At 31.3% G+C, this 50547-nt stretch overlaps 1 protein-coding gene and 1 long non-coding RNA gene across 2 annotated transcripts; both read right to left on the bottom strand.

Annotated features, from left to right (window-relative positions):
- Positions 1–4369: 4369 nt before the first annotated feature.
- On the bottom strand, positions 4370–23759 carry LOC143046839 (protocadherin Fat 1-like). Its single transcript, XM_076219901.1, has 22 exons — positions 23676–23759; positions 23269–23445; positions 22503–22643; positions 21575–21733; positions 18806–18990; positions 18021–18150; positions 17219–17298; positions 16790–16874; positions 16325–16453; positions 15791–15852; positions 15012–15276; positions 14541–14768; positions 14133–14227; positions 13579–13741; positions 12959–13070; positions 12484–12593; positions 11973–12103; positions 11359–11537; positions 9543–9643; positions 8704–8829; positions 8388–8449; positions 4370–4661 (listed from the first exon to the last, which is right to left on the bottom strand). Exons 1-22 carry the CDS (start codon positions 23757–23759, stop codon positions 4370–4372), a joined length of 3096 nt encoding a protein of 1031 aa, XP_076076016.1.
- Positions 23760–24202: 443 nt separating this feature from the next.
- LOC143047067 (uncharacterized) lies at positions 24203–28427 on the bottom strand. Its single transcript, XR_012969390.1, has 3 exons — positions 28314–28427; positions 25684–25780; positions 24203–24310 (listed from the first exon to the last, which is right to left on the bottom strand). It is a non-coding gene; the product is annotated as an uncharacterized LOC143047067 (long non-coding RNA).
- Between the last annotated feature and the right edge of the window lie 22120 nt (positions 28428–50547).

Genomic DNA, 50547 nt, shown 5'->3' with positions numbered 1-50547 from the left:
TTCTAAGTGGTGCATGAGCACTTAGGTAAGCATGTAAAATATTTTTTTGACTATCCATAACAGTTGCATAGGTCAGATCTAAGTCATCTAACCCTTCAAATACATAGTGGCTGTTTCTATTTGCCTGTGTTTTATCATTGTCTTTGGCCTACAAAAGATAAGCAAAATTTTAACAATCATAATCATTCACATCCTGAATCTTTTTTTCAGACTAAATATAAAGGGATTTTATCTGTTCTTGGTGTACCATCAAAATAGAGGATTTGTATAAATTTTAAAACATTGTCAGATTTTAATTTTTGACTATTTATAATTTTTCCTTGTGCAAGCAAATACTTATTTTTATAAGAACAAATGTAAATGTGTGATTAACATCATTGCAGATACAGTTTGCAAGACATGTTTCATATCACTAATTTAAAAGAATTTGACCATTGTTGAAGACTGCATGATGACCTCCAATGTAATTTATGGGCTTTAATTTATATCCCAATTTCCTGTTATTCCTATATTTGTTTGTATTGTTAAAAGTTGCTGACTTATTTACATATATCCATTACAAATGTATCATCTAATGATAATATTCATACACAATCAAAGATCAACATTCTTTATTTGTATTGACAAATTTACAATAAACTAATTGTTATCATTATGGCAACAAGAATATAGAGAAATCTTAAATCATATCAATTTACAACAAGTGTGCACACGCTGTCATGTCTCGCCTTCTTAACTAATCATTGATATTATGTTGATAGTCCTAAACATAAAGCTTTACTACAACTATAATCACATAAACTTAACATCATCTAAGAAAATGAGATCAAGGTCATATATAAACCAAAAAAGATATACATGTACACCTTACAATCATTCAATACACTAAATACAGTTGACTTATTGCTTATAGTTTCTAAGAAACAGACTTAAACAAGAAAACTAAATATTGACCAATGAACCATGAAAATGAGGTCAAGGTCAGATGTACCATGCCAGGCAGACATGTACATCTTACAATTCTTCCATACAACAAATACAGTTGACCTATTGCTTATAGTTTAGGAAAAACAGATCAAAACACAAAAACTTAACACTGAGCAATGAACTGTGAAAATGAGGTCAAGGTCAAATAAAACCTGTGAGACTGACATCAGAAAAAATTTCCGAATTTAGTTAACCTATTGCATACAGTATTAGAAAAAAAGACCAAAACTCAAAAACTTAACTTTGACCACTGAACCATGAAAATGAGGTCAAGTTCAGATGACACCTGCCAGCTAGACATGTACACCTTACAATCATTCCATACACCAAATATAGTAGACCTCTTGCATACAGTATAAGAAAAACAGTCCAAAACACAAAAAACTCAACTCTAACCACTGAACCACAAAAATGAGGTCAAGGTCAGATGACACCTGCCAGTTGGACATGTACATCTTACAATCATTCCATACACCAAATATACTCAACCTGCTGCTTATAGTATCTAAGATATAAAATTAAACACCAAAACAACCTTTTTCACTGATCCATGAAATGAGGTTGAGGTCAAGTGAAAACTCTGACGGGCATGAGATTCTTGCAAGGTACGCACATACCAAATATAGTTATCCTTTTTTTTTCAAGTAGTCACTGAACCATGAAAATGAAGTCAAGGACAATGGAAATGTGACAGACGTAAATTTTGTAACATGAGGCATCTATATACAAAGTATGAACCATCCATGAAGGGATTGTCAATGAAACAATTATCCCCCAAAGTTCAAATGAAGTGGACATAAGCAATTTAAGGCAACTGTACGGCCTTCAACAATGAGAAAAACCCATACTGTATGAAAATGTGAAATAATTCAATTGAGAAAATTATTGGCCTAATTTGTATCAAAACAATTTACGAAAAACAAATGTGACAAATGTGGCAGACATGAACCAACAAATTTTGTCTCTTGACTTAGGAAAGGCATATAAAAAATATGGTGGGGTTAGGCTTGTTTGTGAGCACTCAACCCTCCCTTTACTTATGGTAGTACATTTGTTGAAGCACTCAACCCTCCCCTAACCGGAAGCAGTGTTGGTACAGCACAACATGAGAAAAAACTGTAACCAGATGCTCCACAGGGCAAACTTTAAACGACCGCAGAAGTCGAACCCTGAACAGTTGGGCCAAGTATGGACACAACATTCAAGCTTGATACAGCTCTGAATTTGGATTGCAATGAAATTTTTGACATAATATGAGTTTCTGACACAATCAAAATGTCAAGATCTTACAAATCTATTGCAAAATATTGTGCAATAAAAGATTTCTTCTCTTAACTTCAAAAATTTGGAATTTGAGAAATTTGAAAAAAAAACTACCACCCCCTTTTTTTTGCAATTAGTCCAAAACCTGGCATTTCTTTATACATGATATACAAGTAGTGTTAGGGAGGTAAATCCAAACATACCCAACATTGTATGTTAAATCTTTTAGAATTACCTCCCTTATACTGCTTTTAAATTGTCTTAATTGTCCATTGACCAGAAATACCTAGTTTTTCCCCTTTTTTGCCCCTAATTCCGAAACATTTTGAGCCATAACTCCCCAAAGACAATACTAACCATCCCTTCATGGTATGGAAACTTGTGGTTTAATTTCAGAGAGATTCATACACTTAAACATAAGTTATTGTCAAAACTACAAAAATGATTATTTAAGCCCCCTTTTTGGCCCCTAATTCCTAAACTATTGGGACCATAACCCCCAAAATAATCCCAACTTTTCATTAGTGGTATTAAACCTTCTTGTAAAATTTTATAGAGATCAATACACTTAAACACAAGTTATTGTCTGTAAACTAGAAAAATGCTTCTTTTTGGCCCTTTTATGGCCCCTTATTCCCACATTTTCGGGAAAATTAACCCCAAAGTTATTGTCTTAAAACTAGAAAAATGCTTGTTTTTTTGCCCATTTTTGGCCCTTAATTCCTATACTGTTTGCCCAATAACCCCTCAAAATAAATCCCAACCTTCTACTTATGGTATTAAACATTGTGGTACAATTTCAGATCAATTGAAATACTAATACACAACTTTTTGTCCTGAAACTAAATAAATGCTGTTTTTGGCCCCTTTGGGACCATAACCCCCAAAAATCAATTCCAAGCTTCCTTTTGTGGTTATAAACATTGTGTTAAAATTTTATTGATTTCTTTTTATTTATTCAAAAGTTATTATCCGGAAACAATCCGTCTTCGGACGACACTGACTACGACGCTGAAACTTTTGCAGTCGTATAAAAATCAAATGCAATTTGCTTAAGGTGGTACCGAACACTTTCACTAAAATTAATTTGGCTCGTTTAATTTTCATAAAATTTTGTCACAGTATTTACTTTGACCCTTAAACAAAAATATAAAAATTTCACAAATTTTGAATCAACCGTTTTGTCAGAAAAATTACACTGGTTATATAGCAGTTTGACAAACACCAATTTTGATCATTGAGAAGCTTAATATTCCTTTTAAAACACAACATAATTAAAACGTTTAGCTGACTTTACAGAGTTATCTCCCTGTTGTGTTAGGTACCACCTTAACTCAAAAGATTGGTGCAAGGCACAAAAAACAACAAATAATAAAATCAATAGACACAAAGCACCAAAACAAGAGTACTCACATTTACTGAAAGCTAGTTATAAATAAATCACATTTTCCTAGACTTAAGTATCAATCATTACACATATAACAGATTTAGTGTAAAGACATCATAAACGTCTGAGAAACCCATGAATTTGTGCTTTGCCAAAATATAAGAAAACAGTATTGACAGGATTAAGACATTTAAATTCAGGCAAAGCATTGTAGACGAATGTAGGACAGAAAGTCACAGGACAAAAAGTCACAGACAAAAAGTCACGGACAAAAAGTCACAGGACAAAAAGTCACAATTCATTTTTTCTGATTATTTTCTTTGAATAAAAAACGCTAATTTCTACAAAAATATTTTTGTATTTTTCTTAAACTATTGTATATAAACCAACTTTTTAAACAAAATATATCAAAAAAATATCAAAGATTATCAAATAATTGTTAAAAAAACAAAATGTCAAAGTGACTTGGCACTTAAATGGCTTGATGGTGCCAAGAAAAACATCTTTTGCATGATTAAAATTAAATAAATCTTCATTTTTCAAGTATAATGACACATTTCCTAAACTTTGAAATGAATATATGTATTTAAAAGTAAATATTTCAAGATATATTCTTATATATTAAAACAATTGTCAATAAATTATTTGTGACTTTTTGTCCTGTGACTTTTTGTCCTACCAAATTTGTGACTTTATGTCCTGTGACTTTTTGTCCTGTGACTTTCTGTCCGTTTACCTTGTAGACATATCAACACTTACCATAAAATCATGGAAATTTTGTGGTTTTGCATATTCTTCAAATACATAAGTGACTTCTTTATCCTCATCATCGTAATATGGACAGTTATCATTTTTGTCTGTGACAGTTACAGTAACTGTTGTTGTACCTGTCAATGGTGGGTTACCTTGATCTGTTGCCATGACAGCAAATGTGATTAAACCTCTGTCATTTAATACTTCCCTGTCAAGGTGACCTCTAACTTTTATTACACCATTTTTGGTATCAATTGTGAAATTTTGTCTCCTAAATTAAAAAAAAAGAAGAAAAATAAGCCTAATTAGAATATCTATGAAATGAATTTTATAGACATAATAAAAAGTTAATAATGGTTAATTAAGTTTTATAAGGGCAGAAGTAATATTTGTCAAAAACTATTTACCATCTTTTGTGACCATGACATAAAAAACTTATAGAAACAAGCTAACTAGTATGTTATTCCTGTTATGCTACACACATTGAATACAACTTTATAAGAGGGTGGTAAAGGGTGGTGCCTGCACGGCAAAAATGGGAAATAAGACACCATTTAACGTTGAACGTGAAATAATTATCATGAATGTTGCACAAAAATAAAGACTTTGAGGTGAACCTTTTGTTACAGAGTCACTGTCCTCTTGTATATATAAACTCTCTGTTTTACTTAATAATCCCTATTTAGTATGTACACATTTATGATATAAATAATTTACAGTTTTTACAAAATTATATAAAGATATTCTGAACTTTTAAAATGCAAATAAAGGAAGAACATCAATGGCCTTTCCACCTTATCTGAGATCTTATCACGAAAACAATAATCATTCTTTCCTTGACAATCCCTGTCTAGTGTTTGATTATTTTTTTTAAATACCAAGCACACAAAATAAGCATTTGAAAATCATGATGCACGCAAAATTAAACTTGAATGTGAAATAAACTAGAGGCTCTAAAGAGCCTGTGTCGCTCACTTTGGTCTACCGGTATGTGCATATCATAAACAAAGGACACAGATGGATTCATGACAAAATTGTGTTTCGGTGATGTTGACTTTTTTTGTAGATCTTACTTCACTGAACATTCTTGCTACTTACAATTATTTCTATCTATAATGAACTTGGCCCAAGTGTCAAAATATTTTGTAGAAATTTACAAAATTTACAAAATTTATGAAAATTGTTAAAAATTGACTATAAAGGGCAATAACTCTTTAAGGGGTCAATTGACCATTTTGATCATTTTGACTAATTTGTAGGTCTTATTTTGCTGTACATTATTACTGTTTACAGTTTATCTCTATCTATAATAATATTTAAGATAATAACCAAAAGCTGCAAAATTTTCTTAATATCACCAATTCAGTGGCAGAAACCCAACAATGGGTTGCCTGATTGGTCTGAAAATTTCAGGGCAAATAGACCTTGACCTAACAAACAAATTTATCCCAATCAGATTTGCACTTCATGTTTTGGTATGGAGATATGAGCCAAAACAGGCATTTTACCCTATGTACCGTACTATTTTTAGCCATGTCAGCCATCTTGGTTCACAGGCGGGGTCATCAGACACATTTTTTAAACTAGATACCTTAATGGTGAATATGGACAAGTTTGGTTAAATTTGTCTCTAAGAAGTTTCAGAGGAGAAGATTTTTGAAAAGATTACAAAAATTTACAAAAAATTGTTAAAAATTGACAATATAGGGCAATTACTCCTTAAGGGATCAACTGACCATTTTGGTCATGTTGACTTTTTTGTAGATCTTCCTTTGCTGAACATTATTGCTATAAACCAAAAACTGAATTTTACCCTATGTACTATTTTTAGCAATGTCTGTGATCTTGGTTCGCGGGCTGGGTCATCGGACACATTTTTTAAACTAGATACTCTTATGATGATTGTGGACAAGTTTGGTTACTTTTTGTTTTAGTAGTTTCAGAGGAGAAGATTTTTATAAAAGATTACAAAAATTTAAGAAAAATTGGTAAAACTGACTATAAAGGACAATAAGTTAACTCCTGAACGGGTCAACTGACCATTTTGGTCATTTGACTTATTTGTAGATCTTACTTTGCTGAACATTATTGCTGTTTACAGTTTATCTCTATCTATAATAATATTCAAGATAATAACCAAAAACGGCAAAATTTCCTTAAAATTACCTATTAAGGGGTAGCAACCGTTTCATCTGAAAATTTCAGGGCAGATAGATCTTGACTTGATAAACAATTTTTACCAATGTCAGATTTGCTCCAAATGCTTTGGTTTCAGAGATATAAGCCAAAATCTACATTTTACCCCTATGATATATTTTTAGACATGGAGACCATCTTGGTTGTTTTTCTGGGTCACCGGACACATTTTTTAAACGAGATACCCAATGATGATTGTGGCCAAGTTTGGTTTAATTTTGCTCAGTAGTTTCAGAAAAGAAGATTTTTGTAAAAGTTAACTTTGAAGGACGAAGATGGATGCCAAGTGATGAAAAAAGCTCACATGGCCCTTTGAGCCAGGTGAGCTAAAAAGTAAAAACATGTTAAACATGAAATAAAAAAATGGCAACCACGTTGCACGAAAATAACCCTTTACCACCCTCCTATAAGAAATCTGTATAAATTTCAACCTGCTGTAATTATTACATTTTGTCTGTAATAAAATATACTTCTACATATTCACACGAGAAATGATTATATCTTTATTCTGTAATTACTGGATATAATTTTTTCATTGATATCATATTGCTAGAACCTCTCAATTTTTTATCACAGACAAAAATATTTATCAAAGACACAGTAGTTTCAAATGATTTTATCCTATTGACATGATAGGAAATCTGATACTGTTCCATATAAATAGATAAAACTAATGCTAATTCTTTGTCAGAAGTAATTTCTCACATGAATTTTTAAATATAATTATCACATATTTTGTACTGATATGTACGATTTTGCATGGCCAATAATTGACGGAAGTCAAGGTTGGTTATCAGCCCTCGGGCCAATATCGATATCAGCCCTCGAAATCCATATCAAGCCCCCGAGTTTAACTTCCGGTAACCTGTCAATCAAAAACTATTTGAAAACAAGTTATCATCCGAAGCAGCTAGACAATCAGAAGAGGTTTCTCACTAATCAAATGACGATGCATGTAAATTCATACAAGAAATGAAAAATGAAAACACAATGAAAAGAAATTTAGAAAGTTACAAATCTGCTGTAGTAAAAAAAATGAAAAAATCTAGTGGAAATCACAAAAGTTCCCAAAAAATTTTGACGTCATAAAGAATTTAGAAAATATATGACGCCACAATGAAAAAGTGATTGTTGTATGATTTTAAAAGTTTAAGCAGAACAAATTTCCAAATCATAGTAACGATATGGTGTATTCTTCCTCAGCATTAATTGGAAATCCAATACTTTAGTCGTTTAAAATTTATATTTCTGAGAATTGAAATATATATTGTTAATTATTTGTTAAACTTTTCACAAAACTGTATTTACTCACTGTGAAACGAACTTTGTTAACTCACTGTGATACTAACTTTTAATTTTTTCGTTAAATGTTTTTTTTAATTTTTTGTTGTTCAAAATATCAAACATAATTTGGTATATGCTATCTTTTTCTCTTGCTTGAAATATGTGATAAATAGATTATTACATTATAATAATCATACCTGTCAACTGTCACTATTTGCGGGGGATTTCCCCCATGGAGGCTCCCAAATAGAATTTTTGAAAGAGCAATTTTGTCATCAATTTAAACAAAACAATTAATATTACAATGACTATAGGCTTATAAAAGTATGGAGAAGCCAAAAAACAACATTAAAATGTATTTGCAGGCCCCCTTGAAGGTTTTTAGGACTATGACAGCCATATTGCACGCAAAACCCCCATGGGCATTTTGAAAAGTTGGCAGGTACGAAATTTATTGTTGTGTGCAAGCACAAAAATTACTTTAAAAAAAAATATATAAAAAACAATATTAACATACCATGCACTTTCTATAATGTAGGATATGTTTCTGTTTTCAGGACTGTTATCTAAATCTGTAGCCTAAAAAATAGATAAAGACACTGTCTCATCTGATCTCACTGCACTTGATTCCTACTAACAACCTTTTACTGAAGCAGGGAGCCAAAATGCTTTACCAGTTGTTCAGTGTGTAGAGGTGAATTCAAACTGCAAATGGGTTAAACATTTAAAGAATTGGTTCTGTGAAAACAAATTCTTTTGAATAAGCATATCAATGTAAAATAAATGCCTTTATGGACAAGAGGCATTTGCAGAGATACTTGCTGTAATCATACCTTCACTGTAGTAACAACATCAGCATCAACATTCTCAGGTAAAGTTCTGGTATAGACTGGAGAAACAAACTTTGGTGGATGATTGTTAACATCTATTACATTGACTGTTACTGTAGCTGTGCCTGTCTAATGTACAATATAAAACAGGTTATGGTAAATTCAGTATTTTTTGCAATGTTTTTATTATTGCAAAATTGCAAATGGGATAGGTGATTGCAATAATAAAAAACTTGTATTTCAAATTTTGATAGCCTTATTGGTATGAAGCAGTAGTCTGTGGGACTGTCAAATAAAAATCAACATATTTTTGGTAATTCCTGTTATCCTTTTTATGTTATTTTAATACATAGCTGTCTTTCTTTAAAGCAAAATATTTATAAACTAAAACAATTAGTGAACTCATAAAGATTTAAATCCATGCAATCGAATCATCTCCCCATCTCAGAACAGAACTATATTCCTATCTGCACAGCATTATGGTGTGTTCTACAACTGTTTCATCAATATCCAATTGTTCTTTTAGGAGGTGTTGTGCCTAAGCAACATTATTACCACTATCTTTCCTCTAACAATATACAATTGTAAAGTGTCATTATTATTTGTCTTGCCTTTCTTGGGGATTTGTCCTTGCAATGCATGTGGAAAGAATGGCAAGTAGACAAATAACTGGATCAAGAAAAGAGAAACAGGGCAAGTCCTAAATACTCCCTTCCCTGTCCCCACCCCAAAAAAACTATAATTTTTGTTTTAAAAAGTCAAACAAATACGCCAACAACTAAAGTAGCTATTTTTTTAGAGAGTATGATTAGGACGATAAATAAATCCATCAATACACTAACCTTGTTTGAATCTTTTGCCTGTACTGTAAATATTATACTTGTCTTATCTATCAGTGAGGATTTTAAGGTTAACAGTCCTGTGTCAGAATCCAAGGAAAATTCTGAAATAAAATAATTTAACGCTGAATTTCTTTATCTACAACAAGTGGCTAAACTGGTGTCAGACAGGTGTAGATGTATCTTTTAATATAGATATTACATACAAATATGTTATTGTATTTAGTTCAAAGATGATAAAAGCAATCTCACATCAAAAATAGAAACAATTATCTACAATTACCATCATATAAAAAATAAGATGTGGTATGATTGCCAATGAAACAACTCTCCACAAGAGACCAACATGACACAGAAATTAACAGATATAGATCAGTGTACAGCTTTAAACAATGGGCAAAACCAACATCACACTGTCAGCTATGAAACGCCTGGAAATCACAAATGTAAAATGATTCAATTGAGAAACCTACATGCTTATTAATATACAAACTAGAGGCTCTAAAGAGCCTGTGTTGCTCACCTTGATATATGTGAATATTAAACAAAAGAAGCAGATGGATTCATGACAAAATTGTGTTTTGGTAGTGGTGATGTGTTTGTACATCTTACTTTACTGAACATTCTTGCTGCTTACAATTATCTCTATCTATAATGAACTTGGCCCAGTAGTTTCAGTGGAAAATGTTAGTAAAAATTTACAAATTTTATGAAAAATGTAAAAAATTGACTATAAAGGACAATAACTTCTTAGGGGGTCAATTGACCATTTCAGTCATGTTGACTTATTTGTAAATCTTACTTTTCTGAACATTATTGCTGAGAACAGGTTATCTCTATCTATAATAGTATTCAAGATAATAACCAAAAACAGCAAAATTTCCTTAAAATTACCAATTTAGGGGCAGCAACCCATCAACGGGTTGTCCCATTCATCTGAAATTTCAGGGCAGATAGATCTTGACCTGATAAACCATTTTATCCTCAGTCAGATTTGCTCTATATGCTTTGGTTTTTGAGTTATAAGCCAAAAACTGCATTTTACCCCTATGTTCTATTTTTAGCCATGGCAACCATCTTGGTTGGATGGCCGGGTTACCGGACATATTTTTTAAACTAAATACCCCAAAAATGAATGTGGCTAAGTTTGGATTAATTTGGCCCAGTAGTTTCAGAGGAGAAGATTTTTTGTAAAAGATTACTAAGATTTACGAAAAATGGTTAAAAATTGACTATAAAGGGCAATAACTCCTATAGGGGTCAACTGACCATTTCGGTCATGTTGACTTATTTGTAAATCTTACTTTGTTGAACATTATTGCTGTTTACAGTTTATCTCTATCAATAATAATATTCAAGATAATAAACCAAAACAGTAAAATTTCCATAAAATTACCAATTCAGGGGCAGCAACCCAACAACGGAAATTTCAGGGCAGATAGATCTTGACCTGATGAATAATTTTATCCCGGTAGATTTGCTCTAAATGCTTTGGTTTTTGGGTTATAAGCCAAAAACCGCATTTTACCCCTATGTTCTATTTTTAGCCATGGCGGCCATCTTGGTTGGTTGACCGGGTCACCGGACACATTTGTTAAACTAGGTACCCCAATGATGATTGTGGCCAAGTTTGGTTAAATTTGGCCCAGCAGTTTCAGAGGAGAAGATTTTTGTAAAAGTTAATGCCGGACGACGGACGCAGGACGCCGGACGACGGACGCCAAGTGATGAGAAAAGCTCACTTGGCCCTTCGGGCCAGGTGAGCTTAAAATGAACAAAAACCAAATATGTAATACAGCAACAAACGGCAATGTTATACCTGGTTTATTAGAAGCAATGGAGTATTTTAGTTTGTCTCCATCTTTATCTGAAGCCTGTATAATTCCCACCATTGTCAACACAGAGGCATCCTCCATTACTTTAAAAGTGTAGGTTTTGTTACTAAAGGAAGGAGAGTTGTCATTCAAGTTTAGGACATCAACTTCAACAACTGCTGTTCTACAATAAAAATGAAGTTAGTAATTAGACTAACTTTCTTAAACAAATTGCTTCCACTGCTGTAGTTACTGGTTGGAAACTTTTAAAGATTGTGATTATGAGTGTCAAGTATGTTATATAAAGAATTTATAAATTTGTCATTCATCTCCAAGATTAGCATCCATAAGGCTTTTACCAATTGTCTACTGTTCAGAAAGAAAAAGTGTATTTGTGTGGTAAGGACTTTCTGAGTTTTAAAACTATTAAACTCCTTACGAGACTCAGTTAAGAAGAGTATGTACTGGTTAATTTATGGTTTCCTTATAAAACTCAATCAATAAGGGCATAAAATTTTTAATTCGTAAATTACTCTATTAACTCATGACTTCCGAAAAAAAACCCAGAAAAAAGTATAATTTAGGATTTTTTAACAAAGATTCACATAAAGGTTATTACCCTGTTAACTTAGGTCTTCCATTGTCTGTAGCTAGGACTTGTAACATATACTTATGTACACCATCGTCATAATCCAATCCTTTGGCAACACTCACAGTTATATCTCCTGTTAAGTGGTTTATTTTGAACATCTTCAAAGAAATGTAAAACACAAGTTGAATGTCAAAAAATTTCAAGTTTTTTTCCTTTATACCCAATTATAACACTCAGGAAGAAAACTTCAATAATGCAGTGACGTACAAAGATTCTACAAATAATGAACTCTGAATTCTGAGATCACACATTTATAAATATATTTTTTGAACTGATAAACCCTATTTCAATCAAAAGATAGGAAGCCCATTACACAAACATCTTTTTTAACTGCACTTTTTTTTATTAATAATATGCTAAGGTAAGAAGAAAAATAATTGTCTTTTTGATAAATCAATATTATATCAGTAACATTCTGTAATATGCATGCTGTACAATGACTTATAGCCCATACCTTACCATAACTTATTTAACTTACTGTGTTATTAACCCTGTATGATAACGTATCCTTATCTCCGTCTTTAGCCTGTACTGTACAACCATTTTTGCTTGTCTGACTGTTCTCATCAAATTTACAAACATACACATCTGTCAAATTAGAAAAATTCAATAATCAAAAATGTAAACATATAGGAGCAGACTAAACATGTACAGTCAGGGGAATTATTGGACAAATATTTTCTTTGATAAATTAGTGTATGGAATCCAGCATTCTTATAATTCATAACATAAACAATTTTTTTTTGTAAAGTTGTTATTTTCAGCCATCCCATTTTTCTTCATGTAATAGACTGGCCTATGGAGGAAGACCGATTTATAAATGTTTTTCCAAACTTGTTTCTAAATCCCATTTTGAATTTCATGAAACATTGAACTACTTTATTACTGTAATTTTTCATTAATAAATACTGTTTAAACTAAGTCTGGCCTATGAACATATCTGTTTTTCTTACCTTGATTGAACTTAGGAGTATTATCATTTACATTTTGCACATTGATAGTAACTGATCCTGTGGCATTTATAGAGGTTCCATTATATAATGCATGACCATCAGTAGCATCTATCTGTAGACGAAATTTAAAACATATATCAACTTTAATTAATTTACAGAGGAAACATGGTACTTACATGATTCAAAGTAAATATAAGAAGATATGGTATGATTTCCAATGAGACAACTATCAACCATTGTTCAAATAAAGTGGATGCCAGCAATTATATGCAACCCCCTTCAACAATGAGAAAAATTCATAACGTCTGGTCAGCTATAATATTATGTATTAATTCAATTGAGAAAAACTAATTAAGTAAAATCAAAGTATGCATTAAATTGATTTGACTCAAAGTGCAATACAAAAATATGTATCTACCGGTACTTTATTAATAAATTTTATGGAAGATGGAATTTCAAACAAACAACATAAATGCATACTTTTAACTTTCTACAGTGCAATCTTTTCTATAAAAACAAAGAGAAATCTGAAATTGCAGTTTAAATGTACAATGTAATGTTTTATTTTGATTAAAGAATTTAAAGACTTTATATATCAGAAAAACACATGTGTAATATACCGTTATAACAAATTTTGTCTGATTTTCATAATCCAGTGGTTTGACCAGGTATATTTCTGCAGTTTTACTGTCCATATAGAAATGACCAGAAGGATCTCCCTTTCCTATCCAGTAGGTTATAGTGTTGTACTTGGAACTTGTATCACGATCTGTGGCATTTATCCTATCAAAAATATAGTCAGTCCCCTTAAAATAATCTCATTTATGAAAATTATTGAATTAATTACATTTACATTAAAAAATTAATTGAATTAATTACATTTACATTCAAAAATTAACTTTCACAAAAATCATGTAAATTTCAAAATCAAACTAGACTCAGTCTGTAAAGATTGATAAGTATTAATTCAATATTAATTATCAATAATTTTTCTTGCGATATTATATTGAAAATATGATTGAGCTAAATTAACCATTTTTGTCACTAAAATTATCAAATACAGTTTAATTATTTCTGCTGATTGAAATGAAATTGTTATGTTGCTGGTGATTCTTGACCAATTCTATCACCCTAAACCCTAACAAAGGAAAAGAAGATATAGTGTAAAGCTTACCTTAGTGCATCTAGTTTACTTCCAACAGTGTAATTTTCCTTTACATTCAGACTGTATGTGATTGGGGTGAACTGTGGGGAGTATCTGTTTATATCCTAAAAGTTTTAATGCAAATATTTAATACCATTTACTGAAAAAAAATATACAACAAAATAACCCTAAACTATGAATTGCATTTAAATGCTAAGAATATGAAATCAAAATGTGCAGTACACAGTACTTATGAAATAAGTCATTAACATATTCTCAGTCACAAAGGGTTTAATTTAGAGATTAATCGAGATCCCATACCAAAAACATGTCTATATGCACATTCAGTTAGTAAGTTTTCAGTGTGAATTAGTTTTTTTACATAAATTTTACTATAAAAACATAAGAATACAAAGGATGAAAATCTGAAAAACATACCTGTACATTAATAACAATAGTCTGTGTAGCTGTTATATTGGCTGTACATGTAGGATTGTTGGACACACTAATTGTCAGTTTGATCTGCCCATTGTTGGTATGTTCCATTTCTAAGGCTTTTGTTGCAGACAAATTGCCTGAATTTTTGTCAATAATGAACCCATCATGGCTACCAATAAATGAGTAGGTCATTTGTCTATTTATATCAGTTTTATCCATATCTTCAACCTAAAAAGAAAATTGTAAATGCATATGTGAATTTCTTTTAAAATACCTTATGAATAAATAAGACATTATCAAATACAAATTCTAATATTTGTTAGTCAAAAATCATTTAATAAATATCAAGAATTACTTGTCAATAGTTCAATTATGAAGTTAACCTAAATAAGATAGAAGACTATATGAAAGACATTGCCAGTACAAGAAATCTGGGAATTATAAACTTCTGAAAAATTTGTTGACAATTACCTGAATATGGTGGAAATCTTTAGGCGTTTCAAGTTCTTTAAACAGATATGTAGACTTTAGATCTTGTGTGTTAATGTAAGGACAGTTATCATTGATGTCTGTGACCTCTACAGTAACCTCTGTTGTTCCTGTTAAAGATGGCTGACCATGGTCAGTTGCTATAACAACAAACTTTATGTGTCCTTCAGTGTCATCTATGGATTCTCTGTCTAATTTTCCAATAACTGTAATTTTACCTCCATTACCAATTGAAAAATTTGCTTTCCTGATGATGAAGAATATTAAAAGGAACATTATATCTGTGAAGTTTTACTGTTGCTTTGTTTTTTGATTTTTTTCCTTCATTGGCTGTGTAAAATCTATTTTGCTATTTAGTGGTTAACAATTTTTTTGGAGGTCAAACAATCATGCTACATGCATTAAACTTGTGAGTAATTCTATTATTACTGTTTATATGACAAAGTTATTTGTAAGCTGGTTCTCATACTTTTTGGAAAAAAAATATACTAGTGGCATCAATATTTTCTTACATCATTTTGTAAAGTCGTCATATGTCAGCCTTTTAAGTATAAAATGTCCAGACAATTACTCCCTATAAAGAAATGTTTGCCAATTTTGTGCCCTATTTCTTGACTGCTTTGCTGATCATAGAACTAGTAAATCTAATTTAGATGGCCTATCTTGGTGTTTGCACAATTTAATACTGTACTCTAAAGATTAAGCTAAATATGACAAACAAAATCCATGTAAAAAAATAAAATATGGAGAAATGAACTTACCATGGTAATTCTATACTGTAAGTTATCTCACTATTATTACCTTTACCATCCATATCTGTAGCCTGGAATATAGAAAAAATAATGATCAAGAATAGTAAGAAATTATTAACGATAGAAACTTGTTGTTTTAACAATCAAGATTGAAAATGATATTCTAAAACAGAACTTTTATTTGTCTTCAATAGTCTATGATACTGAGTAGTGATTCTAATTTGTCTGCCATTACTTAAAATAACACAAGTTCCCACAACATGTTGCATTAAAAATTTTCAAATTTGACATCACAATAAGTGAAGTAGCAGTGAAGTTGTTAATACAAGAAGTTATGACCAATAACCTGAACTACTCCACAAACAAGGTATCATGATATCTGAAAATTACAATGTTGTAACTAAGAAAAGTTTGACAACTGTATTTTTATAAACCAATTCAAGTTTACTAATGATGAGAAAATTATATTACTTTATTATGTTTTTATCAGAGATAGATTAGTCATCTGAAGTTAAAGCTGAAAAAATCTGTTAGTTAACTTACTAGCACTGTTCCAACATTTCTATTTGAGTCTTCCTCTATGACATTGGTAAATATGTATGATTTACTTTGGAATTTTGGAGCATTATCATTGATGTCTAAAACTGTGACACTGAATGGTGTCGAAGTATTCTGAAAACATATTAAAGAATATTTCACTACTCATAAATACTTGGTGTGGTACCTTTAGGTACAAAATCCCGTATGGAATGTGATGCTATTATGATATTTAATATATAAGTAAATTAATTTAGGTCTCAAATTTCTTTGCCCATTTTCAGAGAGATGAAATCTTCTGTTTTAATCTCTGAGTTTAAAACTGAGAGAATTAATTACAAAAAACTGGAATACTGAATTGTAATTGCTGCTGAAAATAGATTGTTTCTCCATTTGTAAAATAAGCAATTCACAAACAAAGTAATGAAAATAAAATTACAATTGTAATGCCATAATTGAAATACAACTTACATGAACTGAATCAGTGACTGTGATATTTATACTGTGACTATGATCAACTTCATAATCCAAACTTTTTACAAGAGATAACATTCCACTAAAAAATATTAAAATAAAACTATTAAAAGTATTATAGTCACATATTTTGAAGTTAATCAAATATATTGGTTAAGGGGATACACTGAAATTTTCAGGTATAAAACAAGACAAAATGAGAATAAAACAATCAGAATTGCATTAAATCCAAATAGAGTGAGACAAGATGATCTACCATTTAAGCATCATGAGTTATGTATGAATCATTTGCTATACTATTTGTAACTCAAAATTTTTTGGCAACCTCTCAAACGTTCTATAAAATAAATTCTACATCTTTCAAGATAAATTGTCTATTGATTTTAAACCACTAAGGAAAATAATCAACTAAATTCTATTGTTTACCTGGTGCTGTTAATTTTAAAATGACTGTTGGATTTAGTAGTTCTGTAAGTTAGTGTGTCATCTGGATCCTTATCGGTTGCCTGCAATTATACCATGTACATTTCACACCAGTACATTTCACACAATTATACCATTTACATTTCACAAAATTATACCATGTACATTTCACACCAGTACATTTCACACAATTATACCATTTACATTTCACACAATTATACCATGTACATTTCACACAATTATACCATGTACATTTCACACAATTATACCATGTACATTTCACAATTTTTTAGCGAATAAATTTCTGTGTAAAACTTTATTAAGACTTATTCAGAATAATCAACATTTTGGTCAAAATTTAAGTTATTAGAGCATTCAATGTGTATAGATGTCCTCACTAAACTACTTGCTATCTAAAATATAGTTAATGACAAATATAACTCCTGTACTACTCTTCTATGACTGAACTTGATAAATCTCAATCTCTGTACATTTCTTGTGAAAGTAACTGTATTTGACCTAATCTTACAAGACATTTCATAATGTATATACTGATGAAATATCACTTATATATAAGGTGTACATGTGTAAACAGTGTACTCTAAGAAATGGACAGTTTTGTTACAGATAAACTGTGACTGTGTTAATGCACAAAGTTCTCTATGCAACCTAAGGATACTATTCAACCCAAAGGTCCAATTTATACAGGACACAGCAAAATGATTACGAATGTTTAAGTAGATGGAAGCACAATTCACAAAGACAATCATTCAAAATGAGTTAGATTTGAAGTTTTGTAATTTACCTCGATCAGAATTAAATCTGTTCCTACAGCCACATCTTCCTTTAGATTTAAATGATAATTCTTTTGTGTAAATTCTGGTGCATGCAAGTTGACATCTTGAACATGGACGTTTACAATTACACTGGTGTATCTGAATTAAAGACATTTTAGATAAAGACAAAATATCATAGACTTTTCAATTAGAATGCTTTTCTGAATAAACCTCCATCAAATTGTAGTTACTTAGATTTAACTAACACCAAGTTTAAATTTCTAGAAGATGAATCTACAGACCAACATAATTCAACTGCCACTAAAATGAACACCGATGGTTACAATCAAACTTATACATTCCTTTATTCATATTATTCTTTTCTTTTAAACAGTTCAACTTTATTTTAATCATATGAATAGTTGGTGTTGACAACAAAAAATTGTTATTACAAATGAACAAAGAAACTTTAGGTAAATCTAAAATAATTTCATATTAAAAAAAATTCAAATGATTTTAATACTTATTTTGATACTTAATGATTGCTAAAAATACTTAAGGAAAATTCAAATTGAATGGACAATTTACAAAACATGTAAGCAGAGTGTGATTGCCCATATATTTTATTTAGTTTTGGACATTTTAAATTTATATAAATCCAACAAATAAATATAAAAGTTTGTGTTTCTACACAGAAATTGTATATAAATACTTAAAGCACAGAAATCTTCCACTTCTTAAGCACATCTGTTTTCTTTCTGAATCAATTGCACAGTCATTAACATGTAGTTAATGAACATTTCTAATTTCAAACCTTGGTGCTTTCTTGTCTCCATCACTGGCAACAATTTCAAAGCTGTACAATTTTGAAAAGTTTTCTGTTAAAGAGACATCCAGAGTTATCTTCCCTGTTTTAGAATCTACAAGAAAGGTCTGTAAGTACTTGTCTGTGACTCTGTATGATATATCTGAAGCTAAATCCTTGTCATTTGCTCTAACCTGGAAAAAAATAACTTAGCATATATTAATTAGCTTTGTAATATTTGTACTGTTTGTTCTTAGTCAGGGCCTCAAGGTAGATTAGTGAAAGCTAATTGAGTCACCCTCTTAAATTTATAGTTATTACTTACTTACTTACTTTAACTACATTGAAATCTATAATAGCAAATACAATTCACCTCTCACAACTACAGTTAATTGTTTTATTTTTCATCACATTTCAAACTTCATATTTATTTGATATTAACAATCTGTAATTTCTAATGAATTGTGGTGCCACATTCTTATGTGTCTGTCCCAAGTCAGGAGCCAGTAATTCAGTACTTTCTTGTTTCCGAATGTTTTATTTGTTTTTGTTTCTTGTTTTATCCTAAATTAAGCTATAGGCTGCATTTCAGAAAATATAGACAATGCAATTTCAAATAGGAGCTCCCTTTAAGGCTAAAACTGTACCACTTTTACTAAGTTTTGAAAAAAAATTATATCTTGAATAGAAATCTCATACACACTATTATTTTTCAAAAGTCAAAATATAGGGTTGCACAACATATTTCCAACATTTATATGCCCCCAACTTCTAAGAGTTAAAACTATATCAAAATACTGTATAAACCCTTCCCACATTTTGGGTTCTACTCAGAATTCAACTCGGCCACTGTATGTAAATTTATACTGGTAACATTCCCAAGTTGAGATGAAACAAAGAGATCATATCTAGGAACCAGAATGTTAACAAAACTAAACATCTATGAATGTTATACATCTCCCAAAAGAGGTATGGTTTGTGAAACAGCTGTATTTACAAAGTGAAACTATTAGGTTTTCTGTTTTTAATTGCTTCACTTTCATAGTTAGAACTAGTCCAGTCAAACTAAGATTTAACCTCAAACTAATTGCAACAGAAAATGTTTAAGTTCTAATCTATAGCATTATGGCCTTTATATACATAGAAAAAAGTCCCATAAAATCTAACTTGAGGTGAACTCAAATCAGCATTTTCAATTTCCTATGGAAATTAACCTTGGAAGGGGAGATAACTCTTGCAAAGTCTTTTTTGGTCAGTTTTTGATTGTTTTTCTTGAAATTTATGTAAAGTATGATACTTTGATGGGGTTATAAGTTTGTATTAGACTAAATTATATAATCTTCTGCTCATGAAATGTACAAAACCGAAGTGTTATGGCTAGTTTTATTTTTTTTGTGCATTTTTCATTAAAGAAATTGCAAATTTCAAGCTTTGTGAACATTTTGAAAAAAATAATGTGAAAATTTGGTATTGTCTATATCTGTATATTATATTTTTTCAGCAACTTATTTATCTAAAGAAACTTTAAACCACAAAAAGAAGAACACATGCTTAGTTCTTTTTATTAAATTTGAGATTCTTTACTTTGACATGTTGAAAAATTCAATAAATGGTCAACCAATAAATTACGAAATCTAGATTATAGCTTGATAAAAGATATGAAAACACCTTTAGAGTTGTTTGTTATACTCTAAATACAGCTAAAATATCAAGAGTCAATACATTCTGATGAATAGAAGCGGTAAAGATATAATTTTGTATCAATTTTTATTGATATTTCTGCCTTTTTTGCTAGAGTTATTTTCCTTTTCAATGCAAATCTCCATAGGAATTTTAAATGGTGATTTTTTTTGTCTTCCTTAAGTAAGTTTTTATGGGACTTTTTTCTGTGTATATTTGGGGTATAATGCTAAAGATTAAAACTTAAAATCTTTTGTTGCAATTACTTTCAGGTTAGGGTCAAATTTATGCTAGATTGACTGGACTAAACCTTTTATAGCAAACTATATTGTTTGGTTTGTTCATTGTGGACATCCATACAATAACCTTTACTATAGTTGCTTACATCCATGTCATAATGTTTTTGGTTTTTTGTTTTATCATAAAGCAAGCTATATGTTTCTCTTTTTAATTGTTTCACTTATTTTTTAGGTTAGGACCTTTTATATGGTTTGAGTTTTGTTTATTGTTGAAGTCCATAAAATAATCTTTACTATATAATTGCTTACATCCATGTCATTTGAACTCTGGTGAATAGTTGTCCCATTGGTTATCATATCACAACTCCTAATTTATTTATATCAAACAAGATAAGATTAAACACATTCCAGAACAAGAATGTGTCCCTAGTACACGGATGCCCCATCCATGCTATCATTTTCTATGTTCAGTGGACCATGAAAATGGGGTAAAAACTCTAATTTGGCATTAAAATTAGAAAGATCATATCATAGGGAACATGTGTACTAAATTTCAAGTTGCTTGGACTTAAACTTTATCAAAAACTACCTTGACCAAAAACTTTAACCTAAAGCAGGACAGATGGACGAACGGATGGATGGATGGACAAACAAACAGACGGACACACAGACCAGAAAACATAATAACCATAAATAGGACATAAAAAGAACTGTGTTTTCATTTGTTTTGACAGTTGATATAGGTGGCTATTTGGTTTTGTTAGGTTTTAAGGATCTCTGATTTTTTTTTTTCAATTATTTTGGGTTCATCTTTTTTGTACAATCTGTTTACTGATAAGACTAAATTTATCAGACATACCTCTCCAACAAAAGATTTAACAGTATGATTTTTCTTGATAACAAAACTGTACTCAGTCATATTAAACACTGGGTTGTTATCATTCTCATCTACTAAGTTTACTGTTATACTACTAGCATTACTTAGTAGCTTTCTCCCACCAATTCCTTTGGCTGTCACCTGTGTGTATGGAATAAATATGAAAATTATTTACACAATTATTTATAAGTGTCTAGAAAATCAACCTTACAATGATTGGGTAGCTCAATGCTATGAGATCCTATGATTTGGTGTCATAGGAATGAGAAATGAAAAGTACAGGTTACAGCCAAAGTCTGAGAGAAAGTAAAGAATTAGATCTACTATAACATTGTAAGGTTGATTTTCTATGCACTTTATAGTTATTTTAAAGCCTAATATTTCTGAATCATAAGATATATCTGATGGACAAGGTACAATTTGCCATTGTCACTACACAACAGCAGCAATATATATAGATAAATATATATTCATAAAATATTAAATCCAGCTGTGCACAAATTAGAATATTCCTAAAAAAATCAGGTAGGTAAAACATGAAATAGAAGTTCCATTGCTCTAAAGTTTTCATCCTTTAATGGACTTTTCAAGACATGTAACTTAAGCATTCAAATCAAAGCTAAATGCATGAATAAAGTACACAATTCATGCACTACAATAACCTAACCTCACACTACCAAAATTGAAACCTAGTAACATTTATCATACCTAAAATGTGCTAAAGTACATTACAAATTTACCATGCAGACTGCAAGTTTAAAACCTAACTGTGCCTTACATCAAATGATGAGGGATCATTTTGATATAACACATTCATAGCTGTAGTTGACACTAATAATCTCTGAGACTGAAACTGACAGTTCATTAACCAACTTCAATGAGGTTAACCAGGAAGTAAGAATATATGTACCTGACATGAAAGTTTTGATTGCTTTTCTCTGTCCAACTCAGCACTATTCTGAACCCTTATCATCCCTGTAGCCTGGTCAATTACAAGTCCATTACAAGAAGGAAGACTTATAAAGTTATAAGTGAAATTTGCATTGATGCCCTGAAAGTATCAAAGAAAAAAATATATACATACACATATTACTGTGAACTATAGAGTTGATGAACATGTTACCACCTGGTATGAGTCATATGCTCTAAAAAATAAAATGGGAGATTTGGCCTTTGGAAATACTAACGGTATACTTATTTTCAGATAAATATGTTTGGAACCAAAATATGACATAAAGATGAGAAGATACTTTTGTATTAAAACAGTAGAATAAAGAACATCAATAACATGGAGTAATAAATAAATTATATGTACACCTCTAACAAAAACTAAGTATTATCTTTGCATCATCAGGCCCGTAGCCAGGAATTTCCAAGGGGGGGTTGGACTCATGAACTCGACTTTAACAGTCACAATTTGAAAAAACATTGACTTTAACAGTGCTTATTTGATTTCATGGGGGGTCCGTCCGAAACCCCCGAACCCCCCCTGGCTATGGGTATGATCATCATACTATCATAAAATCTAAGGGTATATGATTCATAAGTATTTTAGAAATGATGATGGAAGTTTTTAGTTACCTTGACTGGCTAATAATACAGCCCTCAAACGGACGATATTTTCGCAGTACATTAAATTTTTACTTCTCTCCACATTTCTTTTTATTTGTATATACCTCATCCTTGTCTGTAGCCAGCACTTGTACAATGTTGGTACCTGTGGGAGAATTCTCTGGTATGGAGATATTATATACAGACTTCTCTATAACAGGTGGATTATCATCTACATCAGTAATAGTAACATCCACCCAAGTCACATCATAGCGCAGGGCTTCATTGTTCACTTGGTAACCCTGTAAAATAAAGTAACAAACTCTTTAAGTATTATTCTACCGTTATTATAATTCAATGAAGATAACTACAAATAACATTGGTTCACAATGGATAATGCATCCTGTTTTCCCCATACATGTTAACCATGCGTTTGACTGAAACACTGCATCAAAAGTTATACATCCTTATCACTGATTTAGACCTATATAAAGCTCTACAAAGCAAAAAAAAGCCTCTGTACGGAGTTCACAATATTAAAATTCCTTAAATTGGATTGCAGTTTCTTAACAACTTTGTCAAAAAATAGATGTAAGAGTTCTGGGCTGATATGCATAAAACCACTTTTAAAAGTTAACATATCCAATTAAAATTTTAATTTATTGTAGGACAAGTAAAAAAATATCCATCTGTTTTGAACAATTCTGAACTTTAGTAGCTTTATAAATAGGGGCCCTTATCAACTAATGTTCTTAAAATGTTTAATCCTGCCGCATTTTTGTGCCTGTCCCAAGTCAGGAGCCTCTGGCCTTTGTTAGTCTTGTATTATTCTAATTTTAGTTTCTTGTGTACAATTTGGAAATTAGTATGGCGTTCATTATCACTGAACTAGTATATATTTGTTTAGGGGCCAGCTGAAGGACGCCTCCGGGTGCGGGAATTTCTCGCTACATTGAAGACCTATTGGTGACCTTCTGCTGTTGTGTTTTTTTTCTATGGTCGGGTTGTTGTCTCTTTGACACATTCCCCATTTCCATTCTCAATTTTATCTTAATTGTACCTTAATAAACAAAGTGAGTTGAGAACATGTCTCCCTGTCAGGTGATTTGATAACTTTTATAGCTCCTGATGTTTTATCTACTGAAAACCAGCCTTTAGATGGAATTTCTGAAATAGATTTTACACAATATAATCATTACATTTATATATAAATGAATGTCAATGACAAACACTTCTCATGAGATCATTAACATATTTGAAACACTAAATAAAATAAAAAACGTTAAACAGAGAAATTTGAAGTAAAAATGGGGTGATGAAAACAAAGGTAGAATATGTTTCTATAATATGGATAAATTGATTCATATATTGTCATATCAGGGCTTTTAAAGCTGGCTGTGATATTGATTTTGCTCATTTGTGAAGATCCTACTGTGACATATAGTTTCATACTTCTATATCCAATGGTCTCTGGCTGTAAGTTCTCTCATTTGCAATCATACCACATCCATTTATTTTAATAATATATCTCAATATCTAACTAGACATAACACTTGTGATTCTGTCAGTTCTATTTTGAAGGTATGGCTGGAGTTTACAGAATAAAGAATTATGATTCAATACAAAAATGACTACAGAAAATGAGAAAAAAAATAGAGAATGAGAGAATAATGAGGTTTTATAATATAATAAGAATAGAAAAAACTGGGTTAAAACCAGTACACAGATGCTCCATCTGCACAATAATTTTCTATGTTCAGTGGACCGTGAAAATGGGATAAAATCTCTAATTTGGCATTAAAATTAGAAAGATCATACGATAGGGGACATGTTTACTAAGTTTCAAGTTGCTTGGACTTCAACCTGATCAAAAACTACCTCGTCCAAAAACTTTAACCTGAAGCGAGATAAACAGATGGACAGACCAATGGATGGATGAACGGACACACAGACCAGTAAAAACAAGAGTAACTGTGAGCTACTGCTCACTGATGATACCCCCGCCGCAAGTGGATAATGTTAATAGTGTAAAAATATGTAAGTGTTCGGTAAACAGGAAGTTGCCGAGTGATGAATCTGAAAACGCATCACAAAGTATAGCTGACTTATATAAACCCTGAAACCAAATTTCAGAAATCCTGGCATTGTAGTTCCTGAGAAAAATGCGACAACAATTTTCAACTTGGCCATCATGTGTAAAATGATAGTAGTGTTCGGTAAACAGGAAGTTGTCGAGTGATGAATCTGAAAACGCATCACACGGTATAGCTGACTTATATAAACCCTGAAACCAAATTTCAGAAATCCTGGTAGTGTAGTTCCTGAGAAAAATGTGACGAAAAATATTCATCGGACGGACGGACTGACTGACAGACTGACGGACTGATGGACTGACGGACTGACGGAAGGACAGACAGAGGTAAAACAGTATACCCCCCTTTTTTTGAAAGCGGGGGTATAATAATGTCCATAAATGGAGCATAAAAATTGAATATATACAGAATTGAAGGACCCCCAATTCAGACCCTCTATTATTGTACCTTGCACTAATCTATAATTGATTGGCGTATTGATTCCTGTATCCTGGTCTATAGCTTGTACAGTTAGGTTGGTTGTCACAGGAGTACTGCTTGGACTCTGTAAGATAAAGGTTAAACAATTAACTAAACTTCAAATAAAAATGTGTTCACAATAATGTACGGTTGTTGACTCATTAGAAAGTATATGGCATCATCTTATATTTTTATGTCAAAGAAATACTAAAAAACCACATAATTTAAATAGACAGATATCAGGACTGATTCAAATCATTAGTAAGAGAAGCTGGCACCTGTCATTTTTTAGTTCAACTGACAGAAACACACTAGAATAGTTGGTTCTTAATTACCAGTTAAAGTCAATTTAAAGATAATTAACAGTTAACTTAAAGTTTAGGTTTGAAAAACACTCCATGAAAAAGATTTCAATTAATTTCATGAAGCAATTTGAAATTGTTTATTATCTTATACCCAAAAATTGATAGATGGACAACTCAAACTACATCAATATGTCCCCTAATTTTGGGCTAGTGCTTAAAATAATGCATTTCAACAAAAATTGTGCATCATTTTAATCTTTGCAAGGTTATTCAACAAATAACACTATTTCAATTCAACTTGTATATTATGCAAAATCTTTTAGCACAAATACCAGGATTGCTTATAATCATATAAAGTTTTTAGCAGAAGATTAAGGCCTTGCCACAATCAAAATGTTCAGTGCATAGTCATATGAAACTTCAAATTAAAAAAAAATATATGCATATGTTTTTTATAAGAAAATGGCCAGTTTTTATTATAAAACTTATGAACATATACTTTTTTCTCAAGAAAATTCTATAATTTGCCCAAATTTAGAAGAAATTTACTTTTTTAATTGCTTGCTTCCAGTAAACAATTCACTCATATGTTTTCCGTATGCAGTGAACTCAGCCTGACCTTTCTCATGAAAATCTGGTGATTGCAATATGCATTGATCTATCATTAAAATGTTCTATTATGATCTTTTTAATAAATATCCATGCTTCTTTGTTGATTATTTACTTAAGTGGCAACCAGTAAACTACAGCCTCAAAATCAAATTAATGGATTTGGTGTTTAAATGACAAATTTTGTGTTGAGTAAAATTTTAGGATGAATTCTCAGGCAGATAAAGATAGAACACTAAATAACTTAAGTGCAAGATTTGAACATTTGTGAAAGATAAGATAGTTTCAAGTTTTTCATATCAGACTTATCAGTAAACTTTTGATAAATTTTGAAATGTATTATGAGTCTGAAATTAAATTAAAAAAAAATATTCGATGTTTATCTAATGCTGAATATAGTTGACTTCAATTAAACCATTTACAATAAACATGAATGAAAAAGTCTGTACACAACCTTGTATCTATATCTTCATGGTAACCTGAATTCTGACCACTATTGTATGCTACAGAGCAGAACAAATTTTGTAAGGTTTTTCGCCATTACATTCACATACCCTTTTAGTACAAAAGTTCAACTTTTTTTAACCATGATCATCAACATACTTTCTAGTAATGAAGAATAATAATGGCAAGTTTCATCACTGAATGGCAGGCTATTTAATATACAGTAAAACCTTACCTTTGCTACATCTACGTGGTATCAGGATATTGAAGATACAGTAAAACCTTACCTCTGCTACATCTACGTGGTATGAGGATATTTAAGATATAGTAAAACCTTACCTCTGCTATATCTACATGGTATGAGGATATTTAAGATATAGTAAAACCTCACCTCTGCTATATCTACATGGTATGAGGATATTTAAGATACAGTAAAACCTCACCTCTGCTATATCTACATGGTATGAGGATATTGAAGATACAGTAAAAACTTACCTCTGCTATATCTACATGGTATGAGGATATTCAAGTTACAGTAAAACCTTACCTCTGCTACATCTACATGCTATAAGGATATTGAAGATACTGTAAAACCTTACCTCTGCTATATCTACATGGTATGAGGATATTTAAGATACAGTAAAACCTTACCTCTGCTACATCTACATGATATGAGGATATTTAATATACAGTAAAACCTTACCTCTGCTACATCTAAGTGATATGAGGATATTTAATATACAGTAAAACCTTACCTCTGCTACATCTACATGGTATGAGGATATTTAATATACAGTAAAACCTTACCTCTGCTACATCTAAGTGATATGAGGATATTTAATGTACAGTAAAACCTTACCTCTGCTACATCTACATGGTATGAGGATATTTAATATACAGTAAAACCTTACCTCTGCTACATCTAAATGGTATGAGAATATTTAATATACAGTAAAACCTTACCTCTGCTACATCTACGTGATATGAGGATATTTAATATACAGTAAAACCTTACCTCTGCTACATCTACATGGTATGAGGATATTTAAGATACAGTAAAACCTTACCTCTGCTACATCTACATGGTATGAGGATATTTAATATACAGTAAAACCTTACCTCTGCTACATCTACATGGTATGAGGATATTTAATATACAGTAAAACCTTACCTCTGCTACATCTACATGGTATGAGGATATTTAAGTTACAGTAAAACCTTACCTCTGCTACACCACATCTACATACAGTAAAATCTTACCTCTGCTACATCTACCTCGTAGGACTTTTTTGTAAACTTTGGGTTTTGATTATCTACATCTTCTACGTATACTTTGAAGTGAGCTGTAGCATTTTTATCTGAATGACCTTCCAACTGAAAAATCAAAATTATATTTATAATCATTCATACTTTCGACAAGAGTGCACACACTGAAATGTCTCGTCTTCTTTACTAATCATTGGCATTATGTTGATAGTCCTGAATATAAAGCGTTACTACAACTATCACATAAACTTAACATGATCCAAGAAAATGAGGTCAAGGTAACATAAACCAAACACAAAATACAGGTACACCTTACAATCATCCAATACACTAAATATACTTGATCTATTGCTTATAGTTTCTAAGAAAAAGACTTAACCAAAAACACTAGACATTGATTAATGAACCATGAAAATGAGGTTAAGGTCAGTTTACCATGCCAGGCAGACATGTACATCATATTCTAAATAAAGTTGACCTATTGCATATAGTATTAGAAAACAAGACCAAAACTCAACCAGATGCTCCGCAGGGCGTAGCTTTATATGACCGCAGAGGTTGAACCCTGAACGGTTGGGGCAAGTATGGACACAACATTCAAGCTGGATTCAGCTCTAAATTTGGATTGTGATTAAATAGTTGACACAGCATAGGTTTCTGACACAGAATGAATGTGTTCTAATGAACTTAAAATTTTTGTTTTCTCTTAGAGCAATTCACTATGCTGTTGAATATTAATCCTCTCAAAAAAATGTTTGAAGAAATTTTCTTTTTTATTTATGAAATTTCAAATGAGAAAAATTGAACCCAATTTTTTTAATCACATCCCCCTTTCCCTTATTCCAAAACTAATCTCAATTAAAATTTCTAATGGAGTTTGCAACAATAACTACTCATTTAAATACATTATAAAATATTAAGATGTAAAAAAACTGCTTGTTATCACTGAATGGTAAAGATTATTTTAATTTATCAGTTGGTAGTAAAAAGTGAATATACATTGTATATTGTATATAACAAAGATTTAAGTTGATTCTGGACAAAGAAAGATAACTCCAATTAAAAAAAAATCTTGCTATTGCACAATATTTTGCAATTAGATATTTCATGCTTACTATTCTGGACAAAGAAAGATAACTCTAATTTAAAAAAAATTTGCTATTTCACAATATTGTGCAATTAGATATTTCTTGCCATTGTGCAATACTGTGCAATTGAAAAGACTTGCTATTGCACAATACTTAATATAATAATTTTAGATCCTGATTTGGACCAACTTGACAACTGGGCCAATAATCAAGAATCTAAGTACATTTTTAGATTCAGCATATCAAAGAACCTAACTGATTCATTTTTTGTCAAAATCAAACTAAGTTTAATTTTGGACCCTTTGGACCTTAATGTAGACCAATTTGAAAACGGGACCAAAAGTTAAGAATCTACATACACAGTCATGACAGTTAGATTCGGCATATCAAAGAACTCCAATTATTCAATTTTGATGAAATCAAACAAAGTTTAATTTTGGACCCTTTGGGCCCCTTATTCTGTTGGGACCAAAACTCCCAAAATCAATAGCAACCTTCCTTTTATGGTCATAAACCTTGTGTTTAAATTTCATAGATTTCTATTTACTTATACTAACGTTGTGGTGCGAAAACCAAAAATAATGCTTATTTGGGCCCCTTTTTGGCCCCTAATTCCTAAACTGTTGTGACCTCAACTCCAAAAATCAATCCCAACCTTCCTTTTGTGGTCATAAACCTTGAGTTAAAATTTCATTGATTTATATTTACTTATACTAAAGTTATTGTGCGAAAACCAAGAATAATGCTTATTTGGGCCCTTTTTTGGCCCCTAATTCCTAAACTGTTGAAACCAAAACTCCCAAAATCAATCCCAACCGTTCTTTTGTGGTCATAAACCTTGTGTCAAAATTTCATAGATTTCTATTAACTTAAACTAAAGTTATAGTGCGAAAACCAAGAAAATGCTTATTTGGGCCCTTTTTGGCCCCTAATTCCTAAAATGTTGGGACCAAAACTCCCAAAATCAATACCAACCTTCCTTTTGTGGTCATAAACCTTGTGTTAAAATTTCATAGATTTCCATTCACTTTTACTAAAGTTAGAGTGCGAAAACTAAAAGTATTCGGACGACGACGACGACGACAACGATGACGACGACGACGACGACGACACAGACGACGACGCCAACGTGATAGCAATATACGACGAAAATTTTTTCAAATTTTGCGGTCGTATAAAAACTTAACTTTGACCACTGCACCATGAAAATGAGGTCAAGGTAAGATGACACCTGCTAGCTAGACATTTACACCTTACAATCTTTCCGTACACCAAATATAGATGACCTATGCATACAGTATAAGATAAACAAACCAAAACAAAAAAAATTTATAACCACTGAACCATGAAAATGAGGTCAAGGTCAGGTGACACCTGCCAGTTGGATATGTACACCCTTACAGTCCTTCCATACACTGAATATACTAGACCTATTGCTTATAGTATCTAAGATATGGACTTGAACGCCAAAACTTAACCTTGTTCACTGATCCATGAAATGAGGTCAAGGTCAAGTGAAAACTGTCTGACAGGCAAAATTTAGCAAATGCTGCATTCAGTAGTTTGACTTTGTTTTTGTAAGTAGACTTGAGAAATGTTGTATTGCAAAGCATTTAGTGGTTTCATTCATACTAAAAATGCTCTCTTGATAACATTCTAAAATTATCATATGAAATTAAATGATTAAATGATTAAACAATCCCTTTTGGGTTAACATAGTAACAATCAATAAATTATGCAAAATCTGAAAATGATACAACGTTCATCTTTTGTACTTACAAAAGCTACTGCAGTAAATTTGTATGGACTTTCTGATGAATAATTCAGCTGCTGTTTTAGCTTCAGTTTATATAGTCGAGCATTTTTTAGTGGCTGATTTTGATCCAATTGCAGGAAAAAGTATTCGAGCTACAAAAAAAATAAAACATTTACACAATAAGCACATTATTTGTTATTTCCTATTTTAGTGATGACTAGATATTAATTTCAAAAATGATTACAAAAAGTATTTACGTTGTTAATAAAAATTTTAAATAGAAGTATCAGGCATATTTTTCTAGAATTGGCACTTGATTCGCCTGGAGAAGTATGTAAACTAGAGGCTCTAAAGAGCCAGTGTCGTTCCCCTGTATTTACTGATGCTTTGGAAATCATGTAAAATAAGGTTAAAATCATAATTTATAGTATAAGATATAATTAGATACTATAATAATATCTAAGATAATAGCAAAAACTGCAAAATTTCCATAAAATTACTAACTCAGGGGCAGCAACCCAACAACTTGTCAGATTTGTCTGAAAATTTCAGGGCAGATATATCTAAATCTGATGAACATTTTTGCCACCAGTCAGATTTGCTCTAAATGCTGCAGTTTCAGAGAGATAAATAAAAAAACTAGAGGCTGGGAGCTCACCTTGGTCTATGTGCATATTTAACAAAGACACAGATGGATTCATGACAAAATTGTATTTTGGTGATGGTGTTGTGTTTGTAGATCTTACTTCACTGATCATTCTTGCTTCTTACAATTATCTCAATTTATAATGAACTTGGCCCATTAGTAAAAGAGGAAAATATCTTGTTAAAATTAACAAAAATTTACAAAATTTACAAAACTATTAAAAATTGACTATAAAGGGCAATAACTCCTTAAGGGGTCAACTGACCTTTTTGACTTATTTGTGGATCTTACTTTGCTGAACTTTATTGCTGTTTACAGTTTATCTCTATCTATAATAATATTCAAGATAATAACCAAAAACAGCAAAATTTCCTTCAAAATTTCCAATTCAGGGGCAGCAACCCAACAAACAGTTGTCGCATTCATCTGAAAATTTCAGGGCAGATAGATCTTGACTTGCAAAACAATTTATCCCCCATGTCTGAATTGCTCTTACTGCTTTGGTTTTAGAGTTATAAGCCAAAATCTACATTTTACCCCTATGTTCTATTTTTAGCAATGGCGGTCATCTTGGTTGGTTGGCTGGGTCACTGTACACATTTTTTAACTAGATACCTCAATGATGATTAAGGCCAAGTTTGGTTAAATTTGGAACAGTAGTTTTAGAGGAGAAGATTTTTGTAAAAGATAAGAAAAAATTACAAAAAATTGGTAAAAAATTACTATAAAGGGCAATAACTCCTTAAGGGGTTAACTGACCATTTTAGTCATACAAAATCTTATTTGTAGATCTTACTTTGCTGAACATTATTGCTGTTCACAGTTTATCTCTATCTATAATAATATTCAAGATAATAGTCAAAAAACGGTATAATTTCCTTAAAATTGCCAATTAAGGGGCAGCAACCCAACAACTGGTCGTCAAATTTGTTTGAAAATTTCGGGGCAGATAGATCTTTACCAGATAAACAATTTTACCCCATGTCAGATTTGGTCTAAATGCTTTGGTTTCAGAGTTATAAGCCAAATTCTACATTTTACCCCTATGTTCTATTTTTAGCCATGGTGGCCATCTTGGTTGGTTGGCCTGGTCACGCTACACATTTTTTAAACTAGATACCCCAATGATGATTGTGTCCAAGTTTGGTTTAATTTGGCCCAGTAGTTTCAGAGGAGAAGATTTTTGTAAAAGTTAACGGAGACTGACGAATGGATGATGAATGACGGTTGCAAAGTGATGAGAAAAGCTCACTTGGCCCTTTGGGCCAGGTGAGCTAAAAATATAGCCATGGAAAATTGGAAATTCTGGATAACAGAAAGACAATTAATTTTCAAACAAAAAAAATTACCTTTTCCATTCAATATTGTGTACAAAACAAATTTATTATCTGTTCTGATATAATTCTATGTCTAAACAATCCATATGAACAAAAAAATATACTTTTATTTCGAAAGAAATTTTCCTTAAATATTGTCTTTTTGCTATTAAATAACCCAGATTACTAGAAAGATATTAAATTTAAATCTAGACTACATCTTTTTTCAATTTTTTTGAAAAGGATGTCAAATTAAAAAATTGGGAGTACTGGACTCTAAAAAATTCTGTCTTATATCTAGACTCACATCTAGACAGGACAACAAAATTTGTTCTAGATCAGAGGTTGCAGCCAAAATAAAATTAAAAAATTAGAGTAGAATCTGCATACCCTTCCTGAGTAACTGAGATCACTTTCATTAGTAGTAGGGTTTTTGTGAAAAGTTCATTTTTTTTTTAAAGTGTTTTTTTGCAGACTGCTGTTTTGTCTTTTGGTCGTTTTTCATTGTTTGGTAGTGGTGATGTCAGTTTGTCTTTAACTTTCACATTTAGAAGTTGGAATCTTCTGTCTCACTTCTAGTGTTTAAGATGAAAGATAATCACATTTATATGCATTTAATACTAATGGAAGTCATGGTGATTGCATATTTCAATGTTAAGGATACTTATCTTCTTACATAAGACTCCTCTACTTGAAACTGAAGAGGATTCAATCCATTGTCTCCTGGATCAACAAGTCTCACTTGTATATTACTTAAAATAACTGAAAATTTTGACACATCCTACAATAAATATATTATTTACATTTCTTGTAAAATCCCTGATTATTTTCAAAATTGTTTAGATTAGATATGTACTGTAAATTCAGATATTATTGCAATGTTTTTATTATTGCGAAAAATGTGACAGGGTCATAATCACAATAGTTTAAACTAGCAATTTGAAATTTTTTATTTGAATAAAACAGGATTTTTCTTAATATTGCAAAAATAAAAATCGCTATTTAGTATAAAATGAAAAAAATCGCAATAATAAATACACGCAATAATTTCTGAATCATCTTGGGGAGGAAGTTCCTTTGACTATTAAACAAATAAAGGACTTTAGGTTTTAGCAGAGTTGGGTTGCTTAATATGTGATGTTGCAGACTAAGTTCAGTCTAGGAGTGCCTCATTTAAGTATATCAGGTGGATGACAATAAACTGATAGTTAATTAGTAGGTATGCAATACAGAAGATATTAGTTTATCTTGATTAGCAAAATAAATGAGAGGCAAATCCGTTTTTGTTTCATTTTTTGAGGTAAGCAAAGAGGCAAATCTATGCAGTACTAAATGTCCAGCCAAACTAATTTCAGAGGTAAAAGACTCTGTGTAATATTTCTGCAGTGACTAGTACATGTAGTTTTACTAAATTAAAATGTACCTCTTTAACTGATACATTGTACTTCGCACTGGAAAAGGTTAAATTCCCCTCAATGATATTAACCACTCTTACTGTTACTTGATATTTCGGGCCCTGAAAGTACAAATGAATAAGAAATTACAGAAAAACAAGAGTATGTGCCAAAAAGGACACAAACCCCTCTTGCTTTATATTATTTCTATGAAATCTTTGTCAATAACTTAATTTGGCATGTATATATGAAACAGTTTTATAACATGCACTCGTATCTATATTTCATTTTATGATATTATACAATAATTGCAAAATGAAAGCTGAAGATGACTTTCATGTTACTACAAAGCATACATAACTAGAGGCTCCAATGAGCTCACATGATATTTTTATTTACAATTGATGCATGAAATAATGCAACAGTTATACTTTTGCTCCAGTTTCAGAGAAAAAAGTTAAAAACTGAATTTTCCCCCTATGTTCTATTTTTAGCCATGTCAGCAATGTTGGTTGGCAAGCAGGGTCAACAGACCCCTTTTTCAAAAACTTAATACCCTAATGCTTATTTGTGGCCAAATTTATTTAAATTTGTCTCCATTGTTTCAGAAGAAGACTTTTGTAAAAGATTACAAAAATGTACACAAAAATGTAAAATTGACTTTAAAAGGGAAATCACTCCTTATGAGATCAATTGACCATTTTGATCATGTTGACTTACCGTATTTGGGCATGTATAGTCCGCACTTTTTTTCCTTTAATATGTAGTTTGTACAAAGGGTGCGGACTATACAACTAGACGGTTTTCGAAATTTATAACAAAATATTTTTTTTATTAAATTTCGTTTTTTCTTCATTAATAATATATAATGGAGACATTTGTTATATTTATTTCAATTAATTCTTATTCTTTTATTCTTTTTTAACCTTTCTCTTCAAAATTGATTATTCAAAGTAAAGGTGTGACATCCTGCATAGTTAATTAAGAGGGGTAGTAAGGATTAAGTATGGGTGTGTATAGCAAATAAATAATGATGTCAAGTTTTGACAGGTGTTAAATATTATAAACCCAGGCAAAATAACATTAGGATCGATGACAAGATTATATAAGATTAAATAGTTTTAAACTTTTGATTACTGCTAATTAATTGAGATAAATGTTTGATCTCTTTTTTCTTTTGTTCCATAATATTCAAATTATGTTTGTTGTATTATATATCAGCTTGTACATACTTAGACAAATATTGATTTTAAAAGGGATCTTTTGATTAATAACTGTACTTTTATAAAACTATTAAATATGAAAAGCTCTACCTTTTCATTATTTTTAATGAAATAAATAAAACAAAATATTTTTTTTTCCTGAAATACATGGAGAATAGGGTCCTTTCAATTGATTTTTACGATGAACAAGACTTTTATAAAAAAAAAATTTTTTTTTACAAAACTTTTTTTTCTTGATTATAAGGGTATAAATAGGGGTGCAGACTATACATAATTGTGTACTATACACGGCCCAGTACAAGATTTGTATATCTGATATCAATTGACCATTTTGATCATGTTGACTTATTTGTATATCTTACTTTGCTTAACATTATTGCTGTTTACAGTTTATCTCTATCTATAATATTCAAAATAATAACCAAAAACAACAAAATTTCCTTAAAATTACTAATTCAGGTGCAGCAACCTAACAACAGTTTGTCTGATTCGTCTGAAAATTTTAGGACAAATATATCTTAAGACTGTTGAACATTTTCATCGATGTCAAATTTGCTCTAAATAGTCTGCCCTGTTATTGAAAAAATTCATAAGGGTTCCACAGAACCCAGTGTCTCGCCTACTTTTGCTGATAATCGCAGGCTGAACAAAAAAGAGGAAAAAAATAAATCAAATAATCCACTCGATTTTATCTTCAGATTGTGAGTAGTTTCTGTCCAAGTTTGGTAAAAATAAAGGATAGTTTATGAATCTAATAAATGTTTTAAAAACTTTAACTGCAGACTGTATATATGTATAAATGTTAACTGGAAGAAAAACTAAGTCCATTTTTAGGTAAAATACGGATAAACAGGTACAAAATGTTAACAAAATTTCCTTCCAGATACTAGCTTTTGATCACAAAAAGCTTCTGTCCAAGTTTTGTAAAAATCCAGGCAAGTTGAAAAAAGTTATTAAAATTTTTAAATCTTTAACCACAGAGTGAATGTAATGTTTCTAGGCAGAAAAACTGATGTCCATTTATAAGTAAAATATGCAAAAAACTGATTTTTTTTTACAAAAATTACTTCTGGATACTAACTTATGACCATAAACAAGCTTCTGTCAAAGTTTAAGACAAATCCAGGCTAGTTTAAATATTTGTGGACGCCACCACCAACTACGACGACAACGACGCTGACAGAATGTAGGATCGCTATGTCTTGCTTTTTTGACAAAAGTCCAAAGCTAAACATGAACCAACATTAACCACAGAGTGACCAAAGTGAATTTATTGTTTCCTGGCAGAAGAACTAAGTCCATTTATAAGTAAAATACGGAAAAAATGGATTTATTTTTTTTACAAAATTTACTTCTGGATTCTATTTTATGACCATAAACAAGCTTCTGTCAAAGTTTGGTACAAATCCAGGCTAGTTTAAGAAAGTTATTAAAATTTAAAAAAAACATTAACCACAGAGTAAATGTAGTGTTTCCTGGCAGAAAAACTAAGTCCATTTATAAGAAAAATACGCAAAAAATGGATTTATTTTTTTTCATAAAATTTACTTCTGGATACTATCTTATGATCATAAACAAGCTTTTGTAAAAGTTTGGTACAAATCCAGGCAAGTTTAAGTAAGTTATTAAAATTTAAAAATCATTAACCACAGAGTGAATGTAATGATTCCTGGCAGAAGAACTAAGTCCATTTATAAGTAAAATACGGAAAAAATGGATTTATTTTTTTTACAAAATTTACTTCTGGATACTATCTTATGACCATAAACAACTTCTGTCAAAGTTTGGTACAAATCCAGGCTAGTTTAAGACAGTTATTAAAATTTAAAAAAAACATTAACCACAGAGTGAATGTAATGATTCCTGGCAGAAAAACTAAGTCCATTTATAAGTAAAATACGGAAAAAATGGATTTATTTTTTTTCCAAAATTTACTTCTGGATACTATCTTATGATCACAAACAAGTTTCTGTCCAAGTTTGGTAGAAATCCAGGGTTATTAAAATTTCAAAAAACTTTAACCACAGAGTGTATATTTGTGGACAGCACCTCCGACGACGACGACAACGCCGCCCACCGAATGTAAGAAAGCTATGTCTCGCTTTTTCAACAAAAGTCGAAGGCTCGACAAAAACCAGCAACATTAAAGACTTTTTTTGGTTTAATCTTTCCTAAATACAGCCATAGGGATATTGATAACATGCAATCCATTTTTGTCATATAGTTCCCAACACATTCTCATAAAGGTAAAATCAGAAAAGCACTTCAGACGCACACAATTAATAAAGTGTTATTTCCATTCATTAACTACAGCCTGCATGGACTTATATAATGTACTTGAGTGAACACATAGACCACTCTATGTTCTATGTCTAAAAAAAGACATTCCTTGAATGGGTAGTCAATGAAAGTGCAATTCAGCCAAAATCCTAGTTTCTGTATCTTTCTCCAATAAGGCTATACATCAGTAATACAACTCGGTATTATGTGGGCAAGATAGAATAAACAGCTGCGCCATGAGCTCATGATACGCCCGACGTCTTATGTGGAAATCTTATGCAATAATCATAGTTTCTGAGAAAGTTTTAAGCAATAACCATATATTGTTTCAGAGACACGGCGGGACATGTGAAACCCCCAACCCTGTTTTTTTATTACAAAAAACTAAATATTACCAAAAGAAAATTTTGAATCAAAACCAAAAAGTATACAGATCTTTAGATTAATATAACAAAGAAGTTTGTAAAGTTTTAAGCAATAATCATAAATTATTTTTGAGATACGGCGCGACAAGTAAAAAACCCTCCCCTGTTTTACAAAATACTCAATAACTCAAAAATAAAATTTTGAATAATCACCAAAAAGTAAACAGATCTTTAGATTAATAGAACAAAGAAGTGTGTAAAGTTTTAAACAATAATCATAAATCGTTTTTGAGATACGGCACAACATGTAAAAAACAAAACTCCCCCTTTTTTACAAAATACTAATAACTCAAAAATGAAATTTTGAATCATCACCAAAAAGTATACAGATCTTTAGATTAATATAACAAAGACATGTGTAAAGTTTTAAGCAATAACCATAAATATTTTTTGAGATATGGCGCGACATGTAAAAAAAACCTCCCCCTTTTTTACAAAATACTCAATAACTCAAAAATGAAATTTTGAATCATCACCAAAAAAAATACAGATATTGAGATTAATATAAATAAGAAGTGTTTAAAGTTTTAAGTCAAAATCAAGAATCGTTTTTGAGATACAGTGCGACATGTGAAAAAAACACACCCATGTTTTAGTTATAAAGTGCCGTAACTCAAAAAGTTTAAATCTTATTTTCACCAAAAGGTATACAGATCATTTGACCATCATAAGAAACAACTATATAAAGTTTCATGAAATTTGGATAAGTCGTTCTGAAGTTAAGGTGCGACATGTTTATGCCGGACAGACGGAAGGACGGACGGTACGACAAACGGACGGACACCGGACATTTGTATACCATAATAAGTCCCGTCAAAATTTTGACGGGCGTATAAAAAGGAAGCCCATCTCCGAACTGTTGGATGTCTTCTTTTGTTATAATTTCTCTGCCTTTTTAACAATGTCAGGTTAACAAATGTTCTGTTAAGTTTTTTGTGGTTATTTTTCATAACAGTATGATAGTAGAAGAAAAAGTGTAAATGTTCAACCTACCTTACATTGGATTTTAAAACGATAACTCTTTTGCTGGAAAAAAAATATGATGAAAAAATAATTACTTTATTTTATCTATTGGCATTTTTTTAAAGAAATTTTGTTAATAACTTAAATAAATACTTACTTTCTACACATTAATATTACTTATCCCTGGCTTAGTACATTTCTTGGATTTTGATTGGCTTATGGCATATGCATGTCATTAAATACTCATAGCCCAAGGTCTTGTTAACCCATATACCCCCACATTGAATGTTCAACTCAGAGGTTTTTTTGCTGGTATACACAAAGATAGAGATGAGGCCTGAAATAAAGCTATCAAGCCAATGTTCATCTTAATATGGGTATGCATTATATTTGTTCATATCTTAACACTAAGCATTAAAGAGGTGTAAATTGTCAATAGAAGCATGGAACATGACCTGAAAGTATCATTTAAATCTTAATTAGAAAATTTAGATTTTTGTACTCCGAAGTGAACCTCAAACAAGTGTGAAAGGCAGCCGACGTGATATAATGAAACAAACAGATAAACAAAATACAACAACTGTCACATGATTTAACAAAAATGTTTCCATAGTACATGGATGCTCGCTCCACTCATACAACCAAATACTATGAAATAAGAGTCAGAACTCTAATTTGGCATTAAAATCAGAAAGATCATATAATAGGAAAGATGTGTACTAAGTTTCAAGTTGATTTGACTTCAACTTCATCAAAAACTAACTTGACCAAAAACTTTAACCTGAAACTTGACCAAAAACTGTAACCTGAAGCGGGATGTACAAGCAAACAAACAGAAGGAAGGACAGACAAACAGATACAGAGACTGAAAAACATAATGCCCCTAGATGGAGCATAAAAATGTAAAGATACAGGTAGACTTATATGGTATGATACTGTTTGCATTGCTGTGTGTTTGTTTTTCTTGCATTGCCAAGAGGTATAGGGGATTTTTCTGTGTCTGTCCCAAGTTAGGAGCCTCTGGCCTTTGTTAGTCTTGTATGATTTTTAATTTTAGTTCATATAAATATTTCGGAGTTTAGTATGATGTTCAATATCACTGAATAAGTATTTTTTTTTGGTTTAGGAGCCAGATGAAGCACACTCCAGGTGTGGGATTTTCTTGCTGTGTTGTAGACCCATTGGTGGCCTTCGCCTGTTTTCTGCACTTTGGTCGGGTTATTTTCTCTTTGACACCTTGATTTCCGGGGTCTTTATAAGAATACAACCGAATCTGCAATTTTAATTCTGCCATCATTCATATGCACCCTTTGTTTTTTTTTTTAAATCAGACCATGACTTTCTTCACAAAGCAAAAGAGGGAGTGTCAAATTGGAATTGTTTTTTTGATAACAGTAGTGCAATATTTACCCCCAAAAATGCTTCATAATCAAGCTCTTTCTTCAATGATACTATTCCAAAGCTTCCGTTTCTTCCTGTCTTGATGTAGTGTGATGTATCTTCAAATACTTTAAAGGAATCTCTGGCTTCAGTTCCACTTACATTGAACAAGATGGTACCTTAAAATTACATTGTTTAATTGTAATTTCAAATAATTCATGTCTAATTGTTGTATCCTACTGTAAATTAAGAAATTATTGCATGGTTTTATTATTGTGAAAAATGAGACAGAGTTGTAAATGCAATAATTTTAAACTCACATTTTAAAATATTTTATATAAATTAAACAGGATTTTTCTAAAAATAGTAAAAAACTAAAATCACATTTAAGTCTTAAATGACAAAATCGCAATAATAAATGCACGCAATAATTTCTGAATTAACAGTATTTAACTTGAATTTAATAAATAAAATATTTTTATACTTAAACTTAGGAATGTCAACTCAGTGAACACTTGCTGACCAGCACTCATTGGTTATAGTGCTCCCAAAAAATGTCTACAAAATTGAAAAGCAGTTGTGAACACTTTACACTTGAGGGCTATTGTTGAATGGCAGTTTAACCCACTTGGAATTACATATCATAATTAATAGGTCATTGTCTACATGTCCTCTTTAGGAAACAGTAATCTAATCAATTATTTAATAAACACCTAATGAATTTAAATAATTACAAGTCAACCCAGATCAAACATCAATTCCATTATAAAATCCTGAAGAAAGATAACTGATGCTTTAACTATTTAATGAGATCCAACACAGGATGAGAGGATTCTTTTTTACTTTGCTAAATATTTTACGGGGGGACGGGAGTGTCACAGTTTTGTACCAATGTAACTAATTATCATTGATCATCAATAATTGATGCAGTCTGCACCAAAATCTCTTTTTGACAAAGACCAATATAAACAGTGCAGACTGTTGATGTATCACAAGTAGTTCCTGACAAACTGTTTTAAGCAGAAAACATAACAATTGTTGATGCCTACAATGTCAGTGGAAAGGCAATATTATGACTCGCCTTCCACAATTTTCTTAGCATGCGAGAAAATATTGTCCAATGAACCATGATGAAACCTGCCAGTCAAACTTGTACGCCTTACAATCAATCCAAACACAAAATATAGTGGCCTTATTGCTTCAAGATTCTGAAAATTAAATCATACTACAAAAATATAACAGCGTCCAATCAGACATGAAGATGAGGTTAAGGTCAGATGAAACATACCAGTCGGATATGTACACCGTTCATCAATATATATTTATTTCTATTCCGTTATATTTGGAATTTCCCTATTCTATTTCTATCTTTAGACTTGTGGTACAAGTTTGGCTAGTATGTAAATCAGAAGTGGTCTGATGTTACTGTTGTTTTCTGCACGAATACTTCGAGGGCAGTAGTACGGGTGGGGTTTTATAGGCATATATAAGTCCTGATTACGTTTGATTATTATCGATGTGCTCGAGTAACTTTGATAGATGAAGTTAACGGTAAGCTCTGCATAATATGTCCGAGGAAGGCTCCGACCATGATGAACGCCGTGCTACTACTCAACATGCTGAAAATAGTAACGAAACAGAGTTAAGTACAGAAGGGGCTATTTCGCTTTTCACTTCAGCTTTAAACAATGCTTTAGAGAAGCAAAAACATTCCTTGATTAATCATTTCGAAGCTCGTTTAGGAAAAAGTGTTAAAGCAACCGGTGTTGATCAACCAGAATTTGTATTCCATAGTGAGGGAATTAAAGTGCAACATTCGTTTAATACCGAGCGTCTGGAGAGGCTTGCTGCCGTTGAAAGTTGTATAAAGCTTGGAAACGCTTCCGAAGTTAGTGAAATCATTTCCCAGGAAAAGGAAATCATCCGTAAGCGTAACAAAATTCTAAAGATAGCCGACAAGCATGGATGGGACACGGTTAAAGAATACTTGGATAGTCCGTTGGCCGACAATAAAGAAGATGCTAGTGATTTGCGTGCTGCTATTTCCAGGGCTTCTCGTAAAAGAAGTTCCAAGCCGTACAGTAAACCAGAATCTTCCAATAGTGGTTCCGGAAAAAGAGAATTCAATTCTAGGAGTTTTTTTCGTGGCCTTGGCCAAGTCAGTGATACCGAGTTCTCCAAAGCAGGCAAGTCAGAAAGTTACAAGTGTTTCTATTGTAACCAGCCCGGGCACTTTGCAAGGAACTGCCCCGAAAAAAGGATTCCTACAGCGACAGTTGGTGCAACAAAGTTCCAGGAACAGAACACAGGAAAGACCCAGTAACAAAACAGATACAGATATAGTATTGTTTTCAATTTGTTAACGAGTATGAGAAAAAATCTGGTCAAAATCTCATAAATGTGAAAGGAAATTTAAGAAAACATGCATTGTTTTGGAAAAATGTACTTAACGCTAATGATTTTATAATGAATGTTATTAATTTTGGTTATAGAATTCCTTTTCTGAGTGAACCACCGACTATTTTTCTAAGTAATAATAGATCCGCGTTAAAACACTCAGAATTTGTGGAAAATTCTATTGAAGAACTTTTAACTAAAGAATGTATAAAAGAAGTAAATCGACCATTTGTCGTTAATCCACTTACTGTGTCGGTAAATAGTACGGGTAAAGAAAGATTAGTCTTAGATTTGAGACATGTTAATAAATTTGTCGAGAAACAAAAAGTTAAATTTGAAGGGGTTAAAGAAGCTATGACATTTGTAAATTTTAGTGGTTTTGGGTTTAAATTTGATTTAAAGTCTGGTTATCACCATATAGAAATTCACCCTGATCATCAAAAATATTTAGGATTTTCTTGGCAATATGGTGATACAGTGCGTTATTTTACTTTTTCGGTTTTGCCTTTTGGACTTTCATCAGCTGGTCATATATTTACCAAGACAGTACGTGTGTTAGTTAAATACTGGAGATCTTTAAGATTTCCCATGGTGGTTTATTTAGATGATGGTATGGGTACAGCAGAAAATTTTGATACATGTTTTGAATTATCGAAAACAGTAAAAAATGGTTTACTGCTTTCCGGTTTTATTGCTAATACAGAAAAGAGTGTGTGGGAACCAGTACAAAATATTGATTGGTTAGGTTTTGTTTGGAACTTTAAAGATTGTACTTTAGAAATATCGCTTAAAAATTATTTGCTTTAAAGCTGGTAATATCGAGCGTAGTAGATGGCAAAACTATTTTGACTTATAGATGTATTGCTAAAATATGTGGAAAAATCATTTCTATGATTCCTGCTCTTGGTAACGTTTGTCAAATGATGACGAAGCATATGCATATGCTAGTCTGTTGTAGATCTGCATGGGACGATGTCATCCCTATAAATGACAACATTTTGAAGGAACTAAAATTTTGGTATTTTGAATGCGAGTCATTATCTTTCCAACGCATTGTACCTATAAATAGAATACCACAGCGTGTAATTTTCACTGACGCTAGTCAGTATGCCGGAGCAGGGTTTATAATGAATGATAACAAAATTGTACATTTTATGTTTGATGGTCATGAAAGAAGCAAAAGTTCTACATGGAGAGAATTGAAAACTGTAGAAAAGAATATTTCTTCTTTTAAATCTGATTTAACAGGAAAATTTGTTAAACTTTATACAGATAACCAAAATGTAGTACAGATTGTTAAAAAGTGTAGCATGAAAGTAGAATTACAAGACATTGCTTTAAGCTTATTTCATATTTGTTTGTCACATAATATTTTCTTGGATGTTGAATGGATACCTAGAGATAAAAATACTTATGCAGATTTTCTGAGCAAAATTTTTGATTATGACGATTGGGGTGTTTCCTATCAAATTTTTATATATTTTGATAAATTATGGGGACCATTCACATGCGATCGTTTTGCAGATTCGAAAAACAAAAAAGTAGACTATTTTAACTCTAGATATTATTCACCGGATACTTCCGGGGTTGATGCTTTCGCATATGATTGGTCTGCTCATAATAACTGGTTAGTTCCACCAGTTTGTTTAGTTAGCAAGTGTTTAAATCACATGCGATTATGTAAAGCTAAAGGCACTTTAGTTGTACCTAAATGGCCATCAGCGTTATTTTGGCCTATCTTAGTGAATAGGTTTTCAGACAGATTTAAATCTTTTGTTATAGACTTTAGAGAGTATGTAAAACCTATGAACTTTTTTACAAAAGGTTCACAAGAAAAGAGTATATTTGCACAGAGACCTTTTAACAGTAATGTATATGCTTTGTTGTTGGATTTCTCGAAGTATTGAGATTTATGCATTGAATGTTGTATACAGACTGTAGTTGATTTAGTTTTCTGCGATGGTTATTTGCCGCAGTTATCAGATATGAGACTATATTCGAAAGAACGTTAAATTTAACATTGTGATGTTTTAACTGCAACAATTAGATATGTCATTGTTAACATTGTTGATTAATTGTTTATGAATACAGTGAGGGTTAATGCCACTGTATATATATAAGTATATGACTTTTTTAAATACTGTGAGGTTGAATACCATAGTAAGTGTGCGAGGAAAATGCCGCATTCATTTGTTTGCGAGGGAAATGCCGCACTCATTTGTTTGCGAGGGAAATGCCGCATTCATTTGTTTGCGAGGGAAATGCCGCATTCATTTGTTTGCGAGGGAAATGCCGCATTCATTTGTTTGCGAGGGAAATGCCGCATTCATTTGTTTGCGAGGGAAATGCCGCACTGGGTTGTTTGCGAGGGAAATGCCGCATTCATTTGTTTGCGAGGGAAATGCCGCATTCATTTATAGTAGTAATGTTAATTATATTTACTTTGTTTATAGTTATTACTTGGTATTCATTATTATATTTATTTTACAGATCAATGGAAACAATTTGAGTGTTATGCCAATGATTCAAGATTTGCCAGTATCATACGAGATTTACCCTCTTTTGTCGAATCGTCTAGATCAAATTCTACAATTAAGAAATACAAGTGCTATTTTAAAAAGTTTGAAAAATGGTGTGTTTCATGTTCACTTGAGTGTTTACCAGCGACAACTACAACTATTTCTATGTATATAGGTGGACTCATTCAACAGGGATCCAGTGTTGCGATTTTAGATGCAAGTTTTTATTCAATAAAATGGTTTCATGACTTTAATTTCAAACATAATCCTTGTTCAGACAAATTCCTTGGTCTTATTTATGAAGGAGGAAGGAGATTGCTAAGTAAACCTATTAACAAAAAAGAACCTATTACGCCAGATATATTAAGAAAAATTGTTTTGAAGTTCGGAGATCATAATAATCTCAAAAAATTGTGTGTAGTAGTATTATTTCTGTTAGGATTTTCTGGATTTTTGAGGTATAGTGAATTGGCTAACATTAAGATGAATAATATTGAGTTTCAAGTCAGTCATGTTAAAATTCGCATTGATAAAAGCAAAACTGATTTATACAGAAGGGGTAATTCTGTTGTTATAGCTGCAACAGGTACAGATTTATGTCCAGTTTTTTGGTTAAATAAGTATATCAATTTAGCTGAATTGAGTAAAAATTCTGATAGCTGTATTTTCAGAGCACTGTCTTTTATGAAATCGAAAGATGTTTATAAATTATGTAATGTAAATAGTCCATTGTCCTATACCAGAGCGAGAGAAATTTTGTTAGAGAGTTTATCAGATATTGGTTTAGATTAGCTTAAGTTTGGGCTTCATAGTTTGAGAAGTGGTGGCGCTTCTACGGGGGCTAATAGAGGAGTCTCTGATAGGTTACTTAAAGTCCATGGTAGATGGGCTTCTGATAAAGCCAAAGATGGGTATATTAAAGACAATTTAAAATCTCAAATGGCTGTTTCCTTGAATCTTGGCATATAGTTCTCAAATTATTTATTCCTTTGTTTTATCGAAGTTACTGCGAGCAAACAAACCTAAATTATGACTTGTCTCTTATTTAGCCATGTATTTAGTATAGAAATGTTTTAAATTCGGACGAATTCATGAGGGAGAATTTAAATTTATTTCTATTCCGTTATATTTGGAATTTCCCTATTCTATTTCTATCTTTAGACTTGTGGTACAAGTTTGGCTAGTATGTAAATCAGAAGTGGTCTGATGTTACTGTTGTTTTCTGCACGAATACTTCGAGGGCGGTAGTACGGGTGGGGTTTTATAGGCATATATAAGTCCTGATTACGTTTGATTATTATCGATGTGCTCGAATAACTTTGATAGACGAAGTTAACGGTAAGCTCTGCATAATATATTACCGTTATGTTTGTATTGATATGTATTTAGAGGACATTGTGAATGTATATAGATGGAATTGTGGTATATTTTTGTAAATTGTAAAATGTTCACAAGATATTAAATGTTGTTTCGCTGAGAAAATAAGAAAGTTACTGCGAGCAAACAAACCTAAATTATGACTTGTCTCTTATTTAGCCATGTATTTAGTATAGAAATGTTTTAAATTCGGACGAATTCATGAGGGAGAATTTAAACACAAAATATACTGGCCCTATTCGCTAGCCTATTGTTAAAGTATCCGAAATATAGATAAAATAAAAAAATAAAAATTGTCCAATGAACAATGAAATTGACGTCAAGGTCAACATTAGAATCATTCCATAAAACAAGTATAGATTATTACCTTTTGCATAAAGTATGGGAGATCGCTGTAATGCAATACCTATTTCTCATATTCTGGGTTTTTTGTTGCAGGCGAGACTATAATGGAAAAATTGTTTTTTTCTAAGTTTTTTACTTCAAGGCTGTTATTTATCATTGTACTACACAAGTATACAAATGCTGCTGAATGTCAAATATAACAATGAAAAGAAATTTACTGTCAAAATGTCAACATGTCACAAATGTTAATCTTCTGCAATGCTAAGATGTCTGTAAAAATTGTGTACTGATCGTTTATGATATTAAAATGAATGATACAGTGTGAATAACATTTAATTAAGAAGTTAGTTCAAATAGTACATGTACATGTATGTCTAGCTGAATGGGTAGGGATTTTTAGAAAAATCAATATATGATTTGGGGTTGGTTCCTGAACTTCCAGACTTCTGTATCCAAATTTGCATATTGAGACCCCCCTTAACCGTGGTCTTACTTATCCCTTAAAAGATATCATAAGACTTTACTTACCAACTTTCTCATTTTCAACAATGCTAATAAACTGTCCTTTTGTGCTAAATTCACTACAGTTGTTGAGAAATATTGTTGACCCAAAAACAGATTGAATTACAAACAATCCTGAAAAAAATACAGTGCTTTAATTGTAATTGCAAACTGAGATACAATAAAATCACCTGTTGTCTTTACTTTGTCAGCTGCACCTAAACAAAGTTCCATTAATATAAGTAGATTTTTAATCTGTTATTAACTGTTATTATAGAAGAATCTTAAGCAACATTCAGAATCATATAGTAAACAAACTTTAAAAAACTGGTCTTGTAGATTACAAATTCAGATCTTTAAAGAACAGATTACATCAGCCAATGACAAATGAACAATTACCCTAAGCAATCTGGAAGATTTATTTTGATGGGAGTTTGCCATGACTCTTCTTGATGAAATTACAAGACTGTTTGACACTCAAATTCAAAACTTTAAAGTCTTAAAATGTCTCATTTCTAACATATACTATATGTGCCTGTGGGCAATTACTAAAAAAAAGTGCAAATATTATTCAATTTCAAAGACATTTCTCATATAAATCTTTGATTTATTATTATAAAAAGTTGACAAGAAATGTAGGTGTAAGAGTGTTACCATTTTTCATTTTATTGCAAGTCAACTTACATATATTTCACACTTCTAAGCAGCATAACTCATGTAAAAAATATTTGATTCAAAACTTATTTTCAAACTCATCTGAGATATTGTTTTCTGATGCTATTATTAGATTATCTGTTAAAAAGTCTTTCAGCTGACAGCTTAAGGACATAACATAAACATTTATCTTTTGAGACCACTATGTTAAACAAAATGTACTGTTACAAAAACTAACCTGTTGATAATATGTAAATCCAATTTCTTATCATTTTGTCTTTTGTGTTTGTTCTTTAAAATCTGAAAAGAAAAAAATGACTTTACTAAGAATACTCCTAAAAATGTCTTGAACTGCTCATATCATTTTGAAATGTGATACAAAACTGTTTCTTTCTGCAAGTTTTTTATATATTTGGCATGTGATGATGAATATAAAAGTCATGTGATTGTTTCCTCAAAGAGATTCATCCTATATTTCCACAGGCAATTGTAAAAATTTATTATTGGTAAACATGTTTTTGATGTTAGAAGGCATCTGCTTAGCTTTTTAGGATCATCCATGTTTAAAGACTCGGATATGTCCAGAAAGGAGATAACAGGCTATTATTTGAACTTGGAATTATTTTTAATTATGGAATTTGCATAATTTCTTGTGTTTAAAATTTTTTGATAAATTCCATGTTTATTTGGTATTATAATCTTTTGAGTGGTAAATAACACTTTCCATACAATGTATTTTGGTTAGATAGTGTTGTGCGCGGCACAGTACATTCTATTGAAAATATACTATTTTCGTTGTAATAGAAAGTGTTGTGTGCAGCACAGAACATTTCAGTACAGAATAAACATGGAATTTATTAAAAAATTCAATAACAAGAAATCAAGCAAATTTCATAATTAAAAATAATTCCAAGTTCAAATAATAGCCTGTTAGATGTAAAATCTTACACCTCCTGTAAGATGAGTTATTCCTTAATATACATCTCTTTAACAGATTACTTTAATAATGGTCTCTTGCATGGCAGATTTCTGCTTATTATCAAACATAATCTTATGTCACAGTTATGAGTACCTTTCTACTTTTCAGAACCAACAATCATATTTATCGTTAACTGTAAAAATGATTTGTTCTTATCCTGAACATGCATGATTTTTTTGCAATTCACTATTATGCCAGTGCCAGAGCAAAAAATAAATCTAAAATATTTTTATTTAGCTCAAGATCATGATATTTGTGAACATGGCACCTCAAAGCAATCAGGTTCCTTTTAAAATAAATATAAGAAAATTACAACATTTTTTTACATATCAATAACAAATCATTTTTAAGCAGAATTCATACATATATTTTCTAGCAACACTATTTATAGTGGAAAAAATCCTTTATAAGACAATTTTAATTCGATATGTGACAAATAAATAATCACCTAAGATTTTTTTTAAAGTTAACAATGACAGATGGAGACAACGGACACTACACTCATATGTGGCTTAGCTTAGCGAAAGGTAGTGCGACGTAATCAGTCAAACAAACTTTATTAGATTAACTCTCTAAGGAACGATCGTTTCCATTGGTCAATTCAAACCTTCGACCTCACACCTTCGAAAATAGAACACACATACTAAAACGTTGAATGGACTGATTAATATTCACATATCTGGTCAAGGTCGTTTAAAACTTCCATCGACATATTCTCATACATGATTCCAATCACAATTCTAGCTTTTATAAATGTGCATGTGAAATTCATTGGTTTTATAGTTTTCTGCAATTGGTAGTAAAGTTTAAACTTTAAAATCTTAACAGTTTTCACATCTAAATATTCAATTTAAATGTCACCTCTAGATCAAGGGACGACATCAAAAGTTAAATGTAGGATAAAAAAAAACTCAATTCACATATTTTTTCATTTATTCCTCCCCCCCCCCCCCCCCTTGCTTATCCTACATTTTCTTTTACTCAA

This window comes from Mytilus galloprovincialis, chromosome 9, assembly GCF_965363235.1.
Source record: "Mytilus galloprovincialis chromosome 9, xbMytGall1.hap1.1, whole genome shotgun sequence".
Lineage (NCBI taxonomy): Eukaryota > Metazoa > Mollusca > Bivalvia > Mytilida > Mytilidae > Mytilus > Mytilus galloprovincialis.
The sequence above is the reverse complement of the archived record's forward strand: the minus strand, read 5'-3'. Positions and strand labels throughout refer to the sequence as shown.

Bases quoted from the DNA above. Each gene is read 5' to 3' on its own strand.
- LOC143046839 (XM_076219901.1), bottom strand. From the start codon at position 23,759: ATGCATATCAGCCCAGAACTCTTACATCTATTTTTTGACAAAGTTGTT. The intron at 22,644-23,268 runs GTATATACAAAT...TGATACTTTCAG, and splicing joins TGGCTACAGACAAGGATGAG to GGCATCAATGCAAATTTCAC. The intron at 12,594-12,958 runs GTAAGAAAAACA...CTAATTTGACAG, and splicing joins TACTCCTAAGTTCAATCAAG to ATGTGTATGTTTGTAAATTT.